Source organism: Caretta caretta, chromosome 3 (genome assembly GCF_965140235.1).
Source record: "Caretta caretta isolate rCarCar2 chromosome 3, rCarCar1.hap1, whole genome shotgun sequence".
Lineage (NCBI taxonomy): Eukaryota > Metazoa > Chordata > Testudines > Cheloniidae > Caretta > Caretta caretta.
The window spans coordinates 102,299,230-102,354,609 of NC_134208.1; the positions used below are offsets into that span (position 1 = coordinate 102,299,230).

Genomic DNA, 55,380 nt, shown 5'->3' on the forward strand with positions numbered 1-55,380 from the left:
TAGGGAAGTCTACAGTAGAGGTGGGATTTATCATTAGAATGCTGCTGGCTGCTCTCAAGGGGTGAGGCTGACTGGATGTTCCTGATTATAAGCTCAGAGCTTTTTGAGATGGGAATCTTGCATGTACTTTCTATATATTGAAGAAATAAACTCTGCCATAGTTGCAGAGGTAAGTCGCCTGTAGCCTGATCTATGAATTGTATATTAATTATATGGATTATTTAAGAATTCCCAGTTCACACTCTGAGGTTTGACAGGTTCTTGTCCCAAGATCAGGTCCAGTATTACTGAGATTACTGTTTGGTTGGGAACCCTGATGCGCAGAGTTGTGACACACACAGAGTTTAGGAACCCTTCTGTATTTACAATAGTTTAATACATTTAGCAAAGTCACAAATACTCTAACCCAGCAAGGTAGACAGAGAATACATCTGAACATCTCTCTCTCTCCTCCTGCCCACAGACTGGGATACTTTTATGTTAGCTGATACCACTATATCTCATGCATATTCAGCAGATGTTTCTCCCCTCTTCCTTATTTGTATCTCCTCACCCTACTAATGTTGGGCTGCCCTTCTCCTGTAGGTTAGTATATTAATGATCTCAACTCATCATATACATCAATTCATTGCCATGGCACCCTTGTGTTCAGACATCTGTGGATGTTCCCATCCTAAGATATCCACAAGCTGATGTTAGCTCATGTTCCTGTGGTTGGCTGGTGTCATTATTGACAAACTTCCCCCTTATACACTATTCTCAGTTCCCCAAAACTTAGGGGTGACCACTTGCACAGATAAATGGCTTAATTTCATAGACCTAAAGCCTTAAGCTAACTGCTGAAGCCAATGTTTTATAGGATACAGGCCTGTAGTTTCCTTACATTATTGCTGAATAAAATAAATGCTAAAGCTAGCCCTATGGGCTACACACCCAATAGAAATGCAGACTAATTTGACCCAATTCCCTTTCCATCATGGGTCAAATTCAGTCCTGGTCTAAACAGGTGCAATGCTGTACTTACTGAATATGACCTAGCATATAAATTCAGCTCTCCCATTCCCCAAGATTTGCCTTTTCTTCCCACTCCTATGTTTAATAGGAGGACATGGGAGATGGCTGACTTCCTTTCCATCCTCACTTGTAATCTCATTTGGCTACAGAAATTCACTGAATTTAGAAATAAGAAGTTACCTGGTTTTATTTAACAGAGCATTATGCTCACTGTTTCACATTCTCTTTGAACATCTAATGTTATCAGATATATTTTAACCATTAACTTCCTTTTAGAAAAAGGAAAACGCACATTACAATAAAACATGGTAGTGACAGACTGTCTGGGTTTGTCCCTAGCAGATTCAAGTACAGGAACAGAACACTCTGAAACATAGTTCTTTCACATTGTGTAAAAATCTCTCTTCAGTGCACTGTACTGTGAACACAGAAGCAGGCTGACATCTGATTTACCAGTTTAACCAATCCACAGCAGGAACATCCAAAAGAAAGGCATGCAGTATTTAAATAGAGCATCAGAACAGCAATGTGGCAATATGTTGCAATTACAAATAATTATGGGAAGTGGCTCTCCCAGCTCTAGAATTATGCAACAATGTGTTTGGGTGTTAAGTCCACTAAGTCAACTTAAAAAAAAAAAAAAAAATGCTGATCCAGAAGTATTCCTGGCTATGTCTCACTAGCCAATAGGTGAACGCTTTCTTCATTTGTGCCCAGAGGGGTCTGCAAATTGGATCTGTTCAAGAAGGCAAGGAAGGAAAAAGGAAACAGTTTGACAGAGCTTCTGGATACTTTTGCATACATAATGCTAGCATTATTTAAACAAACAAAAAACCCAAAACAAATGGAAGTGCATTCTGTGCCCCCAGAAATGTTTAAAGTCTCTTTCATTACTAGGCTGATTGTGTGAAGAAACAGAAGTATGGTGTGGGGGGCGGGAATCTATATTTTCCTTAATGAAAACCTTTTAAAACTGGTTTGAAATGGATGTAAAAGTCCCACAGTACCTTCCTTTTCGTGAGGCCTCTACGATATAGAATATTCCAATAGCTAGTCCCTTTAAAGAAAGGGCCACCAATTATTACAGTTGTAATATTTGTGTTATATTTTACAGTTGCAGTCTGCAATAAAAGCAACAAGCAAGAATACTAGCTTTACTTACATTTAGTAACGCCCATCCTCCTTGTATGGCGGCAGCCCATTCAAACCCCAGCCTCTCATTTAGGAATCCACCTAATGTTGGTCCTACAAAAGCTCTAAATACATCAGAGAAGAAGTATGGGTACCTCAAAGAACAGATTACAAAGGTCACAGGTAAGAGTTTTTATTACAATATGTTGAGACAAGAGGTTTCAGATCTATAGCTAATGTACAGATGGCACAGGGTTGCCCCAGTACAGCACAAGAGGTAATTGACACAGGGCCTCTGTCACTGTAGTCCATGCACCAAACTCAGATTTAGTGGACGGGAAAAAAAGCCACTCAAAATAAAAACAAGCCTCTGTTTTCAAACTTGGGACCCATTGACTCCTGAGCTCATGCAGAGCCCCGCTGATTTCAATGGGACCGTGCAGAGGCTTGTGCTAGAACTTAATGCAGGAGTGGGGCCTTGTGTTTAAAATTAACCTATTTATACAGGTGCCCAGTTTTCTGGGGTGCTGAGCATCTTACCCGGGTCACTGACTTCAATGTGACTAGTACAGTACTGAAAGTACGGTGCAGTGTCATTCTCATGCAGTCGCACAACGTTACTGTCTGTTTACAATTGACTTCACTTCTTGTGAAGTTAATGGAAAACAGAGAGGGAGGTAACTCAGTATAGTTTCACTGTCCAAGATTGAGTTGATACATTAATATTTTTTATTATTTGTATTGATGCAGTCCCTAGAGATCCAGACCCACTGTGTTAGGCCCCCTTCATAGATGGTCTCTGCACCAAAGACCCAGGGGTGCTGGAACTAGGAGCGCTGGTGGTGCAGCAGCACCCCCTGGCTTGAAGTGGTTTCCATCTTATACAGGTTTTACAGTTTTGTTCAATGGTTCTCAACACCCCCACTATACGAAGTGGCCGCAATGCCACTGCTAACAGCTTCAAATTTAAGCGTAAGCTGACACGACAGATAGATACAAACAGATGGGGGAAGTACACTCTAGCACTGAAACAGTTATCATTTGTGTAGCCAACATTCGTCACAAAACACCAGCGGCCTAGTTATTGTCAGGGGTTTATAACCCACCCATGCTGTGATGCCCTTATTAGAACTGTGAAGTAGAGACCGTTTCAAAAAGCTGCTTCAATGTACACAACTTAAAGACATATTTAGTAACAGGAGAGAACTGGTGTGGGTGACCATGAACTGCACGTATCTGTACTATGTCCACCAGGCTGTTGATGAACTCCCAGCATTGTTCTCAACGGTCCAGCACTAAGCAGGATAGCGAGCATTTCAGTCACTCAGAAGACAGAATCCCATCAGCTGCCAATACGGATGATAAAGTGGGGCAGACTAAAATCCTGGTAAATGCTACCCAAACGTGTGGCATTCTGAGGGGGCCCTGAGAGCTGAGGAAACTGAGGCAGGACATTGAAGAGCCATATTTGGCCAGCAGGGGGCACTACAGGGCAAGCAGGCCTTTTTACACATTTAAGCAGCCCAACAACTTTATGACCAAAATACAAGAAGTTTATAGACAGTGACTGTGTACCTACCCAAGTGACCACATTGCACTGAAGAGCCCAGACACCAGTCCTAACACACTTAACCCCTCCTCGAATCCATTCTCACTGGAGAAAGACAGACAGGTTATTTCCACTAGGCACACGACTTGCCTTTTAAAGTGCTCCATGACTGGAAAATACATTAACGTGAACACAAGTGCATCCAGCACAGAGAAGCCTCTCTCCAAGGAGGATCCACAGCTTTCTGCCCCATATCTTGCCTATTAAGCCATCTGGCACCACCTCCCTGGGAGAAGGAAGGTAAGGACAATGCTACGTGGAATTTCCAGCACAACAGTGTCATCCCCATTGGCAGTGTGATAACTGGATTTCCATGTCATACACAGTGAGTCTTGTGGGGCACAGGAGAAGGAAAGCTGACAGATGGGTCTGAAAAAGAGGAAAGCCCTTGGTTCTAAGGAGAAATGCATTTTGGCTAAACATGGAACCAAGAGGACCTCAACCCACTATGGCCAAGCAGCATGAGAGACGGGAAACTGTATTTTAAGTAATCCTGACTCCTGCGGATAGAATTGTTGCTGTGGGGTCTCCCAGAGAGCTAATGATATTTGCTGGATATTAACCCTTCCAATGACCTGAACTAAAAGTCCCTTTAATAAATATATACACATCAGTCTTGTGGCCTGCTATGCAAACCACCAAAACCACCTGGACCCTATGACTCTAATGAGGCCATTACACCCCCTTACCAATATGTAAAAATCAAAAGTGCTTAAGTGATATAGAACCCCAGATCTCTCCTCCTCTTTTTTTTTTTTTTTTTTTTTTTAAAGAAAGACACTTGAAAAAGTGACTTAGGCTCTTTTGAAAGTTTTACCCAACGTCTCAGGCTCAGACCAACAATTAATTACTTTCTCCCACTCAGAGAATGAAATGGCGGTTGAAAATTGTTTGAACAGCTTCCAGTCGTAGTAATAATTAAAGTTGTGATGGACAGGATTACTTACTAAATACAATGGAGCATCTCAGGGAACAGTGGGATAGCAGACATCCCAAGGGAAAAGCCAGTCAAAATCAGCATTAGGACAAACATCCAGAGTTTGCTGCAAAATAAGCATTTAAAGAAATTTTATACCATTCCTTTCAAATAAAGCCTTATTTTCATTATTTAGGACTGTTACACCAGCTCTCCATGATTCAAAGAGACTAGTTTTCCCTTCAAAGCATCATTAGCTGTAATATTCATTTTAAAATTACCTAGTAAATTGTTCTACATATTTTGACAGAAGAGATTTCTTAAGAGTGCAGCTCCAGTCTGAAAAATGGACTTTGTGAAAAATAAAGAATTCTGTGATTCCATGTTCATTGCATCAATGATTTCCTTATGCAAGAAGTTCAGTTTATAAACACAGAATGGTTTTACCAACGGCTGACCCTGCAAATTCATTCTGGGATTGTTAAATTCAAGTTACACCAGTGTAATTATAGAGGAGGGGAAAAAACCTTATAAGGGCAGGTCTACACTATGGAGTTAAGTCAACCTAAGTTACACAACTCCAGCTACATGAATAACCTACTTATTGTGGTGTCTACACCATGCTCGGTCGACAGGAGAAACTCTCCTGTCGACTTACCTTATGCTTCTCACTCTGATGGAGTACCGGAGTCGACGGGAGAGCGATCAGTGGTCAATTTAGTGGGTCTTCACTAGACCCGCTAAATCGAAAACCCAGTGGATCGACTGCCACGTATCAATCGCCCGGTAAGTGGCAACAAGCCCCAAGCTAGTTTCCTGAGATTTTTCCTCCATTCACCCCTCCGCCCACAAATGTTTGAAATTGGTTATGTTCTTCTTCAAAAGTTAGGGAAAAAAGGCTCTACATCTTAGCAACCCTGGCCATCAGTGTTGTTTCACAGATGTAACAGAGTATGTCATTTGCAGATAAGAGGGCTAGGACAGGTGGCTTTACAAAAAGAATGCAGATGGTCTTCACATTTTTTTGCCAATGATTTTCCATTGAGAGGCATTTCAAATGTCAAATATCCAGGGAGAGACAGGCACTGTAGTTTTTTTACCTCAGTGTAGCTAGTTGAGGTAAATACCAAATGCAGGCTATAGCCTATACCCCACCTAGCTACACTGAGGTCAAAAAACACATTACCTGTCTCCCCTTGGATATTACATCAAGATGGCTCTCTCAGTGGGATTCTCTCCCCCCAATGAAGGCATAGCCATAGTTAGTTCTTAAGGTGCATAAGCCACAAAATAAATCACTTTGCTCTCCCACAGCTATGTTGGTCCTGGAGAACTTACCAGTAATAAGAAAACTAAACTTTATTATTCTCCACCCCACACACAGACTAAAGTGAGCAGATACAACTCTGAAGAGGCTCAGTTAACAAGTATTAGATAGAGATAAAAGGCGGTAAACTGTACCTTTCAATGTGCAAGATGGGAGCAGGTCCTAACAGGAAAAAGGACAGTGCTGTCAGTAAGCCCCCAAAGACCAACAACCATTTCCTTAGGTGCTGTGAAAGAGAAATCAAAGGTCTAAAGAAATCCAAACTCAACCAAACTCTTATCTGTTAAGCTAGCACATACGCAAAAATAATTTGGTTAAGGTGCTTCTGGCCCACCAGAGAAAGGAAGATACTTGAGACTCATTCAGATGCATTTCCCTTCCTTCAGAAGCAGCTCATACCTCACACGGTGAAGTGGAGAGAGGGATTTAGAATAATTGTCTGGGGGAAATTAATATTCTCTCCCCCATATCACAGGACAGGTCATTAAACTCAACATTAGTTATGGTGCCACAGTATTGCCTATTCCCAGTGTAAGAACATGCTGTAGTTATGACAGGTACCAGAGGGGAATTTAGAGTTTAGCTTGACTACCTCAGACCCCCTAAAATCAGCTGTTAGAAGTGGCCACTGGGGAAAGCTGTTTTACATTATAACTGGGGCTCCACGGGACCTCTGCCAGAAGGAGAAGCATGGGAGAAGCAGTGATCAGTACACTTCCTAGGTCATGCCCACTCCCTGGCAATTGCTCCATACTATGCAGATAGTATCAGGAGGCTTTCAGGAGGTGAGGGCACCTCAAGCCACTGGGCCCCCATTCCAAGCAGACTCTGCTACCAGGGGCCCAAAGCTTGGGTTCCACAAGCAGAATGATTCAAGTCCTACTTTTCTGCAGCATAAATGAAACAAAACAAGTAAAAGTGTACATGTGATGCTGATGTGAGATTAATGGCTCTCACTACTGTCAAGTGAAAGTTGACAATGCACCCTCATTTTGGGCATACAATGCTTCTGCTTTTCCTATTTTCCTCAGCCAATTAGCGACAGCCAAAAGTAGTAAAAAAGTGATCTGCACTATATCAAAAAACAGTGGACACATTTTCACTTGTGATCAGGTAAGGCCTGGATAAGGATCTCCAAAGGTAAAAGGCTGTGTCACCAAAATCTCCTACACCAGGGGTGGCCAACCTGAGCCTGAGAAGGAGCCGAATTTACCAATGTACATTGCCAAAGAGCCACAGTAATACGTCAGCAGACCACCATCAGCTCCCACACCCCGGTCCCAGCGCCTCCCACCCACCAGCACCTCCCCCTTCCCTCCCCGCACCCCCTGATCAGCTGTTTTGTGGAGTGCAGGAGGCTCGGGGGAGGAGGAGCACAGCCACTGCAGGCTCCGGGGAGGGGGTGGGAAGGGGTGGAGTGGGGGCAGAGCCAGGGTTTGAGCAGTGAGCATCCCTCGGCACATTGAAAAGTTCGCGCCTGTAGCTCCAACCCCAGAGTCGGTGCCTATACAAGGAGCCGCATATTAAACTTCTGAAGAGCTGCATGTGGCTCCAGAGCCACAGATTGGCTACCCCTGTCCTACACCGTGCACATATCCTGAGCTCATTTGAAATATATTCATACAGTGAGACTGTTACTAAGAATGTGAAGATACAGTGGGCCAAAACATTTTTCTGAGAGGAAAAAGACAATGTCATGATAGTTTGTTCACTGCCCCATAATCTCCTGCCACCAGCTCTACTTGAAATAGTGAGTCAGAGGTATTCACCCACCTAAAATCCTGCTCTATACCAGCTACAACATACATACAGTAAACATGATGGACAAGTGTATGGATTTATTATAGCACCCAAGCCTGCAAAGGGATCCATGCAGGTGAGCCCTTTTAAAGTTCCATTGACTTGAGGAAAATGGGATTCAGTGCAGGTGTGAAGGCCCTGTGCAGAATGGGGGTCTGGGTCTAGGACTTCAGAATAGAGACATCTCTGTTTTTTTTTTTACTTTGCATATTTAAATTAGCCATGGACATAGGACACCATACAAGCAATTAGAGATTGTACTTACCGGCATTTTATCACTTAGAAACCCAAGCAATGGTGAAGACAGGGCGTAGGAGAGTCCCAAACCTAGGAATACTAACCCCACATAACCAGTTGGTAATTTGAGCTATAAAATAAAATTTTTACAAAAAGCATGGAATTAGCAAAGTATTCCATTATCATCACATTTTAAGTTAAGTGGCTGAAGTCATCATTCTTTTTCCTATTTTGTATTTTTCAATACTTGGATATCAGCTGTAGATTTTCAATTCCCTCCCCTATCCCAAATATCTTCAGTTCATCAGGTTCCATCACTCCACTGATATACACAGTTCAAGTCTAATCTCAAAAGGAAACAGATTTGCCCCCAATCCAGAATGCTGACACTTAATCTAGGCTGTTTGAAGTCTAAATCTCAGAGATTGGTATTAAGTAATTCTTGCATTTACACCTTCAATTTTTAGTTTTGTTAACAGTTAGTAGAATACTATAGTATTTATAGCTTCCTATTTGGTGCATTTATTTTACAGCATGACTTGCCTTGAAAATACTTTTTTCCCCGCCGTTTAAAAGCCAAAGATTTGATTTTTCTAAAAAGTCAGACGAAAAGATATTCAGCACAGTGAACGGGGAAAAGAGAGGAAAGGCATCTCCCTGTAGCTGCAACCACAGAATGAGAAGCATTCTGAGGGCAACAAAAATGATGAGGGGTACGGAATGGCTTCCATATGAGGAGAAAGTAATAAGACTGGGATTTTTCATCTTGGAAAAGAGATGACTAAGGGGGAGGGGGATATCATGACTGGTATGGAGAAAGTAAATAAGGAAGTGTTATGAGAAGGAGTAAATAACACAAGAACTAGAGGTCATCAAATGAAATTAACGGGCAGCAGGTTTAAAACGAACAAAAGGAAGTATTTCTTCTCTGGCAAAGAGTTCCACAGGTTGACAGTACGTTGTGTGGATGTTGTGAAGGCCAAGACTATAACAGGGTTCAAAAAAGAACTAGATAAGTTCATGGAGGATAGGTCCATCAATGGCTATTAGCCAGGATAGGCAGGGATGGTGTCCCTAGGCTCTGTTTGCCAGAAGCTGGGAATGGGTGACAGGGTGTGGATCACTTGATGATTACCTGTTCTGTTCATTCCCTCTGGGGCAGCTGACATTGACCACCGTCGGAAGACAGGATACTGGACTAGATGGACCTTTGGTCTGACCCAGTATGGCCATTCTTAAGTAAGTTAGAATGTCGTAGAGTTTTGTTCACTTGCCATTTGATTTTCCCTAGTTTTATAGGCCAATGCTACAATGCCATCAACAATTCATAAATTTATATTTAAGGAGTTCAGTCAGTTCAAATATTCCAGAATGGCAGCTATTGCAAAGTCTGAAAATACTCTTCTTACCCAAACAAATGCAAGTGAACCCCCTGACATTCACATGCATTATCTGTACATACCTAGCCAGAGACAGGAAACGGGTAAGAATCAGCAATACAATATCAGGCTCAGATAACACGGACAATAAGCACATTTGATAGAATAGGATTTATTATAACATTGATTTTAAAATATTTGGATTAAAGTACTCCATACTGCTGAAGTCATTAACCCATCTCTTACACATTAAGATGACTCACCTTCTCTGAAACAAACAGTGACATAGTGGGATCCAGAAAGCCTAAACATGCACTTAGTGAAAATATAGTAAAACAGAGAAGTACAACTTTTGGCAGAGTAATGAGCATCCAGAACGAGTCCTTGGTAGCGATTGCATCTGTTGTTTAAAAAAGAAAAGAAACTGTTATTTGATATGCTTATAACCCACTTTCTTGCTTCTGAGATTCAGTATTCTCCCTCTCCCACTGCTTTGAAGGTAGTCCTCTCATAAACAAATTGAAGCAAAATTTAGAATGTTACAGGTCATCCTGGGACATTGTTACAAGACCAGAATTTTTTTTTTAGCCTCCAGCTTGGAAACTAGACAAATGAAGAAAGCAATCGGAACTTAAATTTTCCTACTTAACACTTTCAATTTAGAATGAAGTAATTGGACAAGTGCTTATTGAGTGACTAAGATGATAGAATAGACAAATATAAGAAATACAACCACTTTTCAGGTGCCATTGCGATGTTTTATATTTCTAAATTATGCTCCATGGGCCTGATCCTGCATACACTTCAATATGTGTATGGTCTCATTGTGCGTACAATGAGACTGCTACTCACATGCATTATAGTCTACAAGATCAGAGCCTATTGCTCTTTGTACAATGGACTTCCACACTGCAAAATTCCAAAGTTGCATAATTCAGAGTATTTATATCCAAGCTATAAGCATCTTCCGAAGTCAGACAAATGGTTAACCGGTGTATTTCATCTAACAGTAGTTAGCAGAATACAGACTCATATATATAGGTGGTGCTTCCTCTCCTGTGATTTGTCATAGTTGCCATCCTCCCCCTTTGGGGCTTTCTAAAAAGATTAGAGTCTTTAGCTATGCAGTTCCTCTTATCCTCCAATGTTATCACACCTGTACTCTTCCATTTGTTTCATCCTCCAGCAATATGACGACGATCTTAACATAGGCTGTTTATGCTACATCGACTGATCCCTCCCAGCTACCTTTTTCTCCCCAAAACTAGGCCATCCAAACTTGATCTAATGAAATGCAATCACAACATGCATGCAGCTGGATTCTCTTCCACATGTGCAATGTATCTTGCATCGTGGAATGCAATACATAGGAATCCCTTTGTCCTCGGTACTGTAAGCCTCCAACTTGCTCAGTAGCATGGTGAGGCAAAGGGTATATCTATGCTGCAAAAAAGACCCACAATGGCAAGTCTCAGAGGCTTGGTCAACTACTTGAACTTGTGCTACTAGGCTAAAAATAGCAGTGTAGACGTTCCTGCTCAGGCAGGAGTGGGGACTCTGAGACCCTCCATGGGTTTCAGAGCCCAGGCTCCAATCTAAGCGGGAACATCTACACTGCTATTTTTAGCCCAGTAGCATGAGCCCAAGTCAGTTGATCCAGGCTCTGAGACTCGCCACTGTGGCGTTTGTTTTTCAGTGTAGACGTACCCTAAGACAACTTATTGTTTAAAAGTCCCAAAGAGAGACATCATGTAGAAAAATCTCACTTCGGTTCAATGCAACAGAGAAAGCTAGTATTTACGGGGATGGACACAAGAAAGGAGATTCATTCCAAGCCATGTGCATTCATGATTTTTAGTTATGTTCAACAAGGACCTGATCCTGCACCATTAAAATCAGTTGCAGTTTTGCCACAGAGGTCTTGTGCTTCAACAAGCTCCAGGGATCTCATAAGGATAGCTAGTAAAACCCTTTAATTCCTCATGTATGTAGAGTATGTATCTATCCATCCATCTCAAATTTGAAATATTGACCAAAGGAAGAGGAAGGAAAAGAGCCTACCGTATTTTGGTAAGAGGTACATGTTCAGAGGCACCAGGATCAGCACTAAGCATCCTAGCACTATGAAAGGGATTTCATAGCCAAAGGACTGATACAAAAAACCACCTACAGGTGGGCCCAGCACTAATCCAAGCCCTGTAAAAATTTCAAGGCTGCCCTAAGGAGGGGGTGGGGAAGAAGGGGGAGAAGGAGAGAGAGAGAGAACAAAGGTTAGTAGATAGAAGCTAGGCTCTGTCATTGATCAAGAGCTAGAACAAATCATAGCCATAAACAAAAATCTTTACATGCAAGTACAGCAAAGGGAGTCTGAAAAATTGTCTGGATAAAAGCTAAGTGAGCTTTTAAGAGGAAGACCAAGTGTTCTTCTTACTTTTTCAGTCTTAGCCACTCACATGCCGCCTAATGTCCCCAGTTCCTGTGAAGTTCCATATACCCAGTACATCTGCAGGGATGCCAGCAATGAAGTGACTACACTTCCCAAATACAAAATTACATTAGAACCTGAAGGGGAGAACTTAGTAAGCATATTGCAATGAATCATCATTAAGTCACCTCTTTGGGGCTTGGGTGAAAGATGCCTTAAGTTAAATAACTTTTCTACCTACATACAATTGGTCAAGTTTAGCCCCTGCAACTATCTAAGGAAGTCCATCAAGTTACAACAGAGATATGTTTGACCCATTAAGTTTGGATTCTTTTATCGGATGTGACCTCAAAGAACAGTATGAAGAGGGCCTACATGGACTTCATCTCCTCCTGTTGTAGTACCATTAGTCCCCATTGCCAACATACGTTACATTATTTGATCAGCTTATATCTAGACCAATAAATTTTCCTGAAAAAGAGTATTTAGCCATAATATCCACTGGGAAGTGATAGAACAGTGACAAGAAAGCTCACATAAGGGCATGTCTACACTAGAAAGATGTACTGCTTGCACTATATGGGTAGTGCTTTCACCAGTATAATTATTCCTTTGCAGGAAGAAGAATAATTACACTGGTAGAAATCACCTTTACACTAGTATACCTGTATCCACACGAGGGGTTTTACCAGTATACCTATTTTTGATGTAAAAAAGCCACGTGGATCGAGCAGGCAGGAAGCTGCCCATAATTAAAATCCTGATAAAATTTAAATGTATACCAGACTTAAGTCTCCCCTTGTTCTCTTTTGAGTTAATTTCATAGAATATCAGGGTTGGAAGGGACCTCAGGAGGTCAACTAGTCCAACCCCCTGCTCAAAGTAGGACCAATCCCCAACTAAATCATCCCAGCCACGGCTTTGTCAAGCCTGACCTTAAAAACATCTAAGGAAGGAGATTCCACCACCTCCCAAGGTAACACATTCCAGTGTTTCACCACCGTCCTAGTGAAAAAGTTTTTTCTAATATCCAACCTAAACCTCCCCCACTGCAACTTGAGACCATTATTCCTTGTTCTGTCATCAGCTACCACTGAGAACAGTCTAGATCCATCCTCTTTGGAACCTCCTTTCAGGTAGTTGAATTTGTTTAAATAAGTGAGCCACAATGCTGTAGTGTCTGTGTGGCAGTCTACTTCTGTGAGTCTAGCTGCTAACACAGGAAACGATGATTCTAGTTATTTTTCACAGACATCACATATGCCATTCTCTGTTATCTCTCATGGAGGAACAAGACTGACAGGTGCCAGAGGCCCTAGTTCAACAAGTCCATCTTTAAGTACCTTCATGACCTAAGGCCTTGGATAGGGAAATAGAAGATTTGATCTTGTCAAATGATAAGCCAGGCCATTTCCCTTTGTCGGGTTAGGTCATATGCCATACGGAATTCAGTTTTTATGAAGACTAAAAATGCACCACTTAATCTCAAAAGCTTTTGAGTTGTACGTTGTCTGTAAGTATCCTACCCATGTTTCAAACAACACTGGCAAATGGATCACAAGAAGAATATATTAAAAATCCCTCCTCAACTAATCCTCAGAAAGTCATGACGACTTTTATTTTCTAACACTCCTGCATAAGTTACTGAATGAGCTCAGTTTTCCATCCTCATTCCTTCCATTGTTCCAGGACCTGCATCACTTGTGTTGCACCTGAAGCATGTTTATTCCTTCAGGCATATAGCATTTTAAGTTAAATGAGAGATTTTTGTTTGGGGGGTTGTTTGGGTTTTTTTTAAGCTGGAGGAGCATATGGTAGACCCTTGACACCAGCTGTATGGTTACAGTGCAAAATGCATAAAGATGTAGGAGAGTCATTAAAACACTTTTAAATTCTGGACGTTCTTCCATAATGCGTAGTTCTGTACATACCATTACTGTAGCTATGTTATTGGGAAAAGCCTTTGCAAGAACAGAAAATGAAGCTGTCGCTGCTGCAGCAAAGCCCACGGCATCCATCGCTCTAACCAGAAAACACAAACCAATGAATACTGGCCCATCAGGTGCTCTGTCCAACAGACTGAAAGAACAAGGCAACAAATGAAATTTAGCAAAATAAAAACCAAAATCCTTAAAATACAACTGTAAGGTAAACTTCTTCTAGAGACAGCATGGTCCAGTGGTCAAAGCACAGGGCAAGTCACTTGCCCTCTGTCAAATGGGAATCTCTTTTACCTACCTATCACATATGTATATCATCATATAAAGAAAGAACCTGAAAAGTTTAGACATCAAGCAGCCAATGTAGGCTCTCTTCACATCAGAGACCAGATCCAAAGTCCTGGTAAGAAGCTCATCACTTTCACTCCCAGTTGCTGTGGAAGGTGCTGCCTCTGGACCTTGCTTAGGGACTCCAGCTTTTTTGTATCTGCTTATGACCAGTATATATTTGAAGCTCCAATATCTCTGGTTATGCCTAACACTGCATTATAAACCCAGCCTCAGACCCAGGCTTGAGCCTTACCCCATTCTTCTCTACCATCCACACAAAAATATTCTGACTTGAGTCAGTAAGCTCTCAGGACCTGGGTCTTAGGACCCACCAAGTGGGACTGTGTGTGGTGGGGTGGGGTGAGAGTTAGCCCAAGCCCTGCTGTGATTGAGGTCCAAGCCCTGTCTTTTTGCAGCATGGATGCAGCTCAATCCTGGGTCCCTAGACTTGTGGCCAAGGAGTCTGTCACCACTGTACCACAATCCTCTGGGCATGTGTTTCTCAGACCTTCGTGTCCAAAACTACCACTCAGTTCCCAGGCCTTGGAAGCAATCCTTCCTTTCCATGCTGACCGTTGAACTGGGTTCAACCATCTCCTGTGTTCACTATGCCCAGCACCAAGAAGCAGTTGGTTGTATTAATATACATGGAATAAATCAGCCAAAGGTTTTAGCATAACCCAGTCACTATTTAACATTAAATAGCATAAAACAAGGTGTGGGACTTGAGATACAGAGACTTCACCCTCCTTAGCACCATAGCAAACACATCATTAAATATCCTTTTAACCTTTTGTTAAAGATACAAAAAAGTTAAAAAACAGTTAAAGCACCTGAAATGTAAAATATTAAATAAGGATTTCATTTAAACATCCCTTGTCCTCTTTCCCTGCAGAGAGTTTTTAGAAGAAAAATAAACCCCATGTTGTTTGAGTCTCTTTGACGGTATTAAAGACAGTAATAACCGTCCTTTTGGGGGGGGGGGAAAGAGAAAAAGTTAGGAAATCTCCAAACCTTCTCACCTAACTTCTTCTCTTTTCCCCAAAAGGACAGTCATACCATCGAAGAGACTATCAAACAAGGGGCCTTTTTCTTCTAAAATTGGACTTCAACTGCAGCAGTGAGGAAATCTCCAGCCCATCTCAGCTCAATGTTGTTGCTGAAGTCCAATTTTAGAAGAAAAAGGCCCCTTGTTTGACAGTCTCTTCGATGGTATCAAAGATCATCCCAGGTGGTGTTTGGGATTCAGCTGGAGCTGGCAGGGGTGGCGATGTCAACTGGGTCCCTCTCTCTCAGGCCCATTCTAGTCAGGACACCTCTTAGGATCAGGAAGGCCAAGCGCCCCAGAAAATGATGGGGGAGGAGGAACAGCTATGATGGTGAAGCTCACTGCAGTAGTTTGTCTGTATTTTTGTTGTTTCAGACTTTCCCCACACACACACACAAAATTAAGGACCCCAAAAAGGGAGTGATGGGCAGAATAGCCTCTACCCTTATTATTTTGTTCACCAATTAGTCCTAATATCTGAATTTTGGTATATTAACTTCACATCTCCCGTTCATAAGCCAAGCACAGTTTCAACAGTCTTTGAATTATATCAGTGGGGCCTCTGTGGTTTAGGCTACTAGAGCTCCTTTGACTGGTTCTCTTGCACTCGTTACAACATTGTTAGAATAGGTTACTGTGACATCACATGAATTTACACTCACTTTTTACAGTTCAAACTCACAATTAGGGTAAATTTGTAGGCCCAATTATCACAACAAGCCCCACACCACGTGCACTGCTAGGTGGCCTCAGGAACACAGTCAGATTCTGGTTAATTTCTGGTGTGAGATGAACAAGATGTCTGACTTCATCAAGAGTACCAGAAATGATCATGTGTACCAGGAAATGTTGAGGAAGTGTGTGGTGTTGGGGAGCCCCCAGCTGCTGGTCAATGCAGAGAGAGAATCAATCAGCTCAAGACCAACTACAGCAAAGTCAGAGATGACAGCCGCACCTCTGGGAACTCCCTGCCTCTTCTATGAGCCCATGGTGGTACCTGACAATCCGTACAACCCCCAAGTCTCAGGCAGCATCAAAGGAGAGCCAGCAGCCACTGTATTAAGCTCAGGCAGTGACTCTCTGGTACTTACAATGGTCTCTGAAGAGGCTTTGCTCCCAGAGCAGACACAGCACATTCAGAGATGCTGTTTGAGGACAGCCCAGAGGAACAGCCCGCAGCAGCAAATGCAGAGAAGGCAGTAGTGCCAGAGCCTGGTAAGTTTCTGACCCCATGTTTGTTATTAATATACGGATAGGATAGATTTTCAGCTTATGCCCTAGTAAAAATTATTATTACAAGCCAGGGGTAGCAGCATATACTGTATCAACTAATGATGGAAGGCCTGCCAGAACCAGGGGTCTCAAACTCCCAGCCCGAGGGCCATCTGCGGCCCAAGAACCTCCCCAATGTGGCCCACGGGGCTCCAGCAATTTTGGCGCCAGGTCTCTCCCTTGGCCCCACATGCCACCCCCGGTGCTCCCCCAGCCCCCCACCCATGTCCCCTGGGCGATTTAAAATGCCCTGGGGCCCCACCCATCACTGGAAGTACAGCGGAGCTGAGCGGCTTCCTGCCTGCTCACTCCACGTGGCTGCCAGCTCCTCCCTGCTGCCCCAGGGTGGGGCTGTGCCTCCTCGTGCTGCCCCCGCAGCCAATGGGAAGCTGCGGGGACGGTACCTGGGGGGCGGCAGCCTGCCCTGCCTTGGAGCCCCAGCTAAGCACCGCACCCCCCGACCCTCTCCCAGAGCCTGCACCCCCTTCCCCACATACACCCCGCAGCCCCCAAACACCCTCCCAGAGCCTGCACCCCTCTCTCTCCTCCCACACCCGCCCCCAAACTCCCTCCCAGAGCCTTATTAATACTCTGAAATATGCTGGGGGAGTTGTATGTCATCCATGGGTGCCATATTATGAGTTGGAGGAGAGGGGGACGCTTTGAAGTCCCTTGTTACATAAGTACGATCCCAGGGGAAAGGGGATGTTATTTAAGTGATGTATATCCTATTATAAGTCTGTCCTGTCCTGGGGTGTCTATACGCTCCATGGATGCTGTATTAGGAGTCCAAGTCATCCAGTATGTAGTCCATAGGGGTTGTATTGTAAATCCAAGCTTGCACCAGGGTCACTGCCTGAATGCAGGGTGCTTTCTGGGTGGGCTGTAATACATCTGCAAGATAACAGCATCCGGTTTATTTGCTCATGAATTTTCACTCAATCCCATTTGCAAACTTTCCTGAAGCAGGAACTCCAATTGGGTGGTCACATTTCAGGGGAAAGGTTATTAATTAGGGCTCCTCTGTAGGTCACTAGCCCCCTCCTCTTGTAGATTGCTGGTCAGTGACCATAAGCCTAAAAGCTCTTTAGCATACACAGCTGGCTTGCCTCCAGTACCTTGGAACACAAGATCCCTTTGACATTCAGGAATTGCCAGAAGTGTTATGTCCTCCTAAAAGTAGACAGCCTAAGAGAATTGCAAAAACAAGCAGAGTAATCCATGGTAAGTGGTCTCCTCCCCGACACCCATAAGGGGAAAATGGTCTGTAATTTTATAATTTAAATTGATCTTGTAAATTGGACTTTACCATAACATGTGACTGCTTTCTGCTCTGCTCAACTCTCAGTAGTGTCTGAGACCTTAACGTTATCTAAATATAATAAACCAGAGTATCAGTTTTTGATCTTGAGATTCCAGATGCTACAGATGAAGTCAAAAACTTACTTTTTTTTTTAAATAAATACTCTGACAATAATGTGTTCTTTCATTAGGCTTGGCATGCCCTTCCACCCCTGCAGGGCTACCATAGCCAACCATGAGCCTTGTGGAGGGGGCACACTCCTATCTGTCAATAAAACAGGTACATAAAGAATGATGGAGATCCTGAATAAGGCCAGCCAGCAACTTCAATACCAATGGCCAGGTGTCAGGCAAAAAGAGGCTGCACCGCGTGAGGAGAGATTGGCAGTGCAATTTCTGGAACACGAACAGCGCTTGAGAGAGGAAACTAGAGTACAGCAGAAATAACTGGTTGAGAGACTGCTTGTGTTCATGACAGCGAACTCCATGACTCCAGCCCCTCCTGTTTTACCCCATTCCATGAGTCCCCACCATGGTACAGTGCCACCATATCAGAGAATTGCACAATTCTGTGATTGGGTGTCCATGCCACAAGGAATAAACATTACGTGGAGAGGACAAGTGTACCCTGTTCACTCCTCCACTCTGGTGCAGCACAGGCCAGTGCACGCAGCACACACTAGAAGGGCTAAAGAGCAGAGGGACACAGGACACTAAGAATTAGTGAAACAGAGCTTGGAGTGTTTTATATGTAGTCAGTTACTAGATGCATGTCTAAAAATAAAGTGATTTTATTTCCACACAAATGTGGAGTCATGGGAACGGTTTATTATCTTTACTAAAGCTGACCTAGATAGCAATCCACAAACAGTGGGTTAAATCACATGTCTATTTTATACAATAAAGATAAATAATGCACAGCAATATATTCCACTGCATCCATAAGTTCAAATTCATAAGAACCACCTATGATGGTACCCCATGGAAATATGCTTTTTATATATATGACTGAATGACTTAACTGGAATATGTTTTATGCTACATATGCCCTGTAACATATCTATGTCAAGGTTATGATCTACTGAATCTATTAATCCTATTTGTATGCATGTATCATTTTTGTATTTGAAGTTGTGAATACTGGCTTGATTTCTAAGCAGCCTTAGTAGAGCATTTGGTCAGCTTCTTGAGAAAGGAATGTGCAAATTAGGTGCCCACTCCAGAAACACTTAAAGGACAATGAATCTTGTAAGGCTCCAATCCACATGAGAAGTCTACCTGAGGACATTCAAGCAAGCATGTGAACCATGGCTGCCACCTTTAAGTTTGAGTCATGCATGGACAGGTGACCTGCCCATGAGAAAAGGAGTACTTGTGGCACCTTAGAGACTAACCAATTTATTTGAGCATGAGCTTTCGTGAGCTACAGCTCACTTCAACACACATCCGATGAAGTGAGCTGTAGCTCACGAAAGCTCATGCTCAAATAAATTGGTTAGTCTCTAAGGTGCCACAAGTACTCCTTTTCTTTTTGCGAAGACAGACTAACATGGCTGTTACTCTGAAACTTACCCATGAGACTCCATCTTGGAGCTGGACTTTGCATAGGAGAGAGGAGGGGGTCTCCACCCACAAGAGAAAGTCTATTTAAGCCTGTGGGAGACCTCTCCATTTTGTCTTCAGCTGGCTAAGGAGATATCCTTGAGGGTGGAGAGGCTAACTGAAAGAAACTGGAACAAAGGACAGTAACTACAGGAGGTGAGAGTGGTTGCTGGACCCAGACTAGAAAAAGTCTAGTCTGTAAAAGAAAGTTTACTGGAATTCCTCCAAGGGTGAGGTCTTTATCTGTATTCAGAGTTCTTACTGTATTAGACATAGACTTGCATGTTCTATTTTATTTTGTTTGGTAATTCACTTTGTTCTGTCTGTTACTACTTGGAACCACTTAAATCCTACTTTTCTGTATTTAAAAAAAAGTTACTTTTTACTTATTAATTAACCCCGAGTATCTATTAATACCAGGGGGTAGGTGGAACGGACACAAGCAGCTGTGCATCTCTCTCGATCAGTGTTATAGAGGGCAAACAATATAAGCTTTATACAGGGTAAAATGGATTTATTGGGGGTTTAGACCCCATTGGGAATTGGGCATCTGAGTGTTAAAGACAGGAACACTTCTTAAGTTGCTTGCAGTTAAGGCTGTAGCTTTGGGGCACGTGGTTCAGATCCTGGGTCGGTGTTGGAGCAGACTGGCGTGTCTGGCTTAGCAAGACAGGATGCTGGAGTCCCACGCTGGCAGGGAAAGCAGGGGCAGTAGTAGTCTTGGCACATCAGTTGGCAGCCCCAAGGGGGTTTCTGTGATATAACCCATCACACCACCATCCCTGGTGAGATGTGTGAAGGGAACCCATCTCCTAACAGATAGTATTTCGCTCACTGTTTATATTATGATGCACTTACATTCACTCTCATCCTTGGGGCTGTGCAAGCCCACAATGTGGGCACAAAAAACATCCCTGATTTCCATTGCATGTAGGGATCCTGCTCCAGTTAGGACAGGTGCACTTTTTGGCTGTGTGTACCAGTCAAGCAATCCGGAGTCCACTCCTGTTGGAATGGCTCAACTCAGTCCTCACAGACATTATGCAGAATGCAGCAGGTCACAATAATGCAGACGGCCTTGATAATTTTGGCATTCAAATGGCTCTGCAAAGAGCGCCAACAGGATTACAATCCACCAAATACATTCAACTACACATTCTACAGCTACTGAGAATGTAATTAGCCATCTTTTACCAGACCCTCTGACCTCAAGGTACGGTTTTAAATGTCATGGCAAAAAGGGGGTACAACACAGGGTCCCCCAGTGGGGACAGTTACCCATTTATAACAACATCACTTGGTGGGAAGAGTGTCCCAGATTGTCCATGAAGGAAAAGTCCCAATCTATGGAAAATCCTGGAATTACACACTTTGCCAGTACAGCCGATATTAGAGTCCATCAGTTGGCCATTGTGTTCAGCCACGTACTGCACAACGATGGAGCAGAATTCTTTGTGGTTTGTGCATTCAAATGCTCCTCGAGGAGGACAAACTAAAGGCACAAGTCCCATCTATGACCACATCACACTTTGGAAAGCCCATTTTCTCAACACCAGCAATTATTTCAGGGACTTTGTTTATGCCCACTAACCTTTGAGTAAATCACAGTTCTGACTGCCTCACAAACTGCTGCCAACACAAAACTGGACAGCTATAGACCTATAGCAGTCAGGGATAGCCAGCTACCAGATGACTATAGGAACCTGCTTCTGGACCAGCATGGCCTCCCTCATGTGTGCATCCGGACACTGCAGGGTCAGGGAAAGTGGTTCACAAAGCTGCACAAACATCAACTGCTTCATATGAAAGCTCTGGAGCCACTGCTGGGCATCCCAGGTCTGCATGATGATGTGATCCCCCCAGTCTATGCTCATGGCCCTGCTCCAGAAACACCAATCTACATATGGGAAATCTGTGGCTACAGCAAGAGTCACGAGCAACAGCCACTAGTTGGAGTCGGCTACATCTGTTTTCCCTTCTGAGAAGTCCCTCTGATAGGACAAAAATGGCTGCCAAGATGTCCACCAGTGTCTCATAGATGCTCTGCTCATGACGCGAAAGTGCAAGCTTGACAAGTTCTTCCAAAGGCGCTTCATCCTTCTTGGTGGCTCCAGTTGCTGGGAGTGTGTAGACACAAAGATGGCTCCACTGCGTGTGTTGGCAGGCTGAGACAACTTCTGGTCAAGTGCCATGGAATGAACAGTCAAGTTTTCATACTCCATGAACTAAGGCCTAGAGTGGCTACAGCCAGTGTTTTCCCCAGGAATAGTGTTTTCCCCAGAAATGGGGCTGTTGGAGTGTTTGAATTTACAGGTTGGGTGAGGGTTGACGATGGGTGAGACCATGAGGGCAAAGGTGGGCTGTATGGCATCATAGTAAAAATTGCAAAATATTTCACAACCATTTTATTAGATTTAACTCAAGTTTAAAAAAAAATCACAAATTAACGTTGGCTACTCAAGCCTTGTATGAAGCACTACATCTACATCCTTCTTGATTTCTTGTTGTAAGTTTGCACAACTCTGTTAATGAATGCAGTGAATTTGAGAAGTTCATCTTTGGTGGACTCTCACAGGTCCAGTCCTTCCATTGATATGCTCATTAGTTCATTCACACGATCAGGTAGAAGGTGACTTCTTTCAGAAGACAAAATTTCTATTCAATGAAGAAAAAGAACATTCAGCTGTAGCTGTTGTAACTGGGAGTAGCAAGAGACAAATTCCTACTTCTTTCATCCCAGGAAACATAGCACAAAGATTGGGTCGAGCCATGAGTGATGATAAAGAAGCTGAAGTCAAATCTTCATTCATTCATCCTATGATATTCCACTCTAGGTTCAAATTCTCTAATGTGATCAGGTCAGAAGGCAGCCCCATTGCTGGAAGTGCCCCACTCCACTCAACTATCAGTGTTTTATAAGACAGTCATCTGTAAAAAGCTACTTAGAGGTTGAAGAGAAGTAGCTCTTGTAGATTTGTAAGAATCAAGTCTGCATACTTTTTCAGCTGGCTTAAACACATCTTGTCCTCTTCACTTAAGGATTCAATACAAGTGCCTTCATTAGTCAACTTCTGGACTGAAGTCTTTGCTTCTTCCAGTATGTTTTCAATGTATCACTCTGACTGATCCAAATGTAGCTTCTACTGCTGGACAAAGGTCTACTATTTTTGTAGCAGATTCCCAGTCAATTTTAAGTGATTTCAACAGTAGACTTACAAAAGAGAGAATGGTGATAGTCTTCTCTGAACATAGTAGCAAAAGTAGTCCACCAGCCTCGCCACTTAGATCTGTCCTACCTTGCTAGATACTTTCCAAAGACAGTAATAACTGTTGCAGTAATTTTAAGACAACAGCCAGGGGTCATTTATGAGAAAGCCAGCGGGTATTACCAGATTGGACTAATTTGAACTCCAGTCCCAGTGTACCTATTTTTTCCAAGACGGTCAGTCTTTCTGGACTTTTTTTTTTTTAAAGCAAAAGTATAATGAAGACATTACATTTATGGCTTTTTAAATGTCTTGAAGATTCTACAGCTGGTACTAGTGCTAGTTGGAGTGTGTATAGGAGAGATTAGGGTTATACTTTTCTCTGAGCAAAGTTTGTACTCCACTATGTCTCCAGAGAAGTTTGCAGCTCCATCAAATGCATAACCAACCATTTGTTTGAGGTTCAGTTTACAAGAATTTAATTCTAAGATGTGGATTGTCACAGATGCAGCCAATGTGTCTTCTATAACCTGAAGATCTAGAAATGCATCTATTGACCTACCACTGACATCAGCGTACACAATGACTTAATACTCGATGCTCATTTGCATCAGTGCATTCATCAGCCATGTACACATTTTTTTTGAATGTTGTGAGAGTTCTTCACTCTTTCAACTCCTGAGTCTTTCACTGTTGCACTGCATGCGTCTAACCCATGGATGGGCAAACTACGGCCCGAGGGATTGCCACGGGCCCTGCACCACTCCCGGAAGCGGCCGGCACCACGTCCCTGCAGCCCCTGGGGAAGAGGGGATAGAGGGCTCCGCATGCTGCCCTCGCCAGTGAGTACCTCCCCCAAAGCTCCCATTGGCCGCAGTTCCCCGTTCCATGGGAGCTGCGAGGTAAGTGGCCCCAGGGTGGAGCTCGCACCCTGAACCCCAACCCCCTGCCACACCCCAACCTCTATTACCAGCAGAAGAGGTAATAGCTCACCTTACCTGATCACTCTTGTTACAGTGTGTCTAGTAACACCCATTGTTTCATGTTCTCTGTGTATATAAAATCTCCCTACACTATTTTCCACTGCTTGCATCCAATGAAGTGAGCTGTAGCTCACAAAGGCTTATGCTCAAATAAATTTGTTAGTCTCTAAGGTGCCACAAGTACTCCTTTTCTTTTTAGGTAGAATAGGTGTGTTCATGTAAATACAGTCTGGTCCTGAATCCTTCTCCTCCTACCCCAGGCTCATCACTAGCTGTCAGGGAGAGCTCATTGAGACCTTGCTCGCAAGTCATAATTTGACATTATTAGGTTAGCCATCACCACCAAAACAAATGTGCTGACATGATCATAAAAAAATACAGCTATTTGAGGAAGCTAGTCTTTTTTCATACTTTTCAAACCTATTATGCTTTTTTCAGGTACAAGTATTTTATCATATGCTGCATGGTGTATTAATATTTTAAAGGGTGTATTAATATTTCAATTTAAATTCAAAATTTCCAACCGATTAAATTGGCAACACTGCATGTAACAAGCTGACCACTGGGGGTAGGGGTGATGGGGAAATACATGGGGGTGTAGGGAAATCCCTTCAGCTTTCACTAAGAAGCCTGGGATACGCCCCCAGAATCAGAAGGTTTGACTTGGGTCTGTGTAGTGCAGTACAGATGCATCAGCATGATTGTGAGACCCAGCTCCAGAAATTGTAAGCCCATGTTCACTATGCAGTGTGCATGCAAAAGGACAGGCTCAGAAATACCTAGTCTGGAGACTTGGGTCCCACAGTCCCAAGCTGACAATGCAGTTCAGACATACCCCTACCACCTGAAAGAGAAAAGGAGCGTTTTATCTTCTACCACCTATTGCTGGGAAGGGGAGGGAAATGTCTCTAGCCCTCCTCCAGCTTCCTCCATCCTTTGGAGGCAGGTGGCCAGCACAGGGTCCTTCTCCCTGTGAAGAACTCCAGTGCCTTCCTCTGTTGCTCCTCATAGTCTTACCGAGAAGCGTCCCCGGAAGCAGACTTGATTTTACAGCTGCCCAATGAGGACTAGATGGCTTTATTTTTTAAAAGTAACATTTTGCACAAGTTAGTGCCTTAACCCCTACAATTGCCAGGCAAAGCTTCTGATTTCCAAGTGGATTTAAAACAATTTAAAATCCCATTTTCTGAGCTAGATTTTATATGCACTTATTACCATACTTACTTGAGGTTTTTCCAACAACTATAATAGCAAATTACATTGATGGCATCTTCCAGCCAAGGATCTCAGAGTACTAAAGAAGCCTTATAACCCCATGAATTAGGTAAGTATTATTTCCACTTTACAGAGAAGGAAAACTAAGGCAAAGAGGCTAAGTCACCAGCCCAAGGTCAGAAACAGAGCTGAGGTCTTTCGACTCCTAGCCCTGAATTTTAATAGCAAGACCATCTGTTTTTCATAGAATTAACACCACAATGCAAATTTCACACTAGAAATAAGATGCAAGAAAACAACACTCACCCAAACAGAATTGTAACACATCCTGAGACAAACATCCCAGCCACAAACATGAATTTGGCTCCAATTTGTACAAGCTGCAATTGGTGAAGAATAAATATTACATTTTAAATTATTTCAAGTCCACTTTTATGAAGGAAACTTATTTGGGGAGTTTTGTTATGAAATCAAAACACTGTGTGCACGCTCTAGAAAAATCACTGACAGGACAAAGGGAACGCACTTCACTTCTCCCCATTCTCAGAAATGCCAGAGGCAAGACAGCATGGCCTGCTTTCACTACAGACTGTACCAGCTAGGAAATGGATGGCTGGGGGCACAGCCTATGGCCAGGTCACCTTCAACAATATAACCCTGTGGGGCTTCTAATTCCATTCTAACCCTGCCTTAGCATGAGCAGACATTTCAGTTTCTTTGGATTGTTCAGGGCTAAAGAAAGAGCAGCCTGTTTTACTGAAACCAGTGGTTTGTCCAGCTTTCAGTGAAACCCTGAGATGTCCAATCATTGCTACGGGCTACCCACTTGTCTATTGCATTGGTAATGAATTGTGTGTTTCACACAGCAGCACCTCCAGTGGAGGCCTCAACTGCTCCACAGCTCCCACCGACTTCACAGCAGAAAGGTAAGCAGTCATATGTACTCCCGACTAGTGACAAGATACACAAAAACTACAGCTCCAGCCACAGCTAGCTCTGAGGCAGCCTCCTGGCTCAGCAAGAGGAATATCTTCAGCTGTGTGCGTGGGTGGGGGAGGTAGCAGGAGAGAGAGAATACTGAGAAAATAATATGAAACACAGGAAGAAAAAGGGTGGTGGATGTAGACTGATGGAGGGGAGAAAGGAATAAGGTAAACTTAGAACTTGCACTTGTTAACTCCTTCTACTCAAACCATGGCAATAGGGTAAATATGCTAGACAGGACAGCAGTGATGAGAAGACAGCAGGGTATCCCCCCTTTCCCTCCCATACATCAGTGGTCTGTTGTAAGTGTCCTTTTTTTTTTGAAAAAAGAAAAGGAGTACTTGTGGCACCTTAGAGACTAACCAATTTATTTGAGCTGTAGCTCACGAAAGCTCATGCTCAAATAAATTGGTTAGTCTCTAAGGTGCCACAAGTACTCCTTTTCTTTTTGCGAATACAGACTAACACGGCTGTTACTCTGAAACCTTTTTTTTTGAGAGAGGGTTGGGAGGTATAGTTAGAGGGAGACACCAGAGGTCTAATTCCACTTTCCTTGAAAAGACTAGAGGACTTTCCTTGTTTCTTTAGATAAGGAAGGGGAGAGAGAGCAGAAAAGTTAATCTCAAAATCCTAAAAAAGTCAAGCTGTGGCCTTAAAGCAACCTGTACATAGGTTTAAGAATCATATTTGATAGCCACATTTAGCATAGGAACCTAGAAGACATTCTCTAGCCTTAAAACGTTTTCCTTGAATGATTTAGCTCCATCCCCAATGGCAGGCCAGACTGCAGTCAATGAAGAGAGTGCCTAAGGAGGTTGTCAATTTTGGAAGAACTAGGGGGCATTTTTCAAATCTTTAGGTACCAAAAGACCAGCAAAAGTGCAATTTAAAAAAAAAAGTACTCCAAAAAGAGTGGAAAGGAGAACTTTGATCACAGTGTGTTCTGGTTGCGTTTTTGACCCCTTCTTGCTGGAGCTCTGTCTGCAACCACCCACTATTTTAACAACAGCACAAAGACTTCTATTGCTTCAAAACTAACTGTCTGAATGTTCAGACAGAGAAAAACGTGCCATCTGTTTCTCTACTGTGGAGCACTTGCTGCTGGTCAGCAGAGCAACTTGATCTCATGCTGCTGGATGTCTTCCTTATTTCTAGTTTAAATTTACAGGTGTCCAGGCTCTTCGTTGCCAGGAGGATGTTGGATGTCTGTAAAAGCAACTGGAAAATAGGAAGACTACCTAAACACATTTACTAGAGGATGGAGTGAGTCTCAAAGTGCCTAAGTTAGCTTTCTCTATCCACTAAATACCCATCTCTTTTCCTCTAAAAAAGCAAGCCTGTGTGTGCTAGCATTCATAAACTGATTTGTCTGGACCAGGCTCTGAGTAAGGTTGTTAGGTCCTATTCCATAATTAAGTCAGTACTGAAAACTTTAAAGATACTTACATAATTGCCTACTATTAAAGAAGTCAAGAAATCAGATAAAGCAAAGCATCCAAAAATCAGTCCAACAACTGCATCACTGGCACCCTTTTTCTCTGCCTGTAAAAGGAAACATCACGACAGCCAGATTCAGAACGTGGACAAAACAAAAAAACAAAACAAAGCACCATACACAATGTTAGCATCTGGTGACAATACTTTCTAATCAAGTCTTCCGTCTTTATCCTTCTTTCATTGTACCTGCCAGCATGGTCATAAAGCATTTTCTCTTTTATAGAGTGGGAGATTCAGCAGTAACTCTACAGCAATTTAAAATCACCTTGCACCACAATTCAGTATTTCTGTAGTTAGGAGCAGAAACAGCATCTATTCCACGTGGAAGCAAGTGTGAAGGATGGAAATTCTAAGTTGCTGTGTTGCACTACAGGTCAGCTAATTGGACCTTACTCAGGGACAGAACGCATTCCCTAAGTCCGTACGCAGGTGGAACCTGGTGTGCACAGACCTCATCCCCCTTGCAAGAAAGGAGCTAATGAAGGAATGTGTTGTCTCCACAGCATAGTTCCCCTACCCCCACATCCCAGGATGCCACAGAGGACACCCTGCAAATTTTGGATCCATGCAGGGGAGGGAGTGTGGACTGGGCAGGGGGGAAAGATGACAATCTCCCCACTGGCCCTACAGAAGTTATCTGGGAAGAGGTAATAGGTTTGGTAGCTGTATTTTTCTTTTCCACTGGAGCTGCATTGCCAGGGGAGCTCAGAAAGTAGGGGGAAAAGAACCAGGGTGACTCCAGCACTGGAACAGAGGTACAAGGCCTCTGCACAGAGAGCACTGGCCTCTCACAGATCCTGGTGGCTATGCACCATTTGCGGGCAAGCTTTGAAGATCACTCCATGCGGCAGGTGGGTGGAACACTGGAATGTTCAAGGAGAAAACCCTTGATCTGGCCAACAGACCAGGGCCTGCCTCTCTCTCTCAGCAATGGATTTATTCTAAAAAGATTACTCTGAAGTGTCATGGGGCTCTACATGCATTTTTTTCTCAACTCATTCAATTGAATGTGACAGTAAAGGTGGGTTTCCTATCTGCCAGCCTGCCAAACGTTTGCCTGGGAAAGGCTGAGGAGGAAGACTTAAGTGGATGAGTTGGAGGTGGCAGGGGAGAAAAGAGTGATCTAATAGGGCACTGGAATGGAAGTCAAGAGACCTGGGTTTTATTCCTGGTTCTCCAACTGACCTGCTACGTGAGGTAGGGCAAATCACTTCACCTCTCTCTACCGTTTGTCTGTCTCATCTAAAATAGGCTGCAAGTGCTTTGGGACAGGAACAGTCTCTTACAGCGCCTGGCACAATAGGAGCTTGGGCTCACATGTAGCCTCTAGGGATGATGCTGCAATATAAATTATCGGATTATATTTTAAAGTTATATCCCATTTTTTTAAAAAATCTGAATAGTTTGCAGAGCTGCATATTGTTTACCTCTCTTGGAAAAAAGGGCCCCAGGATTGAATAGCAAATCATCGAACTGAAGTTCAAACAAGCTGTTGCTGCCATTGTGAAGAGCTGATCTCTGGTAAACCTGCTTGACTCTTCACTGGGAACTTCTGGTCTGCCATTTTCTAGAACTACAAATATTTGTATTAGGCTCTGATAAACTGGGACACAATTTCAAGCTGTCTGTTTACAAGAGATGTGCAGGAATTTGGAATTAGTAACCTAAACCCATGGGTCAGGAAAAGGTAATTGCCATTAAGAGCCCTAATCCCATCATTTTCTCAATATATTACTGTACCATAAGTGAAGATTCCCCCAACCCTGCAACCTAATCTGTACAGATTGGGTGCCCCTGGCACCCAGAGTCCCTTTGACTTCTCAGGCTTTGGCTACACTTGCACGTTATACCACAATAAAGCCTCCCAGAGCGCTCTACCTTACTCCCCGTCCACACTGGCAAGGCACATAGAGTGCTCTGACTCCCTGGCTGGAGTGCTCCTGGTACTCCACCTCCCGGAGAGGATTAACAGCTGTTGCGCATTGGCTGAGATACTCCAGCCCCAGTGTAAACAGGGAGAAACCGTTATTAGGCACTGATTGACCTCCGGAAACGCCATGATCCTTTTAACTTGTTTTGTGGTCAACTCCGGAGGCGGATGTGCACTCAAAGCCCTGGGGGCTGCTTATCAAAACAACACACACAGCTACTTTTTGCTTTGACGGAGTGAGAGGCAGGCAGGGGCACCCCGTTTGGAGCACCCACAGCTCATGTTTGCTTTAAGAGAGAGGTGGCAGGGGGGAGGGGTCCGTTTCAGTGAGCAGCTGCTTATCTCCTCTGTGAGCAAAAAAGAAACAGCTGCCCTATGCTTTCAGTGAGTGAGAGAGAGGCGGGGGAAGTCTGTACTTACAAGACAGCTCAGCTGACACACTCAGCACCCCAAAAACCCACTCTCTCTCTCCCCCCTGCTCCCTGTCACACTCCACACCCCGCCCCCCATTTGAAAAGCACACTGCAGCCACTTGAATGCTGGGATAGCTGCTCCCAATGCACCCCTCCCAATGCAGCAGCAAGTGTGGCCAGGACAGTGCGCTGGCAGCTATCAGTGTGGACAGACTGCAGCGCTTTCCCTACTCAGCTGTAGGAAGGGGGGTTTAACTCACAGTGCTGTACATCTGTAAGTGTAGCCAAGGCCTAAGAGTCCCAGTGTCTTTTTACAGCTGAGCAGCTTACAGCATCAATGACAAAAGGATCCAACACCGTTGCCCTGACTCATACATAGCTCCATGGGATTATTTGCGGGACTAAGAACTGCCCACCCCAGTACTGAGTGCCTGATCAGATCCTAGGGCACCTTTAAGTGAATTGACAACTTCTAGCATATAAAGTTGTAGTCTTTTGTCTACACAGTATTAATGATCATTACATATGCCATAAAAAGTCTGCACCTGACCCCTCACATACACTTTGTTTTACAGCCCAGAGACCCAGAAATAATCAGCTTACAAATAAACATGTAAGAAACTTTCAAAATACAGGTGTAGGCCATCTACCAGCTCTTTGTATCCTTCAAAGAAAGTTGTGTAATCGATAGTATTTAATTGTACTGTTTTCTTTTGCCATGGTCACAGAACACAAGAATTAAGGCCTGAACCTTCCTGTTTGCTACATACTTGGTAAAGTAATTGTTCTTTTTTAAAAAGTGGGCAGAGAGAGGGGTCTCCTGCTGTATTCCAGGGGGAGGTTGAGGCCAGAAGAGGTTACCAGGGAGGGAGGGATGTCTTTATCCAAGGTGAATTAGGATGGTTACTTAACAGGTTTGGCTTCAGGCCCCTCTAGTAAGACTTTTCATTAGTTGGCTAGGGTTGCAATTAGCTTCAGAGAGTTTTAAATACCCAGCAAAAAACCTTTCGACGTCATCGTTTTAACAACCTTTACTAAAGGAACCAAGTTTCTGTTGCGCTTCAGTTAGCTGTCCCATAAAAAGAAATAGCCAATTGAACACATTACCCTAGAACAGAATGCTATGGGTTAATTTCAACAGTGAGAGGTTTACACGTGAACGGCGAGACGTGCCAGAGATCTTTGTACAGTAGTCCTAAATTCTTCGGATGTGCATTTTAGTGGCAGAACAACAACAGGAAAAGAAAATAACCGGGGTGGGAAGAGAAGATCTTCTCCCTCCCAAGTTGCAAAGTGATCCCGAAAACTCCTTCAGCAGCAAACACAACCCCATAACTAAACGAAACAAAAAGGAGCCAGCCCGGAGTCTCGAAAGGATTCGGAGACTGCTTGGGTGAGCGAAGCGATTGCCCAATTGCCTTGCGGGGGGAAGGAGGGGGCGGAGAAAACAGCACCGCGGACACACTAAAGAAGGTTAAAGAGAGCAGGATCCGAAAGAACCAAAAACTCCCTTACTCCCACCTGGGGTTTGCAAAGTCTCCTGGGTCTCTGCTTCCTGGCTGCCCATTGCGAAGAGTCCTGAATACCGCAGCCTGATGTAGCTTCACCAGACAAAAATGTCTATCCTGGTATTTCGCACGGGAATAGGGAAAGACTTGTGAGAGGAGCAGCAGCCTCGCTTGTTATTCGTGAGCATGCCCAGCTCAAGCTAAACCCGCTCCTTAGCCGCACGGGGGAACAGCTGACACGGCCGTTCCCTCCCAGTTTTCCACGGGCAGACACAGGCTACGTCACCGTAATTGTTTAATCCGCCAATCAGCGGCTGTAGTACATATTTGTTCTTCTACCCTGAGAATTTGTGAAGGGTGACAAAGAATGGGCTAGCACCAGCAGGAGAGTGAATTTGTGTGGGGGGGGTGGAGGGTGAGAAAACCTGGATTTGTGCTGGAAATGGCCCACCTGTTGATCACTTTAGATAAGCTATTACCAGCAGGACAGTGGGGTGGGAGGAGGTATTGTTTCATGATTTCTGTGTGTATATAAAGTCTGCTGCAGTTTCCACGGTAAACATCTGATGAAGTGAGCTGTAGCTCACGAAAGCTCATGCTCAAATAAATTGGTTAGTCTCTAAGGTGCCACAAGTACTCCTTTTCTTTTTTTAAAGAACAGCTGCGAATTTACCGTCACAGCAAAAGAGGGACATTACACCTGAGCACTGGAATCACACCCGTGGAAATGTTCTGTGGTTATTCTGCCATTCAGTGTTCCAAGCCGACAGACAAACCTGTGGGAGCTGCGGGGAGGAGGGTGCGTGCTTAGCATGTAGCAAAGTAGGAGTGACCATGACACAAGATTCATAGAGTTTATAATCTGAAGGACTATCATGATGGTCTACTCTAACATTCTGCATAACACAAGCCCCAGAACGTCACCCAGTAATTTCTGCCAGACTTAAATTCAGCTGGAGCTGTCTGGAGCCAGCACCTGTAAATATGTTCAACCACTGCCCTGGTGTTTTTATAGCATTTAGGGAGGACTCTGGGAAATAGTCTATAACAGTGGTTCCCAAACTTGTTCTGCTGCTTGAGCAGGGAAAGCCCCTGGAGGGCCAGGCCAGGCCTGGCCTGTTTACCTGCCTGCGTCCACGGGTTCGGCTGATCGCAGCTGCCACTGGCCGCAGTTTGCTGCTCCAGGCCAATGGGGGCTGCGGGAAGCGGCGCGGGCTGAGGTACGTGCTGGCCACCGCTTTCAGCAGCTCCCACTGGCCTGGAGCAGCGAATCATAGCCACTGGGAACCGCAATCGGCCAAACCTGCGGATGTGGCAGGTAAACAAACCGGCCCAGCCCACCAGGGGCTTTCCCTGCACAAGCAGCGGAACAAGATTGGGAACCACTGGTCTATAAGAATTGAAACCCTAAATTTCTGCATCAAGACCATAACTTCCAGTTGAGCTATAGCATATATTTTAGCAAGATATACAATTCTGATTTAAAGACTAAGTGATGGAGAATTCATTGCATCCCTAGATAAATAGTTACAATGATTAATTACCTTCCCTGGTTAAAAAAAATAAAAATTATCTTCTCTAGTTTCAGCTTCCAGCCATTAGCTCTCATTATGCTCCCCCTACCACCTTTTTTCTCTTTATGATTACAATGAAGTATCCCAACACTAAGTCATAGCCATATTCTTCTGCTGCCTGCCAGCCCCCTGAAAAATTCTGATAGCAAAAAGCTCCCTGAGTTGCTGATAGGAGATCGTAATGACAACACCCTTCAGCAGCAATTCCTTTACTAGATGTATAATTCTCTCTCAGTAAAGTTTTTGAAGTCAAAACAGGAGTACATCAGAGGAGTGTCGTATCTGCAATCCTCTTCAACGTTGCCATAGACGGGATAATGCCGCGTACAACAGAAGACGTGCCAAGAGGTGTTAAATGGACACTCTTCTCATCCCTTGAAGACCTGGACTTCGCTGATGGTGTCGCTCTCCTATCACATATGCAACACCGTATACAAGAAAAAACAACTCGACTCAATGCATTCAGCCAGCTAATTGGATTGAAAATCAACCTCAATAAGAGATATCATGACCTTTAATATTGCCTCACCATCACCAGTACGGATAGAGGATTATGTTCTCACCAATGTAGAAACATTCACATACTTGGGCACCACCATCAGCCAGAATGGTGGAACAAGCCAGGACACCTGGAACAAAATCAATAAAGCCAGGAACACCTTCAGGAGCTTAAATACAACACCAACACCAAAACCAAACTCAAGATTTATCAGAGCTGCACACTTTCAACACTGCTTTATAGTGCAGAATACCGGGGAATGAGAAAGTATGACATATCCAAACTGTCATCATTCCATACAACCTGCCTCAGAAAAATCCTCTGTATCTTTTGGCCCAGAACAATCTCAAACCAAGATCTATTGACACAATCCAGCCAAGACGATCCAAGCACCATCATTGCCAGGAGACATCGGAGATGGATCGGTCATGTGCTTCAGATGGAAACTGATTCCATCACCAGAGTAGCAATAAGATGGACACCTGAAGGCAAGTGAAAATGAGCCTGCCCAAAAACAACATGGCAGAGAGCTGTAGAAGCTGAGCTGAAAAACCTGGGGCACAGCTGGGGAACCATTGAAAGATTTGCCAGAAACAAACAGGAGTGGAGGAGCTTCGTCACAGCCCTAAACGTTAGAGGCATAATAGGAACATGATGATGATGATTGATGATGATGAAAAAACAAAAACCAGCAACAAACCTCAGCCCATGTTCACAAAAAGGTTCTCTGAGGTTTAGACATTTCAGCGAGCTGGAGCCTAGGGTCATACTGGAAAAAAATATAACTGGTGATACACTTAGAAAAACTGCCTATAAGTCAAGTTTTACCCATAGGTGTTTGAAGTAGGGGTGCTGCCGCACCGCCTGGCTTGAAGTGGTTTCCATCATATACAAGGTTTACAGTCTAGTTCAATGGCTCTTAGCACCCCCTCTATATAAATTGTTCCAGCACCCCTGGCTTTACCCATTCATGATGCTGAGAAGAAATGTCATTTTCAGTAGACTGTATATCTTCAAACTATGATTCTACCTCTTTTTTGCTGTATGCTTTGATCAGTAGTGAAGTGGTTAACACTGATGTTTACGTTGTCATCATTAGGTTTCAGAGTCAACTTCCCATTAAGATGAACAATGGCAGTTCATACTTCTCTGGGCCAAGATTTGGGTGGAAGGTCTGGATTTTTCTTCTATGTGGTGGAGTATGGGGCACTTCATGCCTAGCATTGAACTCCTTTTCTGATCTACTGCTAAACAAAGGGGTCACACGGGCTGCCTAGTCTCCCGAAAGTTTCCAGCAGTATTTTGAGAAGCAGACCTAAGTTATTCAGCTCCCATGAAGACACATATGAGGCAACAGGCCAGTTGGCTCCCTCTGCTAAAACAATGGCAGTGAGGAAGAATTTTAGAAGATATCCAAAGAAGAGAGGAACCTGGGCATATTGGGTGGGTGGGTGGGGATGGATGCTGGGGTGTTATCTGTGTAGCGCTCCTATGCGCCTGGTTACCTCATTTAATGCCAATCTCTTTATGGATTTTGATAAACAGGCCTGGGGTCATCTGAATCCCGCCTCCAGAGCAGCAGGAGCTAAATTCCTTATTCTCTTCCCAGATAACGTTAATTGGCAGTGCCTCCACTCCCCTCTCTCCTTCCTGGCAAGATCAGCAAGGCAGCTTGGAAGGAAAAGTTACCCTGTGGTTAGAATTTGAGTTACTTGCCAGATAGTTGGATACTCCCAAGGAATAACAGAGACACACGCAATATAGTCAGAAGAGTAACTGTGTTAAACAGGAAGTAAATATGACATAACAGGGTAAACCAATACTCTCAGGGCTTATTTTTCCCTCTTATTTGTTCATTTGCATTTGTGTAGATTTTTTTTTTTATGATCATTCACTGCACATTGTGATGGAAACTTTTTATGTATACAGGGGTGGGTCACCCTATGCACTCCTTTGTAGCCAGGTGTGCTATTGCAGCTACACCTCACCCTACTTTATCTTACCTCGGTATCAACAAGTGTGCTTGTTCAGATCAGACTAATGAGAAACCAACACACTAATTAACACAGGTATGTCTCCCTCTTAAGGAAGCCCCATGAATGGAGAACGTAACATAAAAACATCCATACTGAGTCAGACCAATGGGCCATCCAGCCCAGTATCCTGTATTCCAACAGTGACCAGTGCCAGATGCTTCAGAGGGAATGAACAGAACAGGGCAATTTGGAGTGATCCATCCCCTGTTGTCCTGTTGCTTCTGGCAGTTGGAGATTTAGGTAACTCCAGAGCATAGGGTTGCACCCCACCATCTTGGCTAATAGCCATTGAAGGACCTATCCTCCATTTACTTACCTAATTCTTTTTTAATCCACTTATGTTTGGCCCTCACAGCATCCCATGGCAACAAGTTCCACAGATTGACTGTGTGTTGTGTGAAGAAGCACTTCCTTAGGGTTGTTTTAAACATACTGCCTATTAATTTCATTAGGTGATCCCTGCTCCATAGAATCCCATGTGTTATGTGAAAGGGTAAATAACCACTTCCCTATTCACTTGCTCTACACAGGTCATGATTTTATAGACCTCTATCATATCCCCCCTTAGTCCTTTCTTTAAGATGAACCTCTGTCTTTTTAAATTTCTCCTCATCTGGAAGCTGTTCCATACCCCTAACTTTTGTTCCCCTTCTCTACTGCTTTTCCAATTCTAATATATATCTTCTCTGAGATGGGGCAACCAGAACTGCATACACCTGGAAAACTGGTTAAAGGCTCTTACCTCAGGACCCAGATTCCAAACTCCCAAAACTTAAAAGTCCAAAACAAAAGTTTATCCGGTTGGGGAGCTAGAGAGAAATAGTTCTTACCTCTGTTCCTTGTCAAGATGGCTGCAGTCATAGATGGTGGGACTGAAGGAGGCTTTTTGTTCCTCTATCCTTTTATTTTATTTAAAGTGAATTTGGTGATGTTGTGTATTACACCACCTTGGGTTTAGTTCCAGTTGCTACAGTTTCAAGCTCAAGAGTGAAATTGCATCTGATGCTTCTCTCAGATTTAGTGGCTCTAGGAACACATGAAGTCCAAGGATAAGGACTACGGACACAATCACAAGTACAAAGTCTTATCTGTACTACAGACAGTGATGAGCTGCCAAAAGCTGAAGAACCGGTTCCTTCAGTCGCTCTGGGTCTTCGGTGGCACCTCGGCAGCAGGTCCTTCACCCGCTCCGGGTCTTCGGTGGCACTGAAGGACCCGCTGCCAAAGTGCCTCCAAAGACCTGGAGCGAGTGAAGGACCCGCCGCCAAGAGCTCAGGCAGGCCGGACAGGACAGAGTTTGCCCACCCCTTTAACAACCTGTTCTAAACCGGCTTCAAAATTTAACTGGTTTGCACGAACCAGTTCCAGCTCACCACTGACTACAGGTGTTAAAGCAATAAGTAAGGCTAAGATTTTTGTATTGGTTATTTTTAGTAAAAGTCATGGACATGTCACAGGCAATAAAACAGAAATTAATTGAAACTGTGAAATTTCTGTGACCTGTCTGTGACTTTTGCTGCTGCGGCTCCATGGTTTCCTCCACCATCATGGTGGCTGGGAGCTGTGGGGTTCCCACTCCGCCCGCAGCAGCTGGAAGCTGCAGGATGACCATATATCCCAAAGAGAAAATGGGACACCCCCAGCCGCTCACCCGAGGCACCACCGTCTTCCCTCCCCAAGCGAGGCTGTCGCTCGTTGCTGGAACCCTGAGGAAGGCCCCCTCAGGAGTCTGTCACCTGTCGCTGGAACCTTGCGGGGAGCCCCCCATCACTTGTCGCTGCTGTCACCTGTCACTGGAACTCTGCCAGGACCCTGCTGGCTGCCAGCTCCAGAGTCCCTGGGGCTGAAGCAGAGAATGTCTCAGAGGTCTCTGGAAGTCACGGATTCCATGACTTCCATGACATAAATATAATTTAGCAATAAGTAAAGTGACAACTACCCATGGATATAGAAATCCTATAAAAATCTATGCAATAATTATAATTGTAGTCATACTCCCATCCTCAATGATATTCTAGGGTTAGATGGACCTCTCAATAGATTATCATTGCCAGAGGGATGGTTCCTGCTAGGGTTTCCTGTGGGGTTATCCCTTGGATCTTCCCATTCTTACCCAGCCAGCATAATTCTGTAATTGTAATTCTGACCATGCCTAACACCTTATGAGTATGCATGAAGGTGTCAGCCTTCTTTCCCTTATCTGTACTTTCACACCCCATGAATCCCAGGGGTACCCTGTGTAAGCAGAGACAGGGTGGGCTCCACCCTGACATCTGGTGGTGAGGTGTGGCAAGTTGTGGAAAAGAACTTCAGGGGCTGATCTCATTTGCATAGGCACACCCACCCCGCCTAGCAATAGGCCATAACTGCCCAAATGGTCACTTTGGCTGCTATGGGATCCCCAGTGTCTCTGTTATTGGGGCGGGAAGAATAAATTGTTAGTACCCTGATTATGGGAACTGTGCTTGGAACTGTACTTGGCCTTTTTGTTATGATGGAGGACTCACCATCAACTGAGTAGCACTCACTAGGCAAGGGACATGGGTTCCAAAACTCTGTGAATTGAGAGAGACTTGAGACAGGTATTAGTGCCTGGTGGTGTAGGCCCCTTTGTGAGGGCCTGAAGCACCAATTGCACCTCTGTCTCTCTCCACTGTGGAATGTCAGAGCTAATTTTGGGTCTATTAAGAGTTTTGTTACAGGTACTGTGCTGAATTCACTTCAGCCTTATGGTGCACCAGCACTAAGGCTCCCACTACTATGAGCTATGAGCACTGTGTCAAGTAGTGGGGAGCCGGAAGATCTAGTGTGCAGCGGATCTATTTGTGAGACGGCGGGGTGAGCAGAGCTGTTTGTGAGACAGTGGTTTGTTCGTGAGACAGCGGCGTGTTCGTGAGATGGCGAGCTGAGCGGAGCCGGTCGTGAGACAGCGGGGTGTTTGTGAGACGGCGAGCTGAGCGGAGCCGGTCGTGAGACGGCGAGCTGTGCAGAGCGGAGCCGGTCGTGGTGGAGCAGAGCAGAGCCCTGTGGGGCAGTCAGCTTCAGGACACGTAAGGTGCCCCTTACCTCTTTCCCCCACACCCAGGCACATTTTAGCCAGATTGGGGAGTAACACTCTGCAGGTGAACTTTTGAACTCCGGGGCTAGACTTTTTTTGGACTTTGGGTGATTTGTGGATTGCTGGACTCAAGAGACGTTTGGGTTCTGGGACTCAAGAGCCTGAGGGAAAGGATGTGGCCCAATTTTTCTGGGGTGGGTCGGTGTTCATGGTTTGGTTAATGAACACTAGTCGTGGTGTTTCCCCAATTTAATGCTGATGTTGTTTGCCTCATGTTATTAAAGATTCTCTACTACACCAAGACTCTGTGCTTGCGAGAGGGGAAGTGTTGCCTCCTTGAGGCGCCCAGGGGGTGTGTAAGATTTTCCCAGGTCACTGGGTGGGGGCTCGAGACAGTTTTGCATTTGCTTTCGTGAGAGGGAACCCCTGTGTACTGAACCCGGCCCTTGCTGCTATCAACTTGGCCTGGCAGAAGGGTTACACCTGTTTTTCATAGGTTGTTCATAGTTCCTCTTATTCTCATTAGCATTTATGCATGCTTTGTATCACGGTCAGGACAGACATTTTAAGAAGTTACAATCAGGTGTCTCATGGTCTCAGACAATACATTTCCAGTTTTTGCAATGTATTTTTCCGTAACCTCACCTATTAGAAGATCTTATGCAGAAACCTTGTGCCCTTACAGGCATAGCGTTATTCCTAGGTCACTCACGTTAAGCATTCTTAAAACCTATGACCTAGTATGGCTAAGCTAAAATCTTACAGGTCTCAATCGATAGGCCTTGCATTTCAGCCATGTTTTACTTATATACCTAATACACAATCACATAAGAACGTAAGAACGGCCATACTGGGTCAGACAAAAGGTCCATCTAGCCTAGTATCCTGTCTTCCAACAGTGGCTAGTGCCATGTGCCCCAGAGGGAATGAACAGAACAGGTAACCATCAAGTGATCCATGCCCGGTTGCCCATTCCCAGCTTCTGGCAAACAGAGGCTAGGAACACCATCAAAGCCCATCCTGGCTAATAGCCCATTAATGGGCCTATCCTCCATGAATTTACCTACTTCTTTTTTGAACCCTGTTATAGTCTTGGCCTTTTCATAACATCCTCTGGCAAGGAGTTCCACAGGTTGACTCTGCGTTGCGTGAAGAAATACTTCCTTTTGTTTGTTTTAAACCTGCTGCCTATTAATTTCATTTGGTGACCCCTAGTTCTTGTATTATGAGAAGAAGTAAACACTTCCTTATCTACTTTCTCCATACCAGTCATGATTTTATAGACCTCTATCATATCCCCCTTTGTCTCTTTTCCAAGCCGAAAAGTCTCAGTCTTATCAATCTCTCCTCATACAAAAGCCGTTCCATACCCCTAAACATTTTTGTTGCCCTTTTCTGAACCTTTTCCAATTCCCATATACCCATTTTGAAATGGGATGACCACATCTGCACGCAGTATTCAAGATGTGGGTGTACCATGGATTTATATACAGGCAATATGATATTTTCTGTTTTATTATCTATCCCTTTCTTAATGATGTCCAACATTCTGTTTGCTTTTTTGACTGCCGCTGCACAGTGAGTGGATGTTTTCAGAGAACTATCCACAGTGACTCCAAGATCTCTTTCTTGAGTGGTAATCGCTAAAATAGACCCCATCGTTTCATATGTATATTTGGGATGTTTTCCAATGTGCATTACTTTGCATTTATCCACATTGAATTTCATACATATCGCTCCTAAATACTTATCACTCCTATACGTCTATAATCCTACAACTTAAATCTATTTAGCATACACTGATTATATATGAAATAGCATATAAACTGACCATAACACCACATAATACAATGATAAATGGATGATAAAATTAACTAATTTGCTACACTCCCATAAATTCTCTGGACATGATGCTGGAAGAGGCAGTTTGGAGACTGATGCAGAGGTTACTATTCTATGATTCACTGATCTGTGAATACCAGGGTTGGAAGGGACCTCAGGAGGTCATCTAGTCCAACCCCCTGCTCAAAGCAGGACCAATCCCCATTTTTTGCCCCAGACCCCTAAATGGGCCCCTCAAGGATTGAACTCACAACCCTGGGTTTAGCAGGCCAAAGATGCTATCAGCTAATGTTATGAGCCATGTTCCTGGGGTAGGAAGAGGGGTGGGGAGTGTGCCCCCAGGCCAAAGGTGACCTGGTATCTGCAGTGCAGGGAGTGAAGGGACAGGCAATAGGAGTACATGTTCAAATGGAAAAAGAGCTTCCTTCGCAGCTCCCTGCTGCTGGGGAGCAGCTGCCAAAAGGAGCCCTGGGTATGGGACTAGGTCCTCTTACTGAGGCAATAGCTCGCAGGGCTTGACCTTGAGGCACGGGGTCTCAAGGAGGGCCGGGGTACAGTGGAGCTTTGCCACAGTCAGGCTGCATCAGAAATGTAGAGCCAAAAAGGCAGTTTAACAGCCACACCTGAGGCTCCCCATTCCCCTGTGAGTGGAGATGGAGGTAATACTGGGGTCGCTTCTGTTGTAGGAGCTCCATTTGCATTACTCCACTCAAGAGATTATTAAGGGTATGAGTGGACCAGAAGGGAAAGTGATCCAAAAGAGGCATTTGTTTAGACTCTGAAGTGGGATGTGTCACATACCCTGGTGCAATCCAGACCAGTGAGGGGTTGTCACCTCCTGTCGCACAATCTTGGGTGCCTTGCAATGCTTCACTGTCATAGCTCCCAACCTCACAAACAACCTACCAGCATGCAGATTACACTGAGAGTCAGTGTATAGCTGCAGCTCTGGTTGGGCAGCTCTGACCCCAGCAGCCTGTCAGCCACACACCAGACTCTCACTAGCTTCCACCAGCTTGTGTTACTACTTGTAGCTTGATCCCAACTCACTTCCAGTCCTGAATTTTCTCAGAAAAAGTGTGTTCTACATTGCCCTCTCCTGAACCGTTCAGATGTTAAAGGTTTGTTGCTCCTATACAGAGTTAATAGTCAACAGTTTGATACCTTAACTGGCATTACCAAATGGTTCAATTTGTAAGCAGTGTCAGGATGAGCTCCACCCTGACATCTGGTGGTGAGGTGCGGCAAGTTGTGGAAAAGAACTTCAGGGGCTGATCTCATTTGCATAGGCACACCCACCCCGCCTAGAATGAGACCATAGCTGCCCAAATGGTCACTTTGGCTGCTGTGGGATCCCCAGTGTCTCTGTTATTGGGGCAGGAAGAATAAATTGTTATTACCCTGATTATGGGAACTGTGCTTGGAACTGTACGTGGCCTTTTGTTATGATGGAGGGATTCACCATCAACTAAGTAGCACTCGCTAGGCAAGGGTCATGGGTTCCAAAACTGTGTGAAGGGAGAGAGGCTGGGGATGAGTATTAATACTTGGTGGCATGGGCCCCTTGGTGAGGGCTTTACATGCTAATTGCACTTCCTCCTCTCTCTACTGTGGAATATCAGAGCTAATTTTGATTTCATTAGAAGTCTAGTTACAGGCTGCTGAGCTCACTTTGGGCTGACAGTGCACCAGCACTGGGGCTCACCTACTACAAGCTGAATTCACCTAAGAGCTGAAATCACTGAGTGTTGTGTTAAGTAGTGGGGGAGCCTGAAGATATATTGTGGAGCAGTTCGACGCGGAGCAGTGTGTGGATGGCAGGAGCTGCTTGTGGGCCGTGGAGCTGAGTGAAGGAGTTTGTGGGGTGGCTGGCGGAGCAGAGCGGAGCGAAGAAGTTCGTGGGGCGGCTGGCGGAGCGGAGCGCAGCTGAGCGAAGGAGTTCGTGGGGCGGCTGGCGGAGCGGAGCGAAGGAGTTCGTGGGGCGGCTGGCGGAGCGGAGTGGAGCGGAGCGAAGGAGTTCGTGGGGCGGCTGGCAGAGCGGAGTGCAGCTGAGCGAAGGAGTTTGTGGGGCGGCTGGCGGAGCGGAGCGCCGCTATGGAGTGGTCAGCTTCAGATCACATAAGGTGCCTCTTACCCCCGTCCCATTTCCACCCAGGTTGGGAGGTAAAGCTCCGCAGATAAACTTTCGAACTCTGGGGCTGCCCTGACCAGGGACAGAGACTTTTGGGGCATTGGACTTTTGGGACTTTGGGTGATTTGGGGTTGCTGGACTCAAGAACCAAAGGGAAAAGGGCATGTCCCAATTTGCCTGGGGTGGGTTTTTTGTTGCTCATGGGTTGTGTTATGAATCCTGTTGGTGGTGTTTCCCCAACATAATGCCACATTGTTTCTCTCTGTTATTAAAAGGCTTTTGCTACACTTAGACTATGTGCTTGCGAGAGGGGAAGTATTGCCTCTTGGAGGCGCCCAGCGGGGGTGGTATATATTTGTCCCAGGTCACTGGGTGGGGGCTCGAGCCGGTTTGCATTGTGTTATTGGGATGGAACCCCTAGATATTGAACCCGGCCCTTGTTGCTGCCAACTCTGACGGGCAGAAGGGTTACAAATTTAAACAAAGCACTGGATTGGAATAGATTAAAAATAAAAGTTTATTAACAAAATAAGGTAGGGTTTTAAGTGAATTCAAGTATAAGAAATGAAGTTAGAAATGGTTATGAGGCAAATACAAGTGACAACATACATTTAAAACTTAATCTAGCCAGTTTTGGTTCAAGGCTTTGTTTAAGATACCTTTCTCACTCATGGTTTTCCAAGAAGATATTGACTGACCTGAAAGGTATGATACCTGCCAGGCAGTAGAGAATCGATATCAGCATTTGCTCCAAGTTCTTTGGGAGCAGTTTGGAATTAGGAAGGGGACTAGAGATTGATGATGTAGTATCCGTTTCTTTATGCCAATCTCACTGAAAGTGAGTGGCATATATGTGGTGGTGGGTCACTATCCTTGCCAAAGATTCCACAGTGCTGCTTCAGCAGTACAGACTCAATGCAGGTTGTCAAATATAGCAGAGGAGGCTTGTAAGAAAGCATCCAGCTCTGTCTGATGTGCCTAGCAGGTATTTTTAATACACAATCACGAATACTATCTGGGCACCAATTACATTATTAAGATTCCCAGTAGAGCAATGTAAGGACAAATGTTCCCAGTATCTAACTTTAGACCACCACCACCCATACGGTTGCCAGGCATCTGGTTTTTGACCAGAACACCCGGTCAAAAAGGAACCCTGGAGGCCTTTAAAAGTCTGGTCAGCAGCATAGTGGGGACCCGGGGCTAAGGCAGGCTCCCTGCCTGCCCGCCCTAGCTCCACACAGCTCCCGAAGCAACCACCAGGTCCTTGCAGCTCCTAGGCACATGGGTAGCCAGGGAGGCTCCGCACACTGCCCCTGCCCCCTAGTACTGACTCCTCAGCACCCATTGGCCAGGAACCACGACAAATGGGAGCTGCAGGGGCAGTGCCTGCGGGCACAGGGGCAGTGCATGGAGCCTCCCTGGCTGCCCATGCACCTAGGGGCTGCAAGGACCTGGCAGCTGCTTCCTGGGAGCCATGGTAAGCGCCATGGGGACCCCACAGCCCGCACCCCAAACCTCTACCCGGATCCCACCCCCCACCTCCCTCTCGGATCCCACCCACCCCAAACAACCCAACCCCTTCCCCCAGCCCTGAGCCCACTCCTGCACCCCAAAACCCCTCATCCCCAGCCCCACCCAGAGCCCACACCCCCAGCCAGAGACTTCACCCCACACCCCATCCCCCTGCCCCAGTCGAGCCCCCTCCTTCACTCCAAACTCCTCATCCCTGGCTTCACCCAGAGCCCACACCCCCAGCTGGAGCCTGCACCCACCTCTGCACTCCAAACCCCTGGGCCCCAGCCCAGAACCTCTCCTGCACCCTAAACCTCTCATCCCTGGCCCCACCCCAGAACCAGCACCCCCGGCCAGAGTCCTCACCCCCACACACACCCCTGCCCAGAGCCCTCTCCCACACCCCAAACCTTTCATCCCTGGCCCCACCCCAGAGTCCACATCCCCAGCTGGAGCCCTCACCCACCTCCCGCACCCCAACCCCTTGCCCCAGCCTGGGGCAAGTGAGTGAGGGTGGGGGGAGAGCGAGTGATTGAGGGAGGGGGGAAATGGAGCAAGCAGAGACATGGCCTCAGAGAAGGGGCAGGGCAGGGGAGTTCAGTTTTGTGTGATTAGAAAGTTGGCAACCCTAACCCCATATAACAGATTAGAATGGAATGATTTTCTTATAGTGCGATTAAGAAACTTTAAAATCCTTTCCCAGTCACCAAGAACAAAAAAGTCATGCATCTGTCCCTCCAGCTATGTATTTGGATGGCCTATCTTATGCCGCACACAGGGACTGAGCAGCGATATTATTTTACCCTTATCGCATTCCTCCTATAGAGTTGGAGGAGCCTTAAGCTGTGAGGTTAGAAGGTTCCTCTGAACAGCCTCGATCTCTGCATATCCGCCTCCAGCAAAGCAAAAAACAAAAACAAAAACTCTGTTGTAGAAGCTGCCCCTCAAACAACCACATGACGACAACGTGGGAAGAGGCATTGACGGTGATCCTCAGTTCAGCTAAGGGACAAGGGTAGAATGTTGGCATAGGTGGAGCAAGAGGCACAAATATAAGGAAATCAGGGAAAGCTGCAGAGAGAGGGATTAGAGCTGTGAAAGGAAGAAACAGTAAACCAAGCCTCCATTATTAAGGCAGAGAGGAACAATCAAAACAATCCGTTCAGGGATATGATTAACACTTTCCATATACCATCACTGCCCCCCTTATAGCTGTAGCTTCCTTACATCAAAAGGCCCCCATGATTACAAGCCAGCCCTCTCCCCATTCCTTGCCCACCTCGGTCTAGTGATCTCTCTCAGACACTAGCTTCTTTCCATCCATCTTCCATGTCCGGGTTCCTTACCCACTCTGAACTCTAGGGTACAGATCTGGCGACCTGCATGAAAGACCCCCTAAGCTTATTCTGACCAGCTTAGGTTAAAAGCTTCCCCAAGGTACAAACTTTGCCTTGTCCTTGAACAGTATGCTGCCACCACCAAGCGTTTTAAACAAAGAACAGGGAAAGAGACCACTTGGAGACATCTTTGCCCAAAATATCCCCCCAAGCCCTACATCCCCTTTCCTGGGGAAGGCTTGATAAAAATCCTCACCAATTGGTACAGGTGAACACAGACCCAAACTCTTGGATCTTAAGAACAATGAAAAATCAATCAGGTTCTTAAAAGAATTTTAATTAAAGAAAAGGTAAAAGAATCACTTCTGTAAAATCAGGATGGAAAATACTTTACAGGGTATTCAGATTCAAAACACAGAGGATTCCCCTCTGAGCAAAACCTTCAAGTTACAGAAAACAGGAATAAATCTCCCTCTTAACACAGGGAAAATTTACATAAAACAAAAGATAAACTAATCTGCCTTGCCTGGCTTACCTATACTGGTTGCAATATTGGAGACATGGATTAGGATGGGTTGGAGAAGATGGATTTCTGTCTGGCCCCTCTCAGTCCCAAGAGAAAAAAACACACAAAGAAAGAGCACAAATAAAAACCTCCGCCCACCCCCCAAGATTTGAAAGTATCTTGTTCCCTTATTGGTCCTTTGGGTCAGGTGCCAGCCAGGTTAGCTGAGCTTCTTAACCCTTTTACAGGTAACAGGATGTTGCCTCTGGCCAGGAGGGATTTTATAGCATTGTATACAGAAAGGTGGTTACCCTTCCCTTTATATTTATGGAACTCCACTTTTAGGACTGGATTCTCTTCTCCCTTATTCTGACATAAATCAGGATTACCTCCACTGAAGCCCATGGAGTTACACTCATATAAAACCAGCATAGGTCAGAGAAAAATTGAACCTGCAGTTCCTAGAAACTACCCTGAGCACCACCACACAGGGTTTGTAGATAGCTCACAGGAGTCAACCATCATCTCCCATTATGGGCCCTTAGTGGTAATGCTAAAAAGTCACATAGTCTGCTGGCACAGACAGCTGGTACAATTGGCTATGAACTTTCTATGCTGATATATAACTTTAAGAAGTTAAGCATGTACTCTTATAGAAAAGATGGAGTCACTACACTAGCACCTGGACTCTTTTGTACTATATTTAAAAATGAAATCCTCAAAATAGTTACAAATATTTATAAATTGTCACTTTGGAATTGGCACTTGACACTGACATGTGACAAGATGAATAGCCACAATCTTTGATTCCCTTTCAGGGGTAAAGAGAGGCAAAACAAACCACAAAGGGGCTTTCTTGCTTTTATTATGCCCACAGCAACTTTTCAAAAGTCACCATGTGATTTGGATCCTGAACCAGAGGGTATGTCAAACTCATGTCTTGGTGCCCCAGGCTCTTTATAAATACTGTCACTCCTTTTAACTTTAGTGGCTAGCCAAAAATTAGTAAATTGTTTCAGTTAGGAGGAAATATTGGTGGTAGTCAGGGATTTCTTTGATGCAGTTTTGTTTATTTACAAAGATGTACAAACATCTGTCTCTCTCTCTAAATGTAGAAAGAATCAAATAGCAAGAAACAACGTCTTTTGCTCATGGCTCTTTTCAGCTTGCCCCCCAATCCAAAAACTCTAAGTTTTCTTCCAGGGTCATACACTATGCTTCCAGCTTCTCCTTCAGGCTTTTTGTGTGGCTCTGATCCTCTCTCTTCTGCCTACACACAGGCACCCTTATCTAAATCAATACTCAGCAAAACCTTGCCTGCCACTTGGCCCAAACTCCCAGGCAAGTTTACAACCCCTTTTGGCTTGTGATTAACTTATCCTTACCCTAATTGAAGGGTGCGTTCATACCCAGTCTCAAAGGTTAGTGATCCAGGCAGTCACCATACCTCTCAGCATAACCACTCCCCCTGTTGTAACTCCACCCATCAGCCTGAAAGTGCTCAAAATGGTGACACCTTATACGACCCAAACAAAGAGAAAAAAATATTTAACAAATTAAAAATATTAGGTTAACGATCTACAACTATGTACAATGTATTTTTGTCAGGCTTGTTTCACATCCCCAGCTCAAAATACTTTTATTCCCACCCAAATCTCTTGGGACTTTTCTATTCCTGGACTTCCTTACAGTGTGTTCCTAAGGTGTGTCATTTGTTTCTGTGGAGCTGGATGGCTAGGACAGCTCCCTCACAACTTTCTCAGCCTCAACTTCTACAGCTACATTCTCAGTTTCAGGGGCTGTCATGCTTATATCTTGTCCCGTCCCCACCCCCACCCCCCGATACCTCTTTAGGTGGCTTTTATGGATAACTTTGGGTTTCATCCTGGGACCCAACTGTGTCCTTTACACCACTTTGTGTATTCAGGTCAGTACTGTACAGGGTCCCTCCCACAGTTTATCCAATCTAGGGCTCCTTTCCTTTGCTCTTGTAGGATTATGGAACAAGACCAAGTCCCCTCTTTTAAAAGTTTCCCCACGTGACCTTACATCATAGAACCTTTCCATTTTGTCAGAGGCGACCTTCAGATTTTTAAGGTGTGATTGTAGGGTTTCCAAATAGTCCAGATCCCTTTGTTCCTCTTCAGGAACTCCATATGAAAGGTTTGCTGGGTCCTTAGCTCATACCCAACTATGAGTGCAGAACACTTTATACTCTCATTGACAGCTGTTCTACAAGCAAGCCAAAGGAATGGGATACGCTGATCCCAGTTGCTTTGGTTCTGTTCCACAAAAGGTAGCCAACTGAACTCCCAAAGTCCGATTGAACCTTTCCACCCTCCCATCAGACTGTGAGTCTGTTAGGGTGGTGAGAGTTTTGTGAATCCCTAGAATCTCACAGACCTGTTGAAACACTTTGGATTCAAAGTATCTCCTTTGTGTAACTCATCCAGGACCCCAAATCTGGTGGAGGATTCATTCACTAGGGCTCCTGCTACTGCCATTTTGTGAAGTTGTCCGTAGCTACTAGCAAGTATTGATCGCTAGTCTCTGACTCAGGCAGTGGCCCAAAAATGGCAATGGCAATGCTCGCCATTGCTGCCCTCACAAGATGCTGCTGCAAAGGGGCTCTTCCAGTTTTAGGGAGGCCCTTCTTTGCAATACAAGTATCACATTTCCTGCACCAATTTTCTACATCCTGCCTGCATTTTACCCAATAGAAGTTCTCTCTTAGCTTGGCTAAGGTATTTGCAACCCCAAAATGTCCAGCAGTTTTAAGATTGTAACTAGTGTTCCATGTTTTCAGTTTTTATCCCAAAACCCCCCTGAATTTTTTGGTTTTTATCTTCCAAAAATTAAAACCAGGATGAAACAGAAAAAAAGAAAATCGGGGGGGCGGTGGTGGAAAGAGAGAGAGAGAAGCCTTTCATAATATACACATACAGTATAATTGAAACTTTTTTTTAAAAGGTACAAAGGTATTTTTCAAGTATCAGGGGGTAGCCGTGTTAGTCTGTAGTCTGTATCCACAAAAACAAGGAGTCAGGTGGCAAAGGTATTTTTGTCTCTCAGTTGTTTTTCCAGAAATCCTGGTTTGCATATGCTCGCATCATTTTCTTCAAAATATTCTCACTCATGTTGAGCTTGCTGTCGTGGAGGTAGTCCAACTTTGAAAATAAGTGCTCTGCATCAATAAATACAGGGGGTACACTCAAAGCTTGCTCTGCCACTTTGCTGAAGTTGAGAAGTAGATCTTTATGACTGTTCCAAAAAGCCAACACATCCAGTTTCACATTGTCAAGGTTATGCATATTCGTGTAAGTAGTAAATTCCCCTTTCAGATTTGGAATTTCTTCTTTAGTGGCAAATGGTTGAAACACTGTGGCATAACAGTAGAAGTCTGTTGCAAAAAATTCACCTTGAGAAAGTGTTGCAACACCTGGATGACATTCCAAAGAGAATCTTCAGCAACACACACTCTGGGGTTCAGATTACAGGCCACAGAGCTTTGCGGACCATTGTGTTGAAGGTTTTGAACACTTTTTTGGTTTTTCTCATGTTCCAGGGTCCGAAGGGTTTTCAGATATAGCTGGGTTTTCTCGCCATAGGTTTCTCATTCAGGTTTTGTGCTCAATTCAGCTGAGATTTTGGTTGTCAGGATCTGGTAAATATCTGTACTGGCAAACCTGTTGGCAGTAGTCAGAGAAAACTCAAGTGTTTTCTGTGTGACACACAGAGATTCCAAGTTTTCATGATGTTCCAATGAACATTAACTTGGTGCACAAAATCTAGCAGTCATTTTGGTTATTTGCCAGTCTCTTCAGAGTTTCTGCTTCTCCAGCAAACTCAGGATGATCCATACATTAGCACCATCCACACATTATTTACATGACAGGCAGCGAAGTGCAAGCTCATCCACCCATGTAGCACACTGGGGTAGGTAAGAAGCAGTCAGCTCTACACTTGTCTTGCACTGTGTAAAACAAAGCCTTCAGCTTGTTCGCATGCTTGAAAATGACCCCCAATCCAATGATGCAAGTTTTCATGTCTTTCATTTCTTCGGTAGCAGTAGCTGCTGACATTCGTTAGATGAGCAAGACAGGTAATATGTAGCAGCTCTGGTTTCTGATTGAGTTTAATCTCCTGTGCAAACTTAGCCATGTAGGAAGCAGAATCTGTTAGTTGTGTCCACATTTTCCCAAGTTAGATGGTACATATCAAACATGTCAGGTATTGATGCATTGACAACATGGCTATCAGCAGAGGGGGGGATGACTGTCACGTCAGCACAAAACAATGTGGGTTTATTCGCTTTGAAATCAAAACAAAAACAAAAGGCCAAGAATCGGACAGTCCAAAGCATCAGGAGACAAGTCAAAAATCAAATTAGACACCACATTTCCATCAAATCATCCATCAGTTTAGATAATAAAGCATCATTTTCTTTCAGATACTTATGAGTGAGATTGTCTGCATTAGGAAGGGTTTTTGCTGCTGGACAGTATTGCTGCACAATGTCATCAAGAGGTCCCTTTGCAATTAACAGCGGTTGTCCGGTGAAACAAAGAGCAAGCACAAATTCATTGAAACAATCGTGTTGTGTCCTCTCTTTCATTAAAGTCTTAATGAAAGCTCCCGATATTAACTATTTATCCCAAAGCTCACTTTCTTCTTTAAGTTTCTTGAATCCTTCATGCAGCATTCTTCTCCCACCTCCTACACAATATTTCAACTTTAAACCTCTTTGATGTGTTGCAAAATCAGAGCTGGGTTACTGTGACACACAGGCTCATTTGTGGTTCACTACTCTGTCTCAGAAATTCTTGTCAGGCCTGCCATATCATGACACCAGTGTGTAAGGTGTAGTGAGTATTCATCTAAAAAGGTATATCATTTGAAAGCTACCACACCACACTGGTCATTAATGTCACTGAAATGTTTGTAATAACTCTGTAGGAGAAATTATAGATTCTCTCTGATATGTTCTGGAGACTGTAAACTGGCCAAGGGGACAAAAATACATTTCTTCTATATAAAGGAGAAAGAAAATATGGTGGTAGAGGCCCTGTTCAGGTAAGACAGTTCTGACCTGCTGTCTCCAGTTCAGTCAATGGCTAAGCCTCCTGCAGCTTTGTAAGGGGGAAGATGTGAGCCTAAGAGCAACCTAAAGCCAGAGGTTCACTGGTATCAGGTAATGAGTTTCAGCTGGCTTGACCAATTCAGTGTACTTCAACTCAGGTGTGGTTATATAATCTGTATCTAAGAGTCATATAATAGGTCACTGGAAAATTAATAACTCACTGATCATTAATATTCTTGCATGATGTATATATGTGGTATGTATAAAGAGTTTTGTTTTTTTATGGGAATGACTAAAATGTGTTTAAACTATTCAGGTCAGGGGGATTTGGTAGACAGGTCTGCCCTAGACAAAGGAATGGGTATTTCCTCCTCTGACCAACCCCGTCATCAGGCAGAGACAATGAAGGACCATTTATATATAAGGTAAAGAAATCAAATCAATCTAACCAGTGGGGGAAGAAACAGCATGTGGTCTGCACCCCAGTAGGATAGAGAAGCTTGGTCTGGGTTTCACTTTTCAAAAACATTTCAAAGGTTGACTGGTGTATAAAATGCGGCGCGGGAAGAGTGGGGGGGGGGGGGGACAGGACACTGAACCTCAAATGATAAGCAACTGAATCAGCTGATTGTATACAATATTAGTGTATTATAAAAGTATTGGAGTGAGGCTTTATGAAAGCCTATGAAACACCGATGAGTAATATCGTAAAATGGATGTATTAACACTATCAGGAATCATGAACATTAATTGATTTTAAATGTGATAGTCTGTGTCCAAACAGAGGGAGATACAGGTCTCTTCCAGGACAGCAGGGAACATTAGTTATTTATCTTATATGTAAATTACACATGGTGGAATTAAAACAATGGAACCCCCATTTACATACAGGAGGATGGGAAGCCCACAGGAAGGGAAGAACAGCATAAGACCATCCTGTCTCCTGAAATAAAGTCATTGAACTTTGAGAGACATAAGAACATGAGAATGGCCATACTGGGTCAGACCAAAGATCCATCTAGCGCAGTATCCTGTCTTCTGACAGCGGCCAATGCCAGGTGCCCCAGAGGGAATGAACAGAACAGGTAATCATTGAAGTGATCAACCTCCTGTTGCCCATTCCCAGCTTCTGGCAAACAGAGGCTAGGGACACCATTCCTGCCCATCCTGGCTAATAGCCATGGATGGACCTATCCACCATGAACTTCTCTAATTCTTTTTAGAACCCTTTTTTAGTCTTGGCCTTCACAACATCCTCTGGCAAGGAGTTGCACAGATTGAGTGTGCGTTGTGTGAAGAAATACTTTTTAAAAACTTGCTGCCTATTAATTTCATTTGGTGACCCCTAGTTCTTGTGTTATGTGAAGGAGTAAACAACACATCCTTAGTTACTTTCTCCACACCATTCATGATTTTATAGACCTCTATCATATCCCCACCTTAGGCGTCTCTTTTCCAACCTGAGAAGTCCCACTCTTATTGATCTCTCCTCATATGGAAGCTGTTCCATACCCCTAATCATTTTTGTTGCCCTTTTCTGTACCTTTTCCAATTCCAATATCTCTCTTTTGAGACAGGAAACCACATCTGCATGCAGTATTCAAGATGTGGACATACCATAGATTTATATTGCGGCAATATGATATTTTCTGTCTTATCGATTCCTTTCATAATGATTCACAACATTGTTAGCAAAGACAGAAAGCCATTTATGCATCCATCCCTAGACAAACATGAGAGGCCAGAGCTCTTGCAAGCTGAGAAAGATGGTTACTTCAACCAATGCAGGGTTCAAGTCTCTGGAAACTGAATGTAGGTGAGAAATCTGCTTAGGCAAAGAACTTCCACCTAGGAAGACAAAGGAAACTAGCACCTTGTACTTCTGCGGAAGGTCCTGACTGAAGAAAAAGCCATCTTGAACAAAGCCTGCACCTCACTAGATAAAACTTTAGATTTTAGATGTATGTTTTCACTTTTATTTGCTTGTAACCATCTCCACTTTTATATCTTTCACTTGGCATCACTTACCCTATGTCCTATTGTTAATAAATGTGTTTTATTGTTATTATAAACCAACTCAGTACAGTGTTTATAGGGAAGGACATATTTACCACAGCTATTTAGTAAGCTGTAACTTGCTTTTGTCTCTTTAAACAAGCAATGAAACTTATTATTTCTCGGAGTAGTCCAAGTGGGGTGGATACTTCAGGGCACACGTCTTAGGGAAAATTTGGGATGAGGGGTGTGTTGGAGTCACCTTGCTGGTTGTAACCAAGGCTGGTGGAAGCCAGAGTGGAGCAGTAGACAGGCTGCTGAAGTTGGAGCCGCTAAACCAGGGCTGTCTAGCACCCAGACACAGAGTGTGACCTACATGCTTGAAGGCTAGTTGTGAGCATCCCAGGCTGGGAGCTATAGCAGCAGGGTATTTCAGGCACACAGGGTTACAGGGCAGATGGTGATACAACCCTTCATTGGTCTGGATAGCATGCAAGAATGCCATGACAGGTCACACAAGTTGGCTGCTAGTAATCCCCCTTTCAGTCCCTTCCAGCCATCAATTTGAGCTACAATGTCGAACTGAGCCAAAGAAGCTTCCCAGGAGTTTTTCCCCTCAAAGATGGCTCTTGCACAGCCCACTCTTTCCCTCTGGGCCTCTATGGTTTACAAATGGGGTAGAAAGCTATTGTAAATATCCAGTCTTATCCAAGTCCTCTGGCTAGCTCAAGTCTCATCCAGGTGGCTGCTTTCCCTTGTGGTCTGTGATCCTTTGATTTCCCTCTGGATCCAAATTTTCAGCTCCTTAAGTCCTTGCTTCAATTCTTCTCAGTTAGCAGATTCCAGATTGGCCAAAGCCTGTTTGGTCTCCACTATTTCTTGGTAAAACTTCTGGTTGATGGCCATCAGATTGTTGGTCACTTCATCAATCCATTCTGCTATTCCAGCCTGAGTGTGTTGCAGTTGTGGTTCCCAGTCTGTCCAGGCAATTTGTAATTGATGCTCTAACAGGGATTTATTCTCAGCCTGCAAGTCCCCTCTGAGGCCTTTCTGGGAAACCTCCAGATCTTGTTTTAGGTCTTGCTTTAATTCATTTTGGCCATCTTTAATTTCTGAGAGAGCTGCCATCATTTGCTTCAACTTGTTTCAACAGTTATACCCGTTCACAATCTCTCTCCTTGGAAATTGGATCCCACTCTGAACACTGTTACCTGTTTTGACCCAAGCAGCTAGCCAAAAATTTGGTGTCTAGTAGTAGAAATTGGTGATAGGTGTTTCTTTGATACAGTTTTAATTATTCCTGCAGAAAGTCCAAAGTCCTGTGTCTCTGAACACAGAAGGAATCAAAGAACAGGGAACAGCTTCTTTGCTCAGAGCACCAAAACAAAACCAGTTTTGTTTTCAACCTTCACCCTGACCCACAAACCTCTTCCCAGGTTTCTTCCAAGGTCATACACTAGACTTTCAGTAGATCTTTCTGGCTGTTCGCTTGGCTCACACTGATCCTCTGTGTTCTGCCAATTTTCACACTCTCTCTCTCTCTCTGACCCAAGCAATATTCTGCAAAAGCTTCCGGGCAGGTTCAAATACTCCTTTTGTTTTAGGGGGGGCTTTTCCTTACAATTATGTAAACTGAAGGGTGCATTCACACTTATCAATCTTAATGAGGCTTTAACTTAACCCACAACAAGATTTCACCCAAGTCATAACAAAAATATTGAAGAAAGTCTGCATGCATTTTTAATTTTCATGTCCGCTACATGAAAACATAAGAATAGTAATAATTTGCTCTAGTATATATAATCTCATGGACATAAATAATACCCTGAAATGCTCAAAACACCCTGGAAATACTCATTCCTCACTTTGGTACTGTATATTTGTAAAGGCCTGGGAAATATTTTTGGCCCTTCCTTCAACAGACAAAACTGTTTCCTGTTCCTTGTGATCACATCTCTATGAACAGGGCCAGCCCAAAGATTTTAGAAAAGCTTTTACACAAGATGATAGTGGTGCTGTAGCTTTAGTGGGCCTCCAAATCTAAATGACTAATTTTATGTACAAAGACAGAGGCAAATCTTCCACTTGTGCTAGGGTCTGTGCACAGTTATCAACGTTTAAAAATGTTTTCAAGAGTCATTTGTCAAAATAAGCTGGGAATGTGGAAGTCAATGGATTGCCAAGTTGTTAGAGGTTTGGGGTGCATTTGGGTGAATGTTAGCACTTTATAAACCTTAATCATTTCTACATTCCTGTGAAGTAGCATTCTCCTCCTAATTTTACAGATAGGAAATTAAGGCTATGTTTACCTTGCCAAGTTTCATTAATGTAAGTTGCGTTGGTGTACTGCCAACAACATCTGTATATCCCTTGGATGTATGTATGCTTGGCTGCTTATGATGGCACTGCACATACCCACTAAGAGTGGTGGCAGCTATAGAAAAAGTGGTGCACTACGAATCGGTATCCCAGTGTGTCCTGTGCTGCCATCCAGTGCAATGCCTTATGGGACATTTTCACAATGCTTTGTGGGATACTAATGATTGGCCCACGGATTCCTGGGAACTAGGAGTCAAGTTCCCACACAAGCTTCTTTACCTTCCTAGGTTATTCGGGAGCAGGCAACTCATACCTGTTGCCTGGGTGCCTTATGTCATTAAGGATAATGGAGATTCGGGGGAGGGGAAGGTGGGTCCCATCTGAGATGGGGAATTAGGTGGAAATCCTCTAGTCATCCTTC

The 55,380-nt window shown here is 44.2% G+C and overlaps 1 protein-coding gene across 2 annotated transcripts; it reads right to left on the reverse strand.

Moving 5' to 3' along the window:
- Window positions 1–1,183: 1,183 nt before the first annotated feature.
- On the reverse strand, window positions 1,184–31,314 carry LOC142068299 (MFS-type transporter SLC18B1-like). 2 transcript variants are annotated; one of them, XM_048844518.2, is made up of 14 exons: window positions 31,082–31,313; window positions 28,645–28,790; window positions 27,167–27,262; window positions 25,043–25,116; window positions 13,770–13,917; window positions 11,475–11,631; window positions 9,677–9,813; window positions 8,063–8,164; window positions 6,132–6,223; window positions 4,702–4,797; window positions 3,725–3,799; window positions 2,177–2,270; window positions 2,022–2,071; window positions 1,184–1,750 (listed from the first exon to the last, which is right to left on the reverse strand). In XM_048844518.2, exons 1-14 carry the CDS (start codon window positions 31,125–31,127, stop codon window positions 1,684–1,686), a joined length of 1,380 nt encoding a protein of 459 aa, XP_048700475.2. In that variant the 5' UTR covers window positions 31,128–31,313; the 3' UTR covers window positions 1,184–1,683. The 2 variants fall into 2 exon arrangements, with proteins under 2 accessions (XP_048700475.2, XP_048700476.2); XM_048844519.2 differs by lacking the exon at window positions 2,022–2,071 and having other exon boundaries at window positions 31,082–31,314.
- Window positions 31,315–55,380: the final 24,066 nt, after the last annotated feature.

Coding starts and splice junctions, on each gene's coding strand:
- LOC142068299 (XM_048844518.2), bottom strand. CDS start 31,127: ATGGGCAGCCAGGAAGCAGAGACCCAGGAGACTTTGCAAACCCCAG. Junction 13,918..25,042: donor TGTGTTACAATTCTGTTTGG/GTGAGTGTTGTT, acceptor TTGTTCTTTCAG/TCTGTTGGACAGAGCACCTG. Junction 8,165..9,676: donor CACTGTTTGTTTCAGAGAAG/GTGAGTCATCTT, acceptor TTTATTTTATAG/CTCAAATTACCAACTGGTTA.